At 40.3% G+C, this 72,089-nt stretch overlaps 1 long non-coding RNA gene and 1 pseudogene across 1 annotated transcript; one reads left to right on the top strand and one right to left on the bottom strand.

Moving 5' to 3' along the window:
* Nucleotides 1–41,896: 41,896 nt before the first annotated feature.
* Nucleotides 41,897–42,796, top strand: LOC145653185 (uncharacterized). Its single transcript, XR_014119532.1, has 3 exons — nt 41,897–41,933; nt 42,404–42,474; nt 42,709–42,796. It is a non-coding gene; the product is annotated as an uncharacterized LOC145653185 (long non-coding RNA).
* Nucleotides 42,797–58,237: 15,441 nt separating this feature from the next.
* On the bottom strand, nt 58,238–66,544 carry LOC145653273 (cytochrome P450 2K1-like; annotated as a pseudogene).
* Nucleotides 66,545–72,089: the final 5,545 nt, after the last annotated feature.

Genomic DNA, 72,089 nt, shown 5'->3' with positions numbered 1-72,089 from the left:
TCCACTGTCTCCTGCCAGTTCTGACAGTGGACCGTGTCCTCTTCCAAAGGAGGTGCATCAGCCAACAACGCCAGTGGTGTATCCACACTCCTACAGGAAGGGAAGGAGGCATGGGGAAAGAGAGAAAGAGAGACAGAGCTTCAGCAGCAACTAACTAAGATAAATCAAGGTGATGGATATGGATGTTAAAGAACTGGACAGCAGGTGTGCATGTGTGCTCATTAGCATCAGACTAATGAGGTGTATATAGTTATAATTACATCTCAGTCATGCTCATGGATCTCTGCGTCCTGCTGCAAGGCGGTGACATACCTGTCCAGAGTAGATGCTGGAGGCCGGACATTCATGGCTCAGGAACCTCAGCAGCTCTTCCACTAGTGTGTCTAGTGAAATATGTTCAATGTTGGATGATCTCTTTAGTGTTCGTTTCAGTATCGGTTCATCAAGAACACCTTTTCTGAACGGGTTATCACACACAACAATGGTCCTTAAAAAGTCCACATTACCTATTATGATGTAATAAACCGAGGTGTGGGAGCTGCAGTACTGATCTAAGCCAGTTAGCTAGCTAGCTATGTTCTTGCCCAGACACTTTAATGGCTCATGGCTGGTGCAATGACACAATATTCAACATTTCCTTCTGATTCTACTTTTAATTCTGTGACATTAGCTAAGCAACTATAAAGCTACTCTTGTCCAAAAATGCCAGTGTCGTTAGACGTATCAAAACGTATCAAACATAGCTTTAGCTAGGCTAGCTACTCAGACCTTCTATGAAACAATCACAACTTAGTAAATTCATAGTTGTTAATCACAGTAAAGTGTTTTTTCTTTTTGTTGTTTGAAAAGAGTTACCTTGTTACCTTGCTAGCTAACAGTTAGCTAGTAACAATGCCATCAAAAGTAGTTCTCCACTGATACAAGATAGCTAAGAGAAGTTTGGCTCAGAATGTGACTGATTGAAAAACAAAAATACATCACAAATAGCGTTATGCAATAATACCTAACGTGCATACATCAAATACAAACAGTCCCCAATGCAAACCTCTTTTACAAGGCAGCTATTTAGCGTCTGCTACTTCTGCAAAACAAACTCAGTCTTGCATGTTAGTGTTAGCTATCCAGCTAGCTAGGCATTGCTCCAGGACAGGTTTTAGTATAGCCAAAATAATTTGATTGCCTGTTAATTTTTTTAAAAGGTTGATGTAGTGATGTGACGTTCTACTAAGCGTGCCCTGATAAAAAGCTAATAAAATAGCTAAGGGCCAGATTCTGTTATATCATTAGTTAATGTCGTGTCCGTTGACGCAGGAAAGAAGAGACAGGAACCAGTGCGTTACCCTGTGACCTTTTATTAATGCAGAGCTCTGGAGATGTCACTTCACAACACAGTGCGAGTGAGACCTAAAGCATAACTTTGCAACAGACAGACTTATATTTCTCTCGCCTTGTGACACTTCTGCTTTTGTGTTTTTCCATCTCAGCCGTCACCTCTGTTTGACCGTCTCGTACACGTGTCTTCTTGCATAATCACACATATGCACGTCTAGGGCATTTCCTGTTATGTCTGGACATACAGTAATTATTTTATTTATTCAAGGATTAGTCCTATTCCATTCTGCGCATTATTCTCTACTAGTGTAAGCTTAGCATTCATTTAATTTCTGAAACCCCACAATTCCCCCTTTTGATCTCTACAAAGAGATCACCAATCACACTCCTTTATTCTGGCATCTCCTGTCTCTACGTCCCTTTCCCCCTGTATCAGTAGCATCATCGTGGTACCCTCATGCACATCTTTCCTTTCTATCATAGCTGAGATTAGTCTAACCATTAACGCCCTAATACATGGAATACAGCAGCACCCGCATGTCACAGCAATTCCCGTGAATGTGGCTAATGAAACCATCAATGACACAATTAAGTCTTTCCACTGACCGAACCGGCTCACCATCCAGGATTCCAACTGGTTGTTTATGCCTGAATTCTCATGCATTTCCTCTGATAGGGTCTTCAAACCATCCAATGCTCTACTAACTGACCCATCCGGAGCGGTATTATTAGGAATGAATGTACAACACATATCCTCAAGCATAGCGCAGACGCCCCCCTTTTCCGCCAACAACATATCTCATGCCATACGATTTTGCACCGCCATCAGTGAGGTTGGTCCCAGCTGATCTCTAAGTCCTTGCACTGCATCCCTAGTCAGGTTGGCTAGCCTGAGGACATTATAATGTACATAGTTAATCCGATCCACATTTTTATTTGGAGTAATGGGGAATAATGCGGAAAGTATCGGAATATTCTCAAATCCCCCTGCTATCTGGTCTGCTAACTTATACCTGTCCGGAACTCCACGAGGTATTTCTATTGCATCTATGTATGTGGGGGTATTCCTTGTTAAATCAAAATGGTTTGCCTTTCGCTTCTGTCTTGCTGCATCAGTTACCGGGTCCCTGTGTAGTTTTTTGCCTATCAGTAATAAAGGAGCTGCTAACCTGACCATGGCGCATGTCCCCTCCGAGTTCTCTGGCATGTTAACAACCAAAGTCATCCTTCCACAATAATCATACAATCCTGCTCGTGCCCATGAACCCACAGACTCGTTCCCAGTGACTGTGCGGTTACACCGCCGGGATGTGCCCCAAGCGTACTTGAGGTGTGCTTGAACTTCTAACGAAGCAAGTGTAGTTCCCCTCCCCCTTTTTGGGTGAAAATAGTCCTGTTCTGGTTCTGTTACTGATGGGGGGGAAAATAACGCTCAAAGTGTCACAATTCTTAGGGTTTCTTTCCTTAGTCAGGCCAATCATGCACACATAACCCTTGGGGTCTTTTTGTGGGAATAGGGGTGCCGGGGTTGTTATAAGTCTGGGTCTTGTGGCTGCACATGCTACACATCCACCAATCTCTACCCCCATTCTGCTTCACCGTCTTGTTCTTAATGTTTTAATCCTTTCCTACTGCCATGCTATTATTTAACCCAAGCGTGACCAAACTGTAAATGGAAACACACAACACAATACACCAACAAATAATCAAACAACACAATTGTCCAGAAGTCATCACTGGTGTTCTGTTCTTCTTACTTCGGGGTCTAAGGGTGGACTACCTTCACCCTTTTGCTCCCGGGGATTATTCTGCCCCTTCTGTGTGGGAGTGAACACCTGACCCGTCCGGGTCAGGTGAGTTAGGTGATGTTTCAGAAAGGTCCCTTGCTGTCTCTTGCAGACTCCTCTGCCGTGACACTGTGGCGGCGCACTGGCTCAGATGAAACCATGTTTCCCCTTTACCCTTCAGGCCTACGGCGTGGCTGGTTCTTTCTGTCACCTGGAATGGACCTGTCCACCTCGGCTCACTCCATTTTCTCTGTCTGCTCCCCGTCCGGTCCCCCTCCTGCGTGGAGAAAGCTGAAACGATACTTTGCAATTCATTAAAGTATGATGTGTGTGTGAGATGTTTTTGTTTTCTCATTTATTGTTAAGGGTCCCTGGGGTCCTGGAAATCCTCGACCTGTCTGCAATTCAAAAGGGGTAAAACCAGTTGTTGCATTTACTGAACATCTCATTTGCATTAATGCCAAAGGGAAGGCGTCAACCCAATTTAATTTTGTCTGTGCACAGATTTTGGCCACTTTGTTTTTCACATTTAGATTCATCCTTTCCACCTTACCTTGAGACTGAGGATGATACACTGCCACAAATGAATGTTTCAGACCCAGCATTTTCTCTAACTCCTGCAAATTGCGCGCTGTAAAATGAGTGCCATTATCTGATCTCACCTTTCTCGGAAACCCATGGTGAGGAATGTACTGGTTCACCAGGAACTTTACCACTGAAGCACTGTCTTCCCGTTTTGTTGGCCACGCTTCCGTCCACCCTGTGTAGTTGTCTACGCGCATCAATACGTACGTGTACCCCTGTGCTGAGTCCACCATGTCTGTGTAGTCATTTACTATCTCTTCCCCTGGTGTTAATGACAACGGATACTTACCGGGTGCCACCTTAATTGTAGGTTTGGGATTGTACTGTTGACATACTCTACATGTCCCCTGCACTTTATGATAGCTACTCTTTCTGGTCCCTGCAAGGCCTTTGCCAGCTCCCTCATTTCTGCCTCATGTTTAATTGGTTTGTTTCCCGCTGTCCTAAACCCTGCTCTCATCCATTGTCTTAGCTCCACATGTGCTGCCCCTACCGTGTAAGCAGAGTCAGTATAAATATTCACTTCCTTGCCCTTTGCTAACTTCAAGGCCTCCACTACTGCCATTACCTCAGCTCGCTGTGCTGATTGCTAACCTTTCAGCCTTTCTGCTTTCACCGTCCAAAATTCATCTACTTCTCCCTGTGTTTCTGCCACCACTGCACACCCTGCTTTTATATCCCCGTATGGTCCTCTAAATCCACATCCATCGGTGAACATGTTCCCTGCTCCTGGAATTGGTTCTCCTTCTAGGTCTGGTCTCACCTTCTCCTGCTTTTTGACTTCCTGTTCGCACTGATGAGGCTCTTCTCCTCCCATCATGTCTGCCATGTTGATTCGTTCATGCGTGTACGTGATGTGTGGTGCTTCCAAAATTTTGCTGATCCTCTGTTGCCTTAGTGCTGTCAAGGCGAAGGCTTGTGAGTTCACGTATGCTATTACACTGTGTGTGGTTAGTACCGTGATTGGATGTCCCATTACCAGATGCGCTGTTTTCTGTATGGCTTTAGCCACTCCTGCTGCATGTTGGGTGCATGTTGGGTGTCTTTTTTCCATGTTGTCTAGCTGTGTGCTCACATGCATGAGTACTTGTCTCTCTCCCCCTTTCTTAGCTCACAATCTGATTCCAGTTTTTTCAGTCCTATCAGGTAACATGGAAAGGATCCACTTCCAATCCATGTAGACTCTCCTCTGGTGTCCCCCAGGGCTCAGTATTAGGCCCTCTTCTCTTTGTATACCTGTTCTCTTGGTGATGTAATATCTTCTCATGGCTTTTCCTACCACTGCTATGCTGATGACACCCAATTATTTCTTTCTTTCCCACCCTCCGATACGCAGGTCTCCAGACTTATCTCAGCATGCTTGACTGACATTGTGTCATGGATGACAGCCACCACTTGAGGCTCAACCCCAGTAAAGCCGAGCTTATGTACATCGAGAACTCCCTGGTATCACTATCTGAAGCTGCTCGTAGCCTGGGCATAACTTTGGACAACCAGTTGTCATTCTCTACTCATATTTCAAATCTGACCTGGTCTTGCAGATTTCTCCTTTGTAGCATACGAAGGATTCGGCCCTTTCTTTCACAGGAAGCTGCCCAGGTAATTGTGCAGTCTTTTGTAATCTCAAAGCTAAACTACTGCAACTCGCTACTTGCTGGTCTTCCTCTAAGAGCCATCAGCCCTCTACAACTTGTCCATAATGCAGCTGCATCACTGGTCTTCAATCTTCCTAAATTCATATGTCACTCCACTGCTGCGCTCACTTCATTGGCAGTATGAAGTAACTGACCACATCAGATTTGAAATCTTGATGCTTGCATACAAAGCCAAAAATGGACCAGCCGCTCTATACATTTTGTCAATTGTCAAAGCCCGGTCCACATTCACCCCAAAATCCAATTACACCAACGACCCTCAAAACAGTCCCAACACATGGGAGTGGGAAAGCCACACAGGATAGAGGGCCATTCTTCCTTCTCCCTTTCACAGGTTAGTTTATAAAAGGGAAATGTGATGGCATAATCTAGCATTAGGCTATTAGCATCCAGATGCAGCTAGATTAAGGTAGAACCTGGTCCTTAACACTGATCTTGGACAATTTCATTCTTTTTTGAACCATAACATTAGCCATTATACAACAAAGGCCAAACTGGAGTCAGTGTAAAGGAGCCACTTCTACCAACATCTTAACAGATCAAAGTATAAATCCTTTCATATGTGTCAAAAACCAACCCTGGCATCACTGAGCCATTTCAAGAGGTGAGGGACGAGCTTCACAGTATTTACACTACACAGAAGGTGCCCCTTCATAGGTAATGACATGATATCAGACAACAAATATGTTCCTTTTTGTTCCCTGCAATGTTGACAGGAGTCAGTCCAGAACAGGGCTGCACAAATAAGTATACAGTAATGAGCAGTGAAGATGATGTCTTGCCACAACACAATGGCAATCCCAGTACGCCCTGCCTTATCCATTGTGCGTAAAGAGAGGCCAAACCTTTATTTTCTATTCTGTAGAACGCTTAAAGAAATAAAATAAACTCCTTCCACACTCTTTATTCTTTGCTCTCGCATAGTGTTAATTTATAAAATAAAGGATACAACATAGACATATGATGATATTAATGCAAAATACTCTCTTGGAGCCCATGTGTCTTGCAGGGGTCCCAGTGAAAAAGAACCTGAATTTGTTTAAGTCACCCATCCACACATTCCATAAGGCGAAGAGAGCCACAATCTTGGGTCAAGTTGACATGGGCTGATTATGGGTCCTCGAGCAAAATGGCACCTGTTGGGTTGCCAGTTTGTCACTGATGACGTGAGTGAGTATTAACATACATGTATTGGGTAAAGTGCTTGGGGGGGGGTCCCTTTAATGGGCAGATTCATTTCCTCAGCCATACATTTTCAGTCTCATTTTAGTTCCATTTCTTCATCTTCATTGACTAATTTTTTTTTTAAACTGTCACCTCAGTTCCCTTGTTCCAACTTTAGCTTTACCTAATAAAAAAAAAAACACCTCACATATCTGGACTTTCATTTGAATGCTTTTTATTCCAACTCGGTGCATGAGCTGAAGGTTCGTCTGTCCTGTCTCTCTTCTCAGTTGCAGACAATACAATATTTGCAGGTTTCTCCCAGGAGAAAGGCATGCTGGGATTCTAGTAAAGAGCTACACAGGATGTATGAAATGGCAGGAATGCCACACCCTTAGTATGTGTGTGTTCATGTTTCAAATGTGTAAGTAAAACTCTTTACAATGTCTCGTGTAATAAATCAAAATCCTGTAGAATGGATCTTGGGCTGAACTGGTTCTGTTGGCCCTTCTTCGTTACCTAAACAGGTTGGAAAGATGACCATACAATTGCCACAGTCTGCAGGGGTAGTACACCATAAGCAACATAATTACATCAACTCCAAAATCAATACTAAACATTATTCAAATAAATACATAAAATTCTTAAAGTTAAAATTGGGAATTGCTACAGGTTTGAAGGCCAGTTTTCAGTCTGGCAATAGCAAGACCCAAGATCTGCGGTGATGTTTTAATATTCAACTGTGTGCTCCATTTAAACTCAACCCCAAATTATTCTAGTGATTCCAGACTAGATCTTTTTGTTTGGTACAATCAAAAAGAATTGTGGTACAGCATTAAACAGGTTTAGCCCCAGTATTTATAAATGGCTTCTTTGACACACTTACCATCGCTCGACCCAAGATAAATAGATGGTGTCCTGATAATGGAGGAAGACCCATGGATGGTGTCATCTGAACTGACTGACAGGTGACTTTTTTCTCACCATTGTGAGCAGTCTACAGTGCTTCAATCTCCTATGAAAATGAAAACAAGGAGTTAACCAGGATCTCACAAGTGCACAAAGCCATTCTTTTAAAACATAACATGAAAGTGCTAGCTAGCTGCAATGATAGTGTGTGTGTGTGTGTGTGTGTGTGTGTTTGAGAGAGCGTGAGTAATATATCCACTTTACCCTAAGCTGATGCAGGTTTTTCATCAGCCCCTTCATTGATTGAAAGATTCCATCCACATTTTTTATCATGCGCTGCCGTATGCTTGCTCGTGATTGGCAGGGCCTCGTTTCATGCCTCAGCATCTCCAGGTGTGAACGGCCTTTTGGTGACTGGCAAGGCATCTCCTGCCCTTCTTGCTGTGAGGACAATGATGTCACTTTCTGCTTCTGACTGGCAGCCTCTAAAGGATCCAAGGATCCAAGGATCAACAGTCTTAGTGTCCTGACTGGCAGAACACAAAGGGTGCAAAAAAGTTGGTAAATATCTGAGCCTGCTAAAATTCTATTTATAAAAACACCACCACCACCACCACCAGAAATATACTGTTTAACTATCATAGTGCAACAATGACTGTGTAACGGAGTGTAACAAATTCTTACCATCTTGAAGAGCAGCATCAGCCATTTTAGCTCGTCCTCCCACATAACCCTGCCCACCAGTATGCATGTAGGCTTCTGATTGGTCAGTTGGGATAGCTGTTGATCCTTGCTTGGTGGCTTCACTGCCTCCAGAGGCCGAGGAGATGGTCTTTTCTAACAGGTTCTTCCATCTGTGGAAACATCGCTAAAGCCATCAGGTCCCAATTTCTACAACAGCACAATGTTGTTAAAATCATCTGAACATAAATGGCCTGACACCATAAATGTTATCACAAAACAGACACAGCAGTGCTGACTGGTTGACCTTGATGAGAAGATGGTGGGTCAGAGAGAGACAAAAAAACAAACTCACGTGTTTTTCTCAGAGGAAGTCCCAGCCACCAGCTCGTATATCTGTCTCTCTGATGTACTGATCACATACAAGGCCTTGTTATCTGATAGAGAAGAGCAGGTTGTCAAACAATGTATTCAAACTAACCCACATGCAATTTCTAACTGGCTTCTTAATTTTTTAAAAATAAAATAAAGACATAGTTATTCCAGACCCATTCATCTATTCTGGCTATTCATAGCTGTAAGAATAACTACAAATATACCTGTAGCCACAGATCTGACAAGAGATGAATCCAAGCGAACAACGGGGCAAAAGGGGGTTTTGAGGTCCGTGTTCCTACCCCAAACCCCACCCAGTGAGCGCGCTGGACATCGCAAGATCAAACGGTCACCTGAACCCCTTTGGAGTAGCACCAACATGTCTGAGAGAAGCAGAGCATGAATGTCTGGAACACACACACACACACACACACACACACACACAGAGTGAGAATGGACCTGTCAAGTAATCATTTGCAAGAGGAAAAACAAAAATGTATGCAAGCTTGCACACAGATCACTGAAAGCATCCATTCACATTAAAAGTCCTTGAAACATGTGTATACACACGTATGAACATACAGGCAGATGCAGGTGTACACACACACACACACACACACACACACACACACACACAGTTATTCAGACCATGTCATGTGTGAGGTAGCAGGGAACCAAATAACTCCAAGTCAGCATAGCACCATGCTCTCAATAGCTGCATTCCCCAGAGTTAACAGTGATTTGTTCAGCTGTGATGATCTCTTACCTATAGCTTTATCTTTGTTAACTTTCCAAGTCAACGGTCCTTCGTGGATCAGTTTTTTAGTGGTCAGGTCCAGATTCTACATAGAAAAAGAATATAGTTAATAATTCATACTCTGGATCAGGTGCTCCAAGACCAGAGAAGCTGTTTGGAAGGCAGATGGTGGATACATAGTAAGGCCGTACCTTGAACTGAGCAGCGACAGGACTGGCCTGCCTCTCCAGAGGGGACAAGTCTAGCCTGCGCTGATAACGGCTGAGCTGTCGCCGGTGCTCCGTCTCCCTGACGACCTCATTGACAGCTCGTAGTATCCCACGGCAGCACGCCTGTGCCCTCAGCAATGGCTGCAGGTCTGGAGAACCAGCTGTTGTGGGGGCACATACTAGTGTTAATCCAGGAGAAAGGGTGTGTGTGCTTGCCTCCTTGGTAAGCTGGTATGTGTGTGTATACTGAAGTGTTTTCATGGTTCAATACATTGTATGTGAGTGTTTCTATACATGCCTTCTGTGTGTCTGATGATGTTATCCAGCAGCAAGGGGTATTTGGTGAGTCTCTGCATCTCAGACACTAGAAGGTCCTTTAACTGTAGTCGGCGGCAGTGAGGGCTGGCTTCACATTCCTAACACACACACACACACACACACACGAATGAGCCAAGGACATCTAAGTCCAAATGTGGATTCTGTTGACTGCAACACCAATTTATACCTAAAACAGCATCACTAGAAGTTATGTGCTGCAATAAAAGTCAAATCTAAAAGACTGGATAGTCTCCAATTCAAAATATGGGTCAACCAATTCACAACCCAGCCCACTAACAAATATGGCAGAAGCTCTAGTGTTTGTAGGTTTGTCCAAAGGCTTTATACCTCTAAAAAGTGTTACCTGTATAAGGTGCGCGAAACGCGGGTCTTTGCGTTTATTTTTAATGAGCTCCAGTGCCTGACTCTGCTGACTGCACAGGTGAGACACCTGCTCCTGGAACTCCTCTCCTGCAGCGTCTTCAAACTAACACGCACACACACAAACACATTAGCTACTGACATATCAAGTAAAGCAACAAGTATATCCCACACTACACAGAACAACCACTTCATTTTAGACAGCACCAAAAGATGATGTGAACTAGAAAGGGAGTAACACTAGCCAGCTCTCACTCTAGACACCATGATGTCTCCTATGCCTTGAACTATAGGAGAGTCCCTCAGCCTCTTCATGGACTCACACAGATTCGCTGAAACACAAATGCAACACCACAAAACAGAATCTGTTTAAGCGAGCCAGTGTGTATGTGGTTTGTTAGAAAGTTGTGTCAGTGGGCAACAAAACTCTACTTGTGTCATGAAGGCCACCGCAGAAACAACATGCACAGCCTCCAGTCCATACCTGCTCACAGTAATGGCATGGTGCCAATAGCTGATATTGTTCTGTCATTAAATTCCCAGTTTGGGTGGGTTTTACACTTCTTTAATCTTGATTATGATTTAGACACCAAGTAGGCTTCAGAAATTTAGGTTTGAAAACACACTAAGACAAATGGAGCGGATTTGCACGCACGCACACACACGCGCACACAGAGAGACTGACCATGAAGACTGTAGACCTGGGGCAGGTTGGGGAAGATACAGGAAAGTTCTTCGACGGTCAAAAGGTTCCTCATCTTCTGGAAGAACACCTGATCGAGAACCCTGAGAGTCCGCAGGTGAGACGCTTCCGTTGTGAACAGCTCTGAGGAAGAGGATATAGCAAAGTCACTACAATTTCTTACAAACGTTACACAATTCAGAATTCCACATGTTCATGAGTCAGGATAGAATTACCATATGTGCATAATAAATAGAATACTGTATGTTCAAAAGATTTAGTAGCTATTTAGTTTAAGTTAGATCAGTAAATAATTTTTTTTCATTTTACATGTTAACTGTGTACTGGGAGTTGTCTTTTATAGTCAGTTGCTGTGCACCACATTTGCTGTTTTACCATATATGACAGCCTGCCGTTCGATCTCCCGGGAGCCGAGAGAGGCGAGTGTGTGCGGCTCCACTGTCTCCTGCCAGTTCTGACAGTGGACCGTGTCCTCTTCCAAAGGAGGTGCATCAGGCAACAACGCCAGTGGTGTATCCACACTCCTACAGGAAGAGAAGGAGGCATGGGGAAAGAGAGAAAGAGAGACAGAGCTTCAGCAGCAACTAACTAAGATAAATCAAGGTGATGGATATGGATGTTAAAGAACTGGACAGCAGGTGTGCATGTGTGCTCATTAGCATCAGACTAATGAGGTGTATATAGTTATAATTACATCTCAGTCATGCTCATGGATCTCTGCATCCTGGTGCAAGGCGGTGACATACCTGTCCAGAGTAGATGCTGTAGGCCGGAAATTCATGGCTCAGGAACCTCAGCAGCTCTTCCACTAGTGTGTCTAGTGAAATATGTTCAATGTTGGATGATCTCCTTAGTGTTCGTTTCAGTATCTGTTCATTCAGCTGAAGAACACCTTTTCTGAACGGGTTATCAGACGCAACAATGGTCCTTAAAAAGTCCACATTACCTATTATGATGTAATAAACGGAGGTGTGAGAGCTGCAGTAGTGATCTAAGCCAGTTAGCTAGCTAGCTATGTTCTTGTCCAGACACTTTAATGCCTCATGGCTGGTGCAATGACACAATATTCAACATTTCCTTCTGATTCTACTTTTAATTCTGTGACATTAGCTAAGCAACTATAAAGCTACTCGTCCAAAAATGCCAGTGTCGTTAGACGTATCAAAACGTATCAAACATAGCTTTAGCTAGGCTAGCTAATCAGACCTTCTATGAAACAATCACAACTTAGTAAATTCATAGTTGTTAATCACAGTAAAGTGTTTTTTCTTTTTGTTGTTTGAAAAGAGTTACCTTGTTACCTTGCTAGCTAACAGTTAGCTAGTAACAATGCCATCAAAAGTAGTTCTCCACTGATACAAGATAGCTAAGAGAAGTTTGGCTCGGAATGTGACTGATTGAAAAACAAAAATACATCACAAATAGCGTTATGCAATAATACCTAACGTGCATACATCAAATACAAACAGTCCCCAATGCAAACCTCTTTTACAAGGCAGCTATTTAGCGTCTGCTACTTCTGCAAAACAAACTCAGTCTTGCATGTTAGTGTTAGCTATCCAGCTAGCTAGGCATTGCTCCAGGACAGGTTTTAGTATAGCCAAAATAATTTGATTGCCTGTTAATTTTTTTAAAAGGTTGATGTAGTGATGTGACGTTTTACTAAGCGTGCCCTGATAAAAAGCTAATAAAATAGCTAAGGGCCAGATTCTGTTATATCATTAGTTAATGTCGTGTCCGTTGATGCAGGAAAGAAGAGACAGGAACCAATGCGTTACCCTGTGGCCTTTTATTAATGCAGAGCTCTGGAGATGTCACTTCACAACACAGTGCGAGTGAGATCTAAAGCATAACTTTGCAACAGACAGACTTATATTTCTCTCGCCTTGTGACACTTCTGCTTTTGTGTTTTTCCATCTCAGCCGTCACCTCTGTTTGACCGTCTCGTACATGTGTCTTCTTGCATAATCACACATATGCACGTCTAGGGCATTTCCTGTTATGTCTGGACATACAGTAATTATTTTATTTATTCAAGGATTAGTCCTATTCCATTCTGCGCATTATTCTCTACTAGTGTAAGCTTAGCATTCATTTAATTTCTGAAACCCCACAATTCCCCCTTTTGATCTCTACAAAGAGATCACCAATCACACTCCTTTATTCTGGCATCTCCTGTCTCTACGTCCCTTTCCCCCTGTATCAGTGGCATCATCGTGGTACCCTCATGCACATCTTTCCTTTCTATCATAGCTGAGATTAGTCTAACCATTAACACCCTAATACATGGAATACAGCAGCACCCGCATGTCACAGCAATTCCCGTGAATGTGGCTAATGAAACCATCAATGACACAATTAAGTCTTTCCACTGACCGAACCGGCTCACCATCCAGGATTCCAACTGGTTGTTTATGCCTGAATTCTCATGCATTTCCTCTGATAGGGTCTTCAAACCATCCAATGCTCTACTAACTGACCCATCCGGAGCGGTATTATTAGGAATGAATGTACAACACATATCCTCAAGCATAGCGCAGACGCCCCCCTTTTCCGCCAACAACATATCTAATGCCATACAATTTTGCACCGCTATCAGTGAGGTTGGTCCCAGCTGATCTCTAAGTCCTTGCACTGCATCCCTAGTCAGGTTGGCTAGCCTGAGGACATTATAATGTACATAGTTAATCCGATCCACATTTTTATTTGGAGTAATGGGGAATAATGCGGAAAGTATCGGAATATTCTCAAATCCCCCTGCTATCTGGTCTGCTAACTTATACCTGTCCGGAACTCCACGAGGTATTTCTATTGCATCTATGTATGTGGGGGTATTCCTTGTTAAATCAAAATGGTTTGCCTTTCGCTTCTGTCTTGCTGCATCAGTTACCGGGTCCCTGTGTAGTTTTTTGCCTATCAGTAATAAAGGAGCTGCTAACCTGACCATGGCGCATGTCCCCTCCGAGTTCTCTGGCATGTTAACAACCAAAGTCATCCTTCCACAATAATCATACAATCCTGCTCGTGCCCGTGAACCCACAGACTCGTTCCCAGTGACTGTGCGGTTACACCGCCGGGATGTGCCCCAAGCGTACTTGAGGTGTGCTTGAACTTCTAACGAAGCAAGTGTAGTTCCCCTCCCCCTTTTTGGGTGAAAATAGTCCTGTTCTGGTTCTGTTACTGATGGGGGGGAAAATAATGCTCAAAGTGTCACAATTCTTAGGGTTTCTTTCCTTAGTCAGGCCAATCATGCACACATAACCCTTGGGGTCTTTTTGTGGGAATAGGGGTGCCGGGGTTGTTATAAGTCTGGGTCTTGTGGCTGCACATGCTACACATCCACCAATCTCTACCCCCATTCTGCTTCACCGTCTTGTTCTTAATGTTTTAATCCTTTCCTACTGCCATGCTATTATTTAACCCAAGCGTGACCAAACTGTAAATGGAAACACACAACACAATACACCAACAAATAATCAAACAACACAATTGTCCAGAAGTCATCACTGGTGTTCTGTTCTTCTTACTTCGGGGTCTAAGGGTGGACTACCTTCACCCTTTTGCTCCCGGGGATTATTCTGCCCCTTCTGTGTGGGAGTGAACACCTGACCCGTCCGGGTCAGGTGAGTTAGGTGATGTTTCAGAAAGGTCCCTTGCTGTCTCTTGCAGACTCCTCTGCCGTGACACTGTGGCGGCGCACTGGCTCAGATGAAACCATGTTTCCCCTTTACCCTTCAGGCCTACGGCGTGGCTGGTTCTTTCTGTCACCTGGAATGGACCTGTCCACCTCGGCTCACTCCATTTTCTCTGTCTGCTCCCCGTCCGGTCCCCCTCCTGCGTGGAGAAAGCTGAAACGATACTTTGCAATTCATTAAAGTATGATGTGTGTGTGAGATGTTTTTGTTTTCTCATTTATTGTTAAGGGTCCGTGGGGTCCTGGAAATCCTCGACCTGTCTGCAATTCAAAAGGGGTAAAACCAGTTGTTGCATTTACTGAACATCTCATTTGCATTAATGCCAAAGGGAAGGCGTCAACCCAATTTAATTTTGTCTGTGCACAGATTTTGGCCACTTTGTTTTTCACATTTAGATTCATCCTTTCCACCTTACCTTGAGACTGAGGATGATACACTGCCCCAAATGAATGTTTCAGACCCAGCATTTTCTCTAACTCCTGCAAATTGCGCGCTGTAAAATGAGTGCCATTATCTGATCTCACCTTTCTCGGAAACCCATGGTGAGGAATGTACTGGTTCACCAGGAACTTTACCACTGAAGCACTGTCTTCCCGTTTTGTTGGCCACGCTTCCGTCCACCCTGTGTAGTTGTCTACGCGCATCAATACGTACGTGTACCCCTGTGCTGAGTCCACCATGTCTGTGTAGTCATTTACTATCTCTTCCCCTGGTGTTAATGACAACGGATACTTACAGGGTGCCACCTTAATTGTAGGTTTGGGATTGTACTGTTGACATACTCTACATGTCCCCTGCACTTTATGATAGCTACTCTTTCTGGTCCCTGCAAGGCCTTTGCCAGCTCCCTCATTTCTGCCTCATGTTTAATTGGTTTGTTTCCCGCTGTCCTAAACCCTGCTCTCATCCATTGTCTTAGCTCCACATGTGCTGCCCCTACCGTGTAAGCAGAGTCAGTATAAATATTCACTTCCTTGCCCTTTGCTAACTTCAAGGCCTCCACTACTGCCATTACCTCAGCTCGCTGTGCTGATTGCTAACCTTTCAGCCTTTCTGCTTTCACCGTCCAAAATTCATCTACTTCTCCCTGTGTTTCTGCCACCACTGCACACCCTGCTTTTATATCCCCGTATGGTCCTCTAAATCCACATCCATCGGTGAACATGTTCCCTGCTCCTGGAATTGGTTCTCCTTCTAGGTCTGGTCTCACCTTCTCCTGCTTTTTGACTTCCTGTTCGCACTGATGAGGCTCTTCTCCTCCCATCATGTCTGCCATGTTGATTCGTTCATGCGTGTACGTGATGTGTGGTGCTTCCAAAATTTTGCTGATCCTCTGTTGCCTTAGTGCTGTCAAGGCGAAGGCTTGTGAGTTCACGTATGCTATTACACTGTGTGTGGTTAGTACCGTGATTGGATGTCCCATTACCAGATGCGCTGTTTTCTGTATGGCTTTAGCCACTCCTGCTGCATGTTGGGTGCATGTTGGGTGTCTTTTTTCCATGTTGTCTAGCTGTGTGCTCACATGCATGAGTACTTGTCTCTCTCTCCCTTTCTTAGCTCACAATCTGATTCCAGTTTTTTCAGTCCTATCAGGTAACATGGAAAGGATCCACTTCCAATCCATGTAGACTCTCCTCTGGTGTCCCCCAGGGCTCAGTATTAGGCCCTCTTCTCTTTGTATACCTGTTCTCTTGGTGATGTAATATCTTCTCATGGCTTTTCCTACCACTGCTATGCTGATGACACCCAATTATTTATTTCTTTCCCACCCTCCGATACGCAGGTCTCCAGACTTATCTCAGCATGCTTGACTGACATTGTGTCATGGATGACAGCCACCACTTGAGGCTCAACCCCAGTAAAGCCGAGCTTATGTACATCGAGAACTCCCTGGTATCACTATCTGAAGCTGCTCGTAGCCTGGGCATAACTTTGGACAACCAGTTGTCATTCTCTACTCATATTTCAAATCTGACCTGGTCTTGCAGATTTCTCCTTTGTAGCATACGAAGGATTCGGCCCTTTCTTTCACAGGAAGCTGCCCAGGTAATTGTGCAGTCTTTTGTAATCTCAAAGCTAAGCTACTGCAACTCGCTACTTGCTGGTCTTCCTCTAAGAGCCATCAGCCCTCTACAGCTTGTCCATAATGCAGCTGCATCACTGGTCTTCAATCTTCCTAAATTCATATGTGACTCCACTGCTGCGCTCACTTCATTGGCAGTATGAAGTAACTGACCACATCAGATTTGAAATCTTGATGCTTGCATACAAAGCCAAAAATGGACCAGCCGCTCTATACATTTTGTCAATTGTCAAAGCCCGGTCCACATTCACCCCAAAATCCAATTACACCAACGACCCTCAAAACAGTCCCAACACATGGGAGTGGGAAAGCCACACAGGATAGAGGGCCATTCTTCCTTCTCCCTTTCACAGGTTAGTTTATAAAAGGGAAATGTGATGGCATAATCTAGCATTGGGCTATTAGCATCCAGATGCAGCTAGATTAAGGTAGAACCTGGTCCTTAACACTGATCTTGGACAATTTCATTCTTTTTTGAACCATAACATTAGCCATTATACAACAAAGGCCAAACTGGAGTCAGTGTAAAGGAGCCACTTCTACCAACATCTTAACAGATCAAAGTATAAATCCTTTCATATGTGTCAAAAACCAACCCTGGCATCACTGAGCCATTTCAAGAGGTGAGGGACGAGCTTCACAGTATTTACACTACACAGAAGGTGCCCCTTCATAGGTAATGACATGATATCAGACAACAAATATGTTCCTTTTTGTTCCCTGCAATGTTGACAGGAGTCAGTCCAGAACAGGGCTGCACAAATAAGTATACAGTAATGAGCAGTGAAGATGATGTCTTGCCACAACACAATGGCAATCCCAGTACGCCCTGCCTTATCCATTGTGCGTAAAGAGAGGCCAAACCTTTATTTTCTATTCTGTAGAACGCTTAAAGAAATAAAATAAACTCCTTCCACACTCTTTATTCTTTGCTCTCGCATAGTGTTAATTTATAAAATAAAGGATACAACATAGACATATGATGATATTAATGCAAAATACTCTCTTGGAGCCCATGTGTCTTGCAGGGGTCCCAGTGAAAAAGAACCTGAATTTGTTTAAGTCACCCATCCACACATTCCATAAGGCGAAGAGAGCCACAATCTTGGGTCAAGTTGACATGGGCTGATTATGGGTCCTCGAGCAAAATGGCACCTGTTGGGTTGCCAGTTTGTCACTGATGACGTGAGTGAGTATTAACATACATGTATTGGGTAAAGTGCTTGGGGGGGGGTCCCTTTAATGGGCAGATTCATTTCCTCAGCCATACATTTTCAGTCTCATTTTAGTTCCATTTCTTCATCTTCATTGACTAATTTTTTTTTTAAACTGTCACCTCAGTTCCCTTGTTCCAACTTTAGCTTTACCTAATAAAAAAAAAAACACCTCACATATCTGGACTTTCATTTGAATGCTTTTTATTCCAACTCGGTGCATGAGCTGAAGGTTCGTCTGTCCTGTCTCTCTTCTCAGTTGCAGACAATACAATATTTGCAGGTTTCTCCCAGGAGAAAGGCATGCTGGGATTCTAGTAAAGAGCTACACAGGATGTATGAAATGGCAGGAATGCCACACCCTTAGTATGTGTGTGTTCATGTTTCAAATGTGTAAGTAAAACTCTTTACAATGTCTCGTGTAATAAATCAAAATCCTGTAGAATGGATCTTGGGCTGAACTGGTTCTGTTGGCCCTTCTTCGTTACCTAAACAGGTTGGAAAGATGACCATACAATTGCCACAGTCTGCAGGGGTAGTACACCATAAGCAACATAATTACATCAACTCCAAAATCAATACTAAACATTATTCAAATAAATACATAAAATTCTTAAAGTTAAAATTGGGAATTGCTACAGGTTTGAAGGCCAGTTTTCAGTCTGGCAATAGCAAGACCCAAGATCTGCGGTGATGTTTTAATATTCAACTGTGTGCTCCATTTAAACTCAACCCCAAATTATTCTAGTGATTCCAGACTAGATCTTTTTGTTTGGTACAATCAAAAAGAATTGTGGTACAGCATTAAACAGGTTTAGCCCCAGTATTTATAAATGGCTTCTTTGACACACTTACCATCGCTCGACCCAAGATAAATAGATGGTGTCCTGATAATGGAGGAAGACCCATGGATGGTGTCATCTGAACTGACTGACAGGTGACTTTTTTCTCACCATTGTGAGCAGTCTACAGTGCTTCAATCTCCTATGAAAATGAAAACAAGGAGTTAACCAGGATCTCACAAGTGCACAAAGCCATTCTTTTAAAACATAACATGAAAGTGCTAGCTAGCTGCAATGATAGTGTGTGTGTGTGTGTGTGTGTGTGTGTTTGAGAGAGCGTGAGTAATATATCCACTTTACCCTAAGCTGATGCAGGTTTTTCATCAGCCCCTTCATTGATTGAAAGATTCCATCCACATTTTTTATCATGCGCTGCCGTATGCTTGCTCGTGATTGGCAGGGCCTCGTTTCATGCCTCAGCATCTCCAGGTGTGAACGGCCTTTTGGTGACTGGCAAGGCATCTCCTGCCCTTCTTGCTGTGAGGACAATGATGTCACTTTCTGCTTCTGACTGGCAGCCTCTAAAGGATCCAAGGATCCAAGGATCAACAGTCTTAGTGTCCTGACTGGCAGAACACAAAGGGTGCAAAAAAGTTGGTAAATATCTGAGCCTGCTAAAATTCTATTTATAAAAACACCACCACCACCACCACCAGAAATATACTGTTTAACTATCATAGTGCAACAATGACTGTGTAACGGAGTGTAACAAATTCTTACCATCTTGAAGAGCAGCATCAGCCATTTTAGCTCGTCCTCCCACATAACCCTGCCCACCAGTATGCATGTAGGCTTCTGATTGGTCAGTTGGGATAGCTGTTGATCCTTGCTTGGTGGCTTCACTGCCTCCAGAGGCCGAGGAGATGGTCTTTTCTAACAGGTTCTTCCATCTGTGGAAACATCGCTAAAGCCATCAGGTCCCAATTTCTACAACAGCACAATGTTGTTAAAATCATCTGAACATAAATGGCCTGACACCATAAATGTTATCACAAAACAGACACAGCAGTGCTGACTGGTTGACCTTGATGAGAAGATGGTGGGTCAGAGAGAGACAAAAAACAAACTCACGTGTTTTTCTCAGAGGAAGTCCCAGCCACCAGCTCGTATATCTGTCTCTCTGATGTACTGATCACATACAAGGCCTTGTTATCTGATAGAGAAGAGCAGGTTGTCAAACAATGTATTCAAACTAACCCACATGCAATTTCTAACTGGCTTCTTAATTTTTTAAAAATAAAATAAAGACATAGTTATTCCAGACCCATTCATCTATTCTGGCTATTCATAGCTGTAAGAAAAACTACAAATATACCTGTAGCCACAGATCTGACAAGAGATGAATCCAAGCGAACAACGGGGCAAAAGGGGGTTTTGAGGTCCGTGTTCCTACCCCAAACCCCACCCAGTGAGCGCGCTGGACATCGCAAGATCAAACGGTCACCTGAACCCCTTTGGAGTAGCACCAACATGTCTGAGAGAAGCAGAGCATGAATGTCTGGAACACACACACACACACACACACACACACACACACAGAGTGAGAATGGACCTGTCAAGTAATCATTTGCAAGAGGAAAAACAAAAATGTATGCAAGCTTGCACACAGATCACTGAAAGCATCCATTCACATTAAAAGTCCTTGAAACATGTGTATACACACGTATGAACATACAGGCAGATGCAGGTGTACACACACACACACACACACACACACACACAGTTATTCAGACCATGTCATGTGTGAGGTAGCAGGGAACCAAATAACTCCAAGTCAGCATAGCACCATGCTCTCAATAGCTGCATTCCCCAGAGTTAACAGTGATTTGTTCAGCTGTGATGATCTCTTACCTATAGCTTTATCTTTGTTAACTTTCCAAGTCAACGGTCCTTCGTGGATCAGTTTTTTAGTGGTCAGGTCCAGATTCTACATAGAAAAAGAATATAGTTAATAATTCATACTCTGGATCAGGTGCTCCAAGACCAGAGAAGCTGTTTGGAAGGCAGATGGTGGATACATAGTAAGGCCGTACCTTGAACTGAGCAGCGACAGGACTGGCCTGCCTCTCCAGAGGGGACAAGTCTAGCCTGCGCTGATAACGGCTGAGCTGTCGCCGGTGCTCCGTCTCCCTGACGACCTCATTGACAGCTCGTAGTATCCCACGGCAGCACGCCTGTGCCCTCAGCAATGGCTGCAGGTCTGGAGAACCAGCTGTTGTGGGGGCACATACTAGTGTTAATCCAGGAGAAAGGGTGTGTGTGCTTGCCTCCTTGGTAAGCTGGTATGTGTGTGTATATTGAAGTGTTTTCATGGTTCAATACATTGTATGTGAGTGTTTCTATACATGCCTTCTGTGTGTCTGATGATGTTATCCAGCAGCAAGGGGTATTTGGTGAGTCTCTGCATCTCAGACACTAGAAGGTCCTTTAACTGTAGTCGGCGGCAGTGAGGGCTGGCTTCACATTCCTAACACACACACACACACACACACGAATGAGCCAAGGACATCTAAGTCCAAATGTGGATTCTGTTGACTGCAACACCAATTTATACCTAAAACAGCATCACTAGAAGTTATGTGCTGCAATAAAAGTCAAATCTAAAAGACTGGATAGTCTCCAATTCAAAGTATGGGTCAACCAATTCACAACCCAGCCCACTAACAAATATGGCAGAAGCTCTAGTGTTTGTAGGTTTGTCCAAAGGCTTTATACCTCTAAAAAGTGTTACCTGTATAAGGTGCGCGAAACGCGGGTCTTTGCGTTTATTTTTAATGAGCTCCAGTGCCTGACTCTGCTGACTGCACAGGTGAGACACCTGCTCCTGGAACTCCTCTCCTGCAGCGTCTTCAAACTAACACGCACACACACAAACACATTAGCTACTGACATATCAAGTAAAGCAACAAGTATATCCCACACTACACAGAACAACCACTTCATTTTAGACAGCACCAAAAGATGATGTGAACTAGAAAGGGAGTAACACTAGCCAGCTCTCACTCTAGACACCATGATGTCTCCTATGCCTTGAACTATAGGAGAGTCCCTCAGCCTCTTCATGGACTCACACAGATTCGCTGAAACACAAATGCAACACCACAAAACAGAATCTGTTTAAGCGAGCCAGTGTGTATGTGGTTTGTTAGAAAGTTGTGTCAGTGGGCAACAAAACTCTACTTGTGTCATGAAGGCCACCGCAGAAACAACATGTACAGCCTCCAGTCCATACCTGCTCACAGTAATGGCATGGTGCCAATAGCTGATATTGTTCTGTCATTAAATTCCCAGTTTGGGTGGCTTTTACACTTCTTTAATCTTGATTATGATTTAGACACCAAGTAGGCTTCAGAAATTTAGGTTTGAAAACACACTAAGACAAATGGAGCGGATTTGCACGCACGCACACACACGCGCACACAGAGAGACTGACCATGAAGACTGTAGACCTGGGGCAGGTTGGGGAAGATACAGGAAAGTTCTTCGACGGTCAAAAGGTTCCTCATCTTCTGGAAGAACACCTGATCGAGAACCCTGAGAGTCCGCAGGTGAGACGCTTCCGTTGTGAACAGCTCTGAGGAAGAGGATATAGCAAAGTCACTACAATTTCTTACAAACGTTACACAATTCAGAATTCCACATGTTCATGAGTCAGGATAGAATTACCATATGTGCATAATAAATAGAATACTGTATGTTCAAAAGATTTAGTAGCTATTTAGTTTAAGTTAGATCAGTAAATAATTTTTTTTCATTTTACATGTTAACTGTGTACTGGGAGTTGTCTTTTATAGTCAGTTGCAGACTAAACCATTCATATAGGATTATATGATGGAAAGGATTAACATGATTATATATGAATCATTACATATGAATCACATGATAATACATGATCAAATAATATTTTCCATCACACAAGCAACTGAACAAGAAGGTCGGTGTGGGCCATGGCGACCCCAGCAAGTACTACAACAAGGAGCTGAAGCTAGCCAAGTCGCTTGCGCTTGTGCTTGTGTTGTTTGCCGCCAGCTGGCTCCCACTGCACATCCTGAACTGCATCACACTCTTCAGCCCTGGTTGCGAGAAGCCCATGTTCCTTCTCTACATCGCCATCCTGCTCACCCACGGCAACTCCGCCGTCAACCCCATCGTGTATGCATTCCGCATCAAGAAGTTCCGCACGGCGTTCCAGCGGCTCTGGAAGCAATACTTCTGCTGTAAGGAGGCTCCTCCGATCGACACACAGATGAGTGAGAGACTAGACAAAGATCACTTCTGTCCTGGTACTCCGCTGGAGCACAACATTTGACTGGATCCAGGGGACTTTCTGAGCAAACTGAAATGCTTGCTTCTATAAATCATGTCTATTTTGAATGTAATTCAGTGCTTTACTGCAAATGCCACTGAGTGCATTTACCCCTGCAAAGGGAAATAAGACTCCTATGTAAAATGTCACGTAAACGTTTATCAGTGTTCGGCTCTACATCGCACAAAGCAAAACCCAGATTAATTAATTAATTAATCTGGGCAAATGAACAGCTTTATCAGATTTCTATTTTTTTTTTTTTATGTCAGTGTAAGTGGAATATGGGCTCTCTTGTTCTGCAGCCGGGCAAAGAGGACAAGGTTTTAAGATCAGGTCCATTGTAGAGAATTCCCCCGATTTCACTGATCCCATATAGCAATTTGTTTGTTTGTTTGTTTTTCATATGCTTTTTTGTCCTTTTTTACATAATCACATTATTATTATTGTGCATGTGAACACTTCAGTTCACTTATTGACAAACTGATTTTTACCAGTAATCAGGATCTTGTAGATGTATACATGCTCAGAGTGTGCTGTTGTCAGAGTCTGCTCCCATTGTAACTTATTATGAAACATTATAACTCCACTGGGACAAGAGGGGGAGGCTAGAATATGGAATTAAATCATTTATAGTGGCAAACAGATATGTGGTGTACAAGACATTTTTAAATAATTCTTTACTCAGTGATCAAAGTAGTTCTTTCTAACTAGTCCACAGGTATCATACAAATATGAAAAACAGTATTCTTTGCACCACTCTGCTATCCAAAGTGTGCAATCATGATGGTGCATCATCTCATTATAAAATATTATTTATAGTCATCATGATTTTTTATTTATCAGAACACACTTAAGAGTAACTTTGAATGTGTACAATATACATTAATAGTAGTTAATTTCAAGCATTTATTTGATACTAACTTCAAAATGCAGTTTTAATGAGGATATGTTAGGAATGTTAAAGACAATGCACACTATACAATTATATATATATATATATATAAAAATAAAAGGGCTGCTCATTAATCACATAAAAATACAAATTTGGTTTCCACAATAACTACTCACCAATGATGTACTTCATTTATTCATTTGCCTACTACATACAATGAAGTATTTATAGTTATGACATTGCTTAAGAATTGCACTAATGGAACAATACATTTATATAGTCTGACATTGATTAATAGCATTATAGGCCATTATAGTGTAGCATTTCTAATAGGCAAAATTAAGGCCATGCAAACGCACACAGACATTTCCCAAACATTTTATACAGGCACCAGAAACAGGTTTTTACATCCAGATTTTGCCTTTCAGCTCTGTGTTTGTAAGGGAGGAGCAATGCATGCAAGTAAGTAGTGCTGGATGACTTCAGGAAATGATCACTTAATTCATGTTTATTCAGCTCTTGTCTCCACAGGACATCAACTAGCCCATTTGACTTTTTTTGTAACTGCTGTATAATTTATGTTGTATTCAGGGTTCAAACGTTAAATAATTATATAATCCAAAACAGTAATATTCAGTTATACATTTTCTCTAATTTAATATCCCCTTTGCTATAACATTCAAATGAATACTGGAGCCATGTATTCTGGAGGCATTGTAAGCTTTTTCAGTATAGTAGCCAACATGTAGCCATGTTGAAAACAAAGCTTTCTCTATGAAACACACCAAGACTTGGACAAAGTCACCAAGATATTTATGTCCTCTCTGACTAAAGCTTGTCAGTAATGCACTTATGAAGATGCATCAACCATAAAAAAATAAAGTGAAATCATAACTAGGAATTTTTTTTAACATACCATTTTTTTTTTATACTTGACTCAGTGTTTGCTAGTGTTCCTCACTTTATTATGTTTCATTAGCTCTCTGCCCAAATACAGTGTGAATGAAGGAATCACACCAGTATAAAGTACAGTATGTACATAATTGTTGGTAAACAACTGTGGGATTGCAATCAGTACAATTGTACATTATTTCTTATTTCATTATTTCTGAGTAAATGGAAATAATGAACTAAGTCTGTTTCTGGTTTTCACTTTATTTGTGCCTTTTATCCTTATTCCTCTGCATGCGTTTAAGCATCTCTGCTTTCTTGAGACACTGCTAAGACATAAGGTAATGCTCCAATGGTGATGGTAATGATGATGATGTTAAAATAATAATAATAATAATAATAATAATAATAATAATAATAATAATAATAATAATAATAATAATGCCTGATCAACAAAGCTATGAAGGTTGGGTGTAGAACAGTAAGGAGCCCGGCAGAAGAAGATCTGATAGAGCGATTGGGTTTGTAGTCAAGAAGATCAGATAGTTTAGGTGTTGGACGATGGAGAGCTTTGTATTTGAAAAGGAAGATTTGAAATGAATGTGGTACTTAACAGGAAGCCAGTGAAAATCCTGGAGGATGGGTGTAATGTGCTGGTGTACCTGGGATTGAATGAGAAGACAGGCAGCAGATTTCTGACCCATCTGAAGCTTGTGAAGGAGAGAAGGGCTAATGCCTGCAAGGACAGTGTTTCAGTAGTCTGAGAGGCTAGAGATGAAAGCATGAATGAGAGATTTATTAGCAGACGGATTTTGGATTTTAGTAATATTACAGGTGAAAGAAGTACATCTTAACAGTAGCATGAACATGGGTGCCAAGTTCAAGTTCAAGTTCAAGTTCGGTTTATTCGTCACATACATAGTCATACACAGTATAACACGCAGTGAAATGGTGGAGAGTGCTCTGTCCAAACTGAGGAAGAGAACCAGGGGTGCATAGAGAAAAAAAATATATATACAGATAAATATATATTTTCTATGTATGTACAAAATATATTAACAATGTATGTACAATATATGTATATTATGATTATATACACAATGTACAATGTACAAATGAAAGAATTGCACTGAGGATAACACCCAGGTTTCTAACCAGGGGAAGGGGACATAGCTATATCATCAGTGGTTAGAGTGAAAGAACCAGTTTTACTCAGGATTGATTTTGAGCCTATGATAAGCTCGGTCTTGTTGCTATTTAACATAAGAAAGTTGTGTTTCATCCAGAGTTTAATTTCTGAAAGATATGCTTCTAAGTGATTGAGTGGTAGATGTAACTGATTTGGTCCTGAGAAAGATCTGGGCTTAGCGATGGAAGTCCAGTTTGAAATGATGTTTGATATGTCTGAGAGAGAGTATGTAAACTGATAGAAATTCAACTGAGGTATAGGTGGTTCTTGTACAATGCTTGATTTTATAGTTTCAGAAAGGCCCAAATAAACTGCTTCTCACAAACTTCCACAGGGCATAATTATTAATTAACTCTTTAACTCTAAAACCAAGCATTTGACAAAAGCACCTAAAAAATTTTAACTACTCTGATTGCTAAATAAAACAGGCTTTTGGGGTTTGGCACTGGTCTATTCCTTTTTTCTCTTATTTAGGTTTTATTTTACCAATATCCTCTATTTACTGAAATCTTCTATCTGCTGCATGCTCTTAATAACTTATTAAATACTAGTTGCGGAGGAAGTCTATTGTGTTTGACAGCCATTTCAGAAACGCCCAGTGTAAAGTCAAGAAAGGCAGACGTGCGAAATTTGCATGACCCACATTTCATTTAGTTGACGAATTGGTCAAGTGTGGCTCATTCAGAATAAATGCGTTTTATTGCCCTCTAGTGGATAAGCAGAGAATAGCACCCTACAACAAAAACGTCAAGTAATTCCTAATGGAAACAACAGGCCAATAGAGCACAAAGGAGTAAACCCGAGTTACCTGGTTGCATATATAACTCTTGGTGTCAATACCAAAGTCAACTTTGCATCATGCTTCTACCTAGCTATATGGTTTTTTTTTCACGAAAGGCTCCAACACACGTTTCTTGATTTCCTACTACAGTGATCCCTGTATTTCTACAGTAGTCTAGATCATTGGTATATTGGACTCTAACCTACTGTACTGGGAATACTAGGACGTATTCTATGAGAAAATGACAAAGCACTTTTGTAAGTCGCTCTGGATAAGAGCGTCTGCTAAATGCCGTAAATGTAAATTTACTGGAAGAAAACATGTTTATTTTTATTAGGCGTTATTAACCGTCAAATGTCTACCATAGGTGGTGGCACGTATTTAATATATCCCTGAAGTGATTTTTCACAGCAATGTTTGGATTTGCTTAAGGTAGACTAATTGTAGGATTCTGTGTAACTTTGTTGCATGGACTATATAAAACAGGTCTACATTTATTGCATTACATTACATAACTAGCTCCGTTGTGAATGTAGTTTCATAGGTAGCATCTTCGTCAAAAATATAATCGATAGTTGTTGTTTTTTTTTCCACCAAGGCTGTACGTTTCCGAATTTGATGTAAAACATACTTATAGAAAAGAAGAGAACTGGTAATTTAAGATAATTTCAAAAGCATCGAAAACAAAAGAAAAGCATCGGACGTAGTCTAAAGATCCTATCAGAAACTAATAAAAAAAATAGCAGCTAAATAGACACGGACATGAGATGGAGTACTGTAGCTTTAACGAAAGCATCAGCGGACTATTTTGTTGTCTTGGCAGCCCAACCAAATCAACGAAACGGGGATCCTGGCTGTGTTTTGTAGCCAAGATATAATTTTAAATATTACATTGTAAATGCTACTGTGTTACTTACAAACACTACAGCCAGCAAATGACTTTTGCCGCTGTGTAGTTAGCTCGCTAGCTAAGGCAAATATACTCAGCACTGATGGCGTGTTTGGCTTTACACCGTCTAACGTTAGCTAACCTATCTATCCTGGTTCATTAGGTTAACGCTAGCTAACTAGCTACTTACAGTTGCACTGGATCTGACTGTCTAGGTTTTATTATTGTAGCTACTCCGTAACAAAAAGTAATCTCAGAATTGTATACGTAGACCTAATATACCTTCAAATACTTTATTACTTTGACGGTAATAGCATGGAACAGTCACACAAGAGAGTAGTTAGCGCTGGGAAGGCGAAAAACAAGCTACCCTGGGAGAGGTCTTGCCTCCCATGTTTAGTAAACAAGCAGCCTTGCAGTGCATCAAATGCAAAGGTATCTGATAATGTGAATGATTGCCTCATGAAGTTAATTTTACATGCACACACAGAATTACAAAAAAGGAAAAATAAGGTTAAAAATTAGAGAATGTACTATTTTGAATGCAGCTCCAAACTCAACAAGCTACTTTACCTTTTTTTTTCTTTATGTAGCTGTGAATCTTATTTATTTGTGTTAGGCTACAAGTTGTTTTCTATTCCATATTCCAATTTCCATCAATATATTGTAGTATTTGTGTGAAACCACCAAATTGATAAATCTTGGAATAGCCTACTGTCTTCTCCCATAGCTGTATTGGAAGGATTTAAAAATGAAAGAACCTGAAATACTAAATTGCAGTTGAATAAAATAACCTAACCTAAACTTGGTATTCTTTTAGACAGGATTAATGTACTGTCAGGTGTTTTATCTTCAAACTCAAGTCTTCACCATATCCAGATTCCCCCCTGATTTAACAGACTGGTCAGAGAGTAGGACCTAACAAATAGAAAGGATTCACTAGAGAGGGTCGGTTGTCAGAGAAAAGAGAGACAGTGTGCTGTTCTGGTTACAACCTCCCATGAAGCAGAAAGGGACCAGTGGGTTAAAAGGGTATGACATATCTTGTTCACCTGAAAGTAATTCATGACATGTGCTGACCCCAAAACTCTTTGGTAAACTGCACAACATGGGGCATTATAGTAGATATAACAGGGAAGATAAAAACACTTTCAAAATCGCAGACACAGATGTAATCAAACGCCTAATGTTCCAAGCATTAGTGCAAGATGTTTAAAATATATTTTACATACAGCTGAATTGGTAAAGCTAGGTATCTATCTTAGATTAATTTTCTTGCATGGTGTAGCTAACATTATAACATTGACTCACACTAAAATGATCTTTAAAATATCTACAAAGTGTTTGTAACACTACATGTTTCTTGGCAACATATCTACAACATTTAGTTTCCATTGTTAGAAAGGTTGTCTTGTTTGGCGTTAAGAGATAATTTATCATATTCCCAAAGCAGACATTGTGATAAAGGTCTCACTGTTCCCTGTGCCTGCATGTGAAGTTTGTCTTAATTAAGCTGTTGAAACCTTAGGGAACTGTTTCTTCCTTGCCACTGAAAATCACCTTGCGTGTTTACTTCAAGCTCAGCGAGGCAATGGCATCCTGTTGACTTATTTCTCCTTTGTAAGCACGCAAACAGTAAAAAGGTGGGGTTTTGTGCAAAACATATGTAACTGTTTTTAATAATCTGGGGTCAGTGTGTGCTTTTCTAGAGTTGTTTCACAAGCATTTTAGTGAAAAATATATTCAAACTGAATTCTATCCAATCTATCTCTCTAATGTCTCTAATAATAGGGCCGTGTGGTTTTGCTTATGGAAACCAGGCAGTTAGACAGTGTGTCGAATGTTTAATGAAGGGAGAAGATTATGAAGTCTTGGGTAATGTTATCACTGTGGAATTAGACACCCGTCTTGTTTTTATACCTCTTGGTGAAAAAAAATGACCCCTGAGAAGTTCTGATCAAAGGAATCTAGAAATTTTATAGACAAAATTTAAGATATAACCAAAGATGAAAGTTACAGCCTTACATTTCTTACATTACTGCCCTTCTGCAGACCTGAACTGTTTTGCCTAATGTGTAAGTTTTGAGTCACTTCATTTTTATAACATGACCCCCCCCCATTATTTTTCATGTTGAACTGTTTCAGTACTATTTTCATTGTAATTTAGTTGCATAAAATTGCACAATGTCCTGTACATTTTTGTTAAGAAAGCATTGTGTACTGAGCTACAACAGAACAGATGTCCAATTAAAATAAAGGAATATCATGGTTAGCTACATGCTTACTTATAAATGTTCAATAATAAGGGACTGTTTTTTGTTGTTGCTGCTTTAGTTTAGTGTGGAAGATCTCACTACCTCCTTGAGGCTGAATCAGTTAGTTAGCCAACAACTTTAAAAACGACTAATACGTTAAAGTTAAATACAAGCGGAAATATCGTACCTACTCGGTTAGAACGCATTGGCTTCTGATGAAACGTTAACACATTGAGTGAGCTGGCTAAAATAGCTAAGTAGCTAGCTAACAGTAATGTTTATTACCGCCGTAGCTAGGTTAGCTAGATAGAACCAAGTTAACGCGATTATACAGCAAGGAGACCATAAATAATTGTTAAGCTACCAGCACTTTAAGAAAACCATAAACATTCTAAGTATCTTGCTAAAAACGTTTACTTCTTAGTTCTTTGCTCAACCTAGCTATTGACCTTCACAAAGCTATCTAATAATACTTAAGTCAAATGTTAAAAATCAGAAGGTCATTCACAGTAGCTGCTCATGGCCGAGATCAAATCACCTGTCTGAATCCTGATGATGCTAGCTAGGTAGCTAGCTAGACGGGTACCATTAGCTTGATGACATGCTAACGGCTCGCTATTGTGGTTAATGTTCGCAAGCTCGCTAGCTAACTACAGTTGCTGCTAAAAATAAACTTTGCCAGGATGTGCCGACTGTCTATGTAACGTTAGCAACAAACTAGTCCAGCGCGCTCTACTACAATCAAGCAGTGTGAAAATATTACGAAACTGATGTTAATTACCTGTATTCAACCTTTTGGATGTGCCAACGAGGTCTAATGTATCGCAGTAGCGGAGATCAACACGCTAATGACAGAAGCCTTGAGCGTTTGTCAGGAAAAACAAACACAAAAGAGGTTCTGTCTGCGTAACTTCCGGGAGAAGGGTGCACTAAATAGCACTCCAGAAAAAAAAAACAACCCAATCACATTACCATTTCAAAATGTGCATGTCACAAATGTCATTTTCCCTATATAGTATGTGTTTATAATTCAATTTGCTTTATACCACGCGCCTCTTTCTCTTTAATCTCTGTTCCACTACACAATAAGGTAGTGGTGTGATTAGTTGTGGTAGGCTGTAAGAGCTTCTTTGTGGATGTTGAGACAAGATTTGTTTTTGTTATTGATCTTTTTCATGTATATACAGTCTTTGGCATATGATAACTGCTGCTGGAAACTAGAAATGTAATATATTTCAATCGCCTAGCATATTTACATAACTGTTCTGTTAACTGAGTGGTACAATTTTTATCCTATACTGATCGCACATCAGACTGGAGCATATTTATGCTAGATTCCAGTTTGGCATGGCATGAATGAGAAAGCATGATTAGTCTATCCAACATGCTGTTTCATAAATTGTAGTGTGACGAAATGTGTGCATTTGTTAGTGAGGGCAGAAGTTAAACACACAGCCATGTTGCATGAGTTACACGTCATTGTCACTAATTACTTGGGAATGGGCCACCAAAAAATCCAGCTAGAAGCAGCCCTGTTATCAAAAGCGTATTGATGAAAGACTAGAAAATAGCTAACCCAAATACAACATGCACACTACAGTATAAATGGCAGTATATACATTTCACTGGGGATAAATATCAAGATGTAGACGTATACAATATGTAGAAGTAAATGAAACATTTTACAGTATACAATTCTATTTGCAAAATGAATTAAAATTTGTGACATGTAAGGTACAGTTTTGTAAACATGACAGTTCACTAGGCTGTGTGAATTGCTTCAGCAGTAATTACATTTCTAAGTTTTTCCTAATTCCTAATCACTATTTGCTCCTAAATGACTCCTTTCTTACTGATATTTTGATCTCATTGCTTATTTTGTTGTTGTGCTGTCTGGTGTTGACCATTTAAGGACAGATACCTCCTTCAAGTCTTGATTCCTCTTGAGGATTCTTTGTTACACCCATAGTTTTACCTTGCCAATGTCACCTTTGGCTTGCTCAGTGGGGGGTCCAGACTCTGACATCAGTAAAGCTGTTTTGTTACAATGAATGTAGTAAAAGGTGCTACAGAAATAAATTTGAATTCAATTGAACTGGTTTTCATCAGGACTGCAGAGGATTGTGGTTCAGCAAAGATATGCCATTGGGAAAGAAACAGGTCAGATGCTGGTTAGTATTGGTTTTGAATGCTTTAAAGTGTTTTCCATTGGGGAGTTTCTGAAATAAGTGACATCCAGGTGAAGGGATTTGCAGAACTTTTGAAGTTTCTAGACTGATGAAGCTCAGCAAGGAATGAGAAAGAGAAAAGAGAGAAAGAGAAAGATGACTTTCTGAGCGCACTCAATGATATGCTGCAGCTGGTTTCTGGACTGTGCATTAGTGGAGCCTAAAATGTAATTAAGCTTTTGATTAAGACATACCTGCGCTTCTGTACTTTCTTTGTAATAGTAGAATCCTGCATCTGAAATGAATTTGCAGGATTCCACTGCATTGACCAGTTTCTTAATGACTAATGAGGAGGGTGCAAGAGGATGCTTCCTGAAGTACATTATAATTTCCACATCTTGGTGGTGTTGAGATCCAGGTTGTTTAAGACACAGACACACTAAATTAGGTATATCTGGGAAAGTTCACTATTGGCTCACTGTAGGCTTAATTCTAAAACTAAAATATATATTTCTTTAACTTCACTTGGGATTCTCTGAACCTATGTAGACCCAGAACTAATGTATGCATCTGGTGTCTACAAAAAAGCTACAGTTCAGAATTACAAAATAACTCTATTTAATACCAAACATAGTTTGGAATCTGGAGGGTTCCATACACCCTGGAACATAACATTGTTTTAGTGTGGATGCAAAAGATGCAAAAGATTTGAAATTACCCACAAACCACGGACATACGAGTGAAATTTAGAAAACCTGCTGAGCTTTTTTTTTTAGAGTACAGACATCCATTGGGATTTTATACCATGTAAATGTCCTTAAACAGAGATATGGACGCAGAATAACGTTATTGTGAACAGCTACACATAAGAAGAGTTGTTGTATCGTTATAGGCCATTTGAATGAACATAATTTATGGTCCAATACGGTCAAGCATATTTGGTCACAATTCCCATATTTTCACGCGCGAGGTCGAATCTTCGCGGTTACGAGAACTCGCGTCACCATGGAAGCAGTTGTTTTTTGACATAGTGTTTTTTTGATTCCAGACGATGAACTGTGATGAACGATGGTCTGAGAAGAAAATTCCGAGCAAGTCTATGTGTTTACATATACCCAACTTTCAAGATCGTACTGGAATTCAAAAGAGGAAAGTGCTTTTTATTCTTGTTGGAGAACACAGTCTTTGTAAATATCCTAATTGTCAACAATACTGGACAGTGTTGCTTGAACTGTAGCGTTACTGCGATTGCGATTGCTAACCTAGGTTAACTAGCTTAGCTAGTTAGCTAACGGATTCTTTCCAAGTTGAGCTCCTGACAAACTGACTTGGTGATATAGCACCTATCCAACACGCTGCTGAAGTGCGCTAGCTAGCCAACTGGCTATATTGCTTTTCCAAATCAGTGATTGGATCAATGAGTCTGATCAATGATGATTTATGCGCTAATATCGCCGGAGTTACACGAACAACTCCTTGATCACGAGAACTACCAGAGCCGAACAAATGGGGTAGAAGAGCTGAAGAACATTATTTCAGAGCTGGACTTGAAAACCGTTTCCTCTGACAGTATTGTGGAATTCATCAATTTTTTACGTAGACTTCTGGATGATACAAACTTCAAAGTCTTGTATGGCACTTTACAGGTTATCAGCCTCCTGGTTCAAAACCTGGACTACGCCGTGGACAGACATTATAAACAGATTGTATGTGTGGCCCTCAAAACTTTGGGGGACACACGGACTGTTCCCCGGAATGAGTACATGAATATTTTTCGTCACCTCATGAGGATTGTAGGTCCACAGAAAGTTTTGGAACTTGTAATAGGACAGCTAAGGCACAAAAATTCCAGAGTCAGAGAAGATGTCATCAACATCATCACAGCTGCTATGCTCACACACCCCAGAAAAGACTTCAATATCCCCAATCTGTGTTCTGTAGTGGCTCCTTATCTTGCAGACAATAAAAAGAGGGTCCGACATGCTGCTCTGGAGCTCTTTGCTGTTTTTGACTGCTGTCTTGACACAGGAAAAAAACAGCTACTCATGAAGGCCATTGACAGGTTGGACTTCACTGGAGATGTTTAGGGACTTATGGCTGCAGTACAGGCACGAAGAGCCAGACATATTCTCCCCCGATTGTCTGCAGATGGTATGGTGGAATACGCACTGGTCATCCCCAAGCCTGGTCAACGGCGAATACCTCAGTTTGGCTCTGGAGCTGACCTGAACTGGGTTATTAATGGAGGGAAAGTTAACAGTGCACAGAGCCACCACACAGAACCAGATTCGGATCGACTGAGTGGCTACGGCAGCTTTGGTTCTCTTACAGATGGCCTCCAGTCACACAAGAGAGTAGTTAGCGCTAGGAAGGCGAAAAACAAGCTACCCTGGGAGAGGTCTTTCCTCCCATGTTTAGTAAACAAGCAGCCTTGCAGTGCATCAAATGCAAAGTTATCTGATAAGGTGGGTGATTACCTCATGAAGTTAATTTTACATGCACACACAGAATTACAAAAAAGGAAAAATAAGGTTAAAAATGAGAGAATGTACTATTTTGAATGCAGCTCCAAACTCAACAAGCTACTTTACCTTTTTTTTCCTTTATGTAGCTGTGAATCTTATTTATTTGTGTTAGGCTACAAGTTGTTTTCTATTCCATATTCCAATTTCCATCAACATTACTTCTTACATTACTGCCCTTCTGCAGACCTGAACTGTTTTGCCTAATGTGTAAGTTTTGAGTCACTTCATTTTTATAACATGACCCCCATTATTTTTCATGTTGAACTGTTTCAGTACTATTTTCATTGTAATTTAGTTGCATAAAATTGCACAATGTCCTGTACATTTTTGTTAAGAAAGCATTGTGTACTGAGCTACAACAGAACAGATGTCTATTTAAAAAAAGGAATATCATGGTTTGCTACATGCTTACTTATAAATGTTCAATAATAAGGGACTGTTTTTTGTTGTTGCTGCTTTAGTTTAGTGTGGAAGATCTCACTACCTCCTTGAGGCTGAATCAGAAAAACTGTGGCACAAACTCTGGTAAGTAAATGTCTCTTTGTTTTCTCTTTGTGTCCTCTATTTTAGATTTGTCCTATTTTCTTACTAGGTTTTCAACATACAACCTATAAATACATGTTGATTTGTATTCCCATGTCTCTTGTGTCTTTTACTGTTTCTGCCTTTACTCATGCTTTCATTTTCACACCTTAAATTAGCAGCTAATTATCTAGCTAATTAGTGTGTGTGTGTGTGTGTGCGTGCGTGTGCGTGCGCGTGCGTGCGTGTGTGTGTGTGTGTTAATTTATCTGGACATTTGTCCTTGAACATGCCACCCAGACTTGTAACATGTAGGTCAAGACATGAAATGAAAATGTTAACTCATTGTTAAGTTTTAAATGTGTATGAGTACATGGAATACATTGAAGTGGGTTTCTATCAGTATTCGGACTGCTGCTATTAATATGGGCGTTCTTCAGTACTTTTCAATATTCCTGTACTTTATGGAAAAAAAATTTGGCATCATGAAAAATATCCTAAAATCCACACCGAAGCATTAACACAATGTAGCAGTGTGTGGATTATGAAACATGGGAGTAGTATTTATTAGAAACACTAGAGGAAGTCTGAATTTGAGTGTATTTCATGCTCCAGTACTAATTTTAGCAGTGATATGTTTGTAGATGACTGAGTAGAGCACACTAGAGTGGGCACCATGACCACCCACATGCAGGGTGGGTTTACGGTGAAACACATTATTTGTTGGGCAGTTTTGTTTAGCCTAGGATGATAATGCTTCCTACCATTGATATAGAAGCTTAGTATAATACTGGCTATACATGTATATTGATTATAGTTGTCACTTTGTCATTATTTTAACCCGCCCCAACAAACAAACAAAACATTGTCATGTTGCTTTGCTGGCTTCTGATACCACATCTAGATGGCTGCAAACGCAATCATCTATATAACATGGCTTCTTTAATATGCTGGGTGAAACAAGGCCAGTGTTGAGCTCTGGTGTGCTGCAGCGGTCTGTGTGATGTAAGGAATTTGTGATTTTTACCAAGTCCTATTTTAGTTGGCATTGACATTATAAGACTGCAGGCAAGACTAGACTTGAATCTTTTATTGCAGTCTGTTGATAAAAGATCCCACCTGCACTGTTCAAATCCAAGAAGAGCCTACAGAGGTCTCCTGTAAACAATGTAACCATATGATTAAGTTTTCTTAAAATTATGTTAGTCTTTAGTTATAAAATCTAAATTGCTATTGCTCACTTTTTGTTTACCGCTTAGTTGTTTTTTGGTATGCATTTGTAGTCTGATGTGTGCCTATTAGTTACATATGCTGAGCTGATGCTTCAAATTGTCCTCAAGTTTCCTGTTTCTGTTTCATTCTCCAGATTCAGTAGAGCCTTTCCAGCCCGATGCTCCAGGATGGAAAAGAGAGACAGTGGGTAGACTTTGTCGAAGCGGTAGCCTTGGTGCGGACCCAGATATTTTAAAAGCAGCTAATCTCAGTGATTCTGACAGAGGTGACTTGTTGATGTTGATTTTACTTTATTTATATATACAAAATGTAGAAAATAGCACATTTGCATAATTTTTGCAATAGATTTGTTTTGTTGTAAAATATTGCTAAATAGAATAATTGGAATCAAGGCATCACTTGACCATAAACTTCACTCACTGAGTGTCAAATGAAAGGAGCTACTGAACATTATTTGCTGCCAAATGAATAGTCATGGAAGATTCTCTTGAGAATAGATGCTCTTTTCCATACAGGTTTGCCCAAAGCCAACCGCTTGCTGTCTGGTAACCCCAGTGTAGAGCGCACCTTTTCAGTTCCTTCCAATCCACCCCCCCCCCGGGTCTTTTCTGCTGCCCTCCTACCCTCTGGCCACTCTTCCGGGAGTGCAGCTGACTCCCACCCTGCCTCGTAGATGCCATGCAAACTCCTCACTGTCCATGTCCAATACATGGCCCAACAAGCGAGATACGATCCCTCGTCACAGGGACCCCAGCTCATGGGGGGATAAAACAGGTGAGGGCATAGCTACATTGCTTAGAAAATGTGTCTTTGTTCAGTGGGAAACTGCCAAAGCATTTTTGGCTCTTCAGTATTTAGCAGTGTCAGAATTAAAAATGAATCATACTGAAATATCAAATTGTATTGAAATGTAAGATTTCAGGATTCAATTTAAAAAAAAAAAGAAACTGAATCATTGTTGGGTCACACATTTACATGAGCTCTACTTAATCTGGAATGGATGTCTTGCTTTCAGTTATTCTTTGTTATATCTTTGTGATATCTAATCACATTTTGAGTAAGAACTTGATAGTTGGTAACAAGGATGCCAATTACAGGATGAAAATGTAAACTGTTTACTGTGATTGTAATGCAGCTGCCTTCACTTTTGACTGGTGTGTTTCTCCATATGTGAAGTACACAGAGGTTGATGTGGCTTTGCCTTAAACTGACACTTTTTTACCACCATGACAGGAGTTTTTGGCTTCACTGGTGCTCCCTGCTACCCTGGAGTGACTCTGTCCCCAGAACAGGAGGAGTTGGTAAGAAAACCCCCCAGGGAGCCACTGATTGGGGTGTATGGCCATGCTGTTTCAGCTGGCCATATGGATTCGGAAGAAAGCACTGAGCCAGAAAAAGCAGCGGTGAGACAATGTTTATTTTGTTTTATTGAACAATCTGCTAATATTTATTGATTCCCTTTACTTTAATCTTTCCTAACTTCAGCAGTGGTTTTTGAATGTGCTGTTGATATGGAATGACTTTGTTGCCAGTTTGACAGTAAAATTTTGATAAAATAACGATTTGATAAGATTTTAATGCAAATTGACTCCTACGTTGCATAATTTCAGTCCGGTCCTCCAGGTTCTGATTGACAGTCTTGAATAGAGATGCTATGTGGTTATTCATGTATGTGTATTTGTTGGAGAGGGTAAAGCCGTTTAGGTTTGCAAGGGTTAAGATGCATCAACATCGTCTGGAGCAGCAAGAAGTTCCGCCTATACAGGGGGAGTGGCAGAACATGCAACGATTGAAGCAGAACTTTAGACACATGGCATTTGACGTGGGCTCAGACGACACGGCATCTCTGAAAGGTAACGGTTGACCTCAATGAATGCTCCTCCTCGTGCTTACTGAGACTCATGGAAGCTCTGTAGTCACCATAGCCTGTTAATCTCCTTCCCATCAGATTTGCAGCGCAACGGTAGTGTTCTAGCATCCACGAAGGCTGAACTCCTGGATGATTTGCCCTCGAGCCCCAACAGCACACACGCACCCAGAAGCCTGGTCAAAAGTTTCATTCGTCCCAGCCCTCCCACGGCTCCTTCCAGACGCATGCTGCCACGACGCCAACAAGCCCCCAGTCTGAACAGAGCATGTCCACCCCTTTCAAACTGCTCTGGTGAGTGTCACCTGTTATTCTGCGCTTCATGCATGGTCACTGCTCTTGAGTAAATAGATTTGCTCTAAACGCTGTATCACACAATTGTGTTTTAAAGGCCCTGCACAGTTGTTTGTTTAAAAATGCAAAAAAACAAAAAAAACCCCAACCATATATATTCCAAAGAATGTTAAATATTCCAGTCACCTTCCTACTATCATTTTTTTAAACCATAAAACGACATTAAAAAGAGTGTTGTCCTTTTACCATTCTGCTGTTTGGGCGTGGACCTCAGAGGATTCATTGACAGCCTCTGTGTGAAAAGCTATTAGGGATTTTGGTCAACAGCAGAATCCTTGCTGTGTTTAAATAGACTAATCAATTAGAGGACACCACAGTTCGTATTTTAAGAATACATTTATAGCAATATCATCTGTGCATTTATTACATATTGATCATGTTTACATTAAAGCTATTAAGGAACGTTAGCTAACTAGCGTATATTCGGCTGGTTAATCAGGTCTAGCTAACAGGCTTTGACTACGCACGGAGAGAGCTAAACATGGGACAGGCAGAGACTGGTGGCAATTTCAAATAGTGTTGGTGTATCATAACGTTATAAAAAATACATTTGTTGACCCAAATTGCACAAAATTAGCAAACGTTTGCATGTACTAACGTTTTGTTATATTTTCCATTACTTGCTACGGTATTGAATAAAGTGTCGAATGAAAACAATGGCTGTTAATTAATATCAAAGACTTACTAACTTATCAATATTACCTCCAGTAAGTGTGGGGAAAGGTGTTGTGTTTCAGTTATAGTCGGCAGGCAAATCTAGAGCTGTATTGAGCTCAGTTTGCAAATTATTTCACAGTAAAATGCTTGCTACAAACTCTTGTATTGGGTGTCACTTAGACCCCAGAAAGAAATTTGAGCAACCTTGATTTGGTCTTGTTTTCTGGAATAAAATGTAGAGTAACCCTTTTCCCGTTTGTATACAAAAACTGAGCATTTGTATGTACATGTCATCTCTGTTCCTTGAAAAGAGCTATGTGCAGTGATTGAAGTGTAGTAGGGTCAGTTGATTTCACAGTTCATGTATATGCAATATTACATAGCTTATGATTCCCTATAGTCAATTAGTGTTATCTGTGACATCAAAGATAACACCACATAAAGTGTAAGTCCTAAATAGAAGTTAGGCGGTATAGAAAAAATAAAACAATTAGAGGTTGTTTTATGCACTCTACAATGCCCAATAACTACTGAACTGAAGCAGAAGTATGAAGATAATCACATACTTCCAGCTAATACAACATTTTGAGTAAGGAGAAAAAATACTGTGCAAGGCCATTAAATGTAGTTGGCCATCTTGAATAATGTTATGTTTTGCAGTCAAGTTGATTTGAAACAAAGTTGAACTGGTAGCCCTAAAATAAGTAGTCAGTTTGTTTGTGGTGCGGTATTCCTCTTTAGATGAACTCACACCAGGAACCCCCAGGAAGAATCCCCATGAGCAGCTGGCTTTGCGGCCGTTCTCTAAACCGGACCTTGCTGTCACTCAGAGCTTCAGACTGCTTAGCTCTGATGACTGGTAAATCTCATACCTGTAAAATTATGACGCATTTGGCTAGGGTCAAGTAAAACAGTTTAGTAATTTATGATTTTCTGCATATATGATACATATGCTTAGAAATTAGTAAAGTGATTTTATCACTATCACTTTTTTCCTTTTGTCCCCTCTTTCATAATCTTTTTTCAGTTATGATAACCTACTTTTACAGTTTGTGTTTGTCCAATATTTTCATACAGGGAGAAGAAGATTGATGGCCTGATACTCATGCGTAGTTTAGCACGGTATCACTCTGATGTGCTTAGTAGTAGGCTTCATGATGTCTGCCTTGTTCTTAATCAAGAGGTAAGTGACTATATCTGCTCACTATTGCGTCTGACTCCTTGTAACTTCCTGTGAATCTGTCTGATTCCTAAAATTAACCTATAATACCATTAAATTTTTTGTCATACACCATCAGCCTATGTTATTGAGACATTGCTGCCAAAAACTACACAGATCTTTCAGTAAAGTTAGTATAATGCTTGAAATTATTATAAAAATAATTTTCATCTAAGGGCATTTTAGATGCCATATTTAACTGTAATAATGAGTGATGAAGCCATTTCTTGGCATAACACAAGCTGGAATGTCTTCCTTCCCCCAGGTTCAGAACCTACGCTCTGGAGTGTCACGCGTGGCGGTGGTGACCTTGGGAGAGTTGTACTCTGGCCTGCAGAAAAGTATGGACCAGGAGGTGGAAGCTACAGCCAAGGTCCTCCTCCACAAAGCAGGAGAGTCCAATGCTTTTATTAGGCAGGATGTGGACACAGCCCTGGACTGCATGGTGCAGAACTGCACCCCCACCCGAAGCATGAACGCTCTTCTCGCTGGAGGACTCGGGTCAGTTAACTTGCAGTTAGCTTTCAGCTATAGCTTTCATCTAGCTGCAGCAGTCAAGAGGCCAACAAATGAGAGCGCTTTGGCTGCTGTTTGCTATTATTTTCACTTATCCTTTGGTGTTTCGAAATGTTTTTTGGCATTGGACAGTATTTTTGTTGATTTATCCTCTTAAAGATTTTTTTTAAAGCCATCAAATAGAATAGGATAATTTGATTATGCCTTTAGTTCATAGATAAGTGTATTAAGTTACTTTAAAGATGAAAGAGTTAAACATTGCACTGTATACATTGACTAGATTACTACATATTTGTTATTATGTCATACTTTTTTGAGTGCCTTTAAATATTTCCTTCTCTTTTCTCGTTTGTGTTCTCCTCAAAAGTCATTTGAATGCTGCAGTAAGAAAGTGCACTTCTCAGCATTTGGCTACTTTGATAGAAAAGATTGGCGCTGACCGCTTATTGTCTGGGACAAAAGGTGTGACTAATCGAATTCTACCTGCAGTCTCCAAATTGGCGCAAGACTCTTCCCAAGAAACCAGGTTGGTACCAGGATCAGATGGAAAACTATCAAAGCTTTTCACATGCCCAGATAGTAATCTTTTGGTTTATTCTTTTAGTCTCCCAACTATGACACTCTGAAGTCAGCAAATGCAGCTAAATTGTAGAGTAATAGAAGTTTTTTAGACACAGAGTGTCTTGGCAACTGGAATTGTGTCCTGGTAAAATAAATATACTAATAAATATTGGACTCTGCTTAATTGTAGTAAATGTAGTAGACTGGTACAATTTGTTGGTGTGCTGTGAGTCACCCTTAAGTTCCTCCCTCATGGTTCTCTCATGGGAACGGGGCTGTTATTTGTCTCAGGTACTTTGGTCGCCGCATGCTACTGTTCCTTTCGTCTCATCACGACTTTGATAAGATGGTGGAAAAGTACATCCCTACCAAAGACCTGCCCACCATCAGGGCCACTGTCCTCACTCTGAAATCCAAGGTGACAATTCAGCACATATATTTGTATATATGATTAGGATTTTTAATTCCATTCAGCCACTATGCTGTAAGCTTACTGACTAAACAAAGCTTATTCACTAAACTTATTCACAGTATTAGTGAAACCCACCTCAGAGCTGACAAGGTAGACAAATGTTTTAAACAAATACTAAAGTACAGAGCAGTGCAAGGCACCACACATTGTACACAGCAGTATGTATATACAGCAAATATATTAAGCCAAAATCATATATTAAAGATGTCAGTGTACAAAAAGATGAGGCAATACAGTTGTCTCCTAGTAAATAGTTTGTGATCTCCCATTATAATAGTTCAAATATTGTATTTACAGTAAGGTATAGATATTGCACAGTGCAGTCCCAGACCCAGTAGTTAGAAACAAAGTATGAAAGAACATTTGGTCTTCATTATCTGGAGAGTCATCACCCAGTGATGCTGATGTGGATTTAGGTCCCGGGTGAGAAGCCTCAGGATACCCCTTCAGCTCGAGGCAGGCGCTATATCCCTTGCGGTGGAATGAGGTATGCCTCCTCTATAAACCGTCAACCTCAGATTGTCAGCAGGTGAATTTTTAAACAATCAAAGCAAAAAACATGAGTTCCTATTGAAACTGCTTTAATCTTTCTACTTTTTGATGGTGATTATGTTGTTGTTATTGTTGTTGTTGTTGTTTTAAATTTATTGTAACCACATTAAATTTCTTTTTATTACAATAAACCAATCCTTACATTTTCTCTCTTGTTGTGTGTGTTCAGCAAAGATGCCAGCAAAGCACAGGTCCACAGCATTGCAGACAAGACCAAGTACATCAAACAGCTTAAATACACAGACAGGACAAGGTCCAGGTGTGGGATCCTCCCAACTGTACGTGGCGGGCCAAACCACATGACTCGCGGGAGATGAGCGTTCTGTGACACTTATTGCCAAGGTGCTATTTAAACAGACTGTGAGCACACAAGGGGTCACTGACTTATGGCATGAAGCTGAACTCAGAATCAGAACAGAATGACCTCAGCAGCACTCTAGGAAGCCAATCTGATATATTCAACACTTGCTGTCTGCAGAGATGCTGAGAAGTGCTTTGCCAATTCTGTTTGATGTGTTATGAGTTATGCTTAGAGTTATGATGCCCACAAGCTGCTGTCATTTGAGGTGCATTAGTGCTGGAGGACAGGTGGAGTTTAGCAAGTAAATATGGTTGTAGCCATATTATCAACAAGGATAATGGAGTTGAGCCTGTGCAGACTTTGCTAAGATGTTGTGTATACATTTGGCTGTCAGCTGGGCCATGCACTGAACTGACCAAGTATTTTTTCTTTAACTGGAATAAAAAAATGTAAATGTTTTCAAGAATAACACGCTTCATGTGATGTTTTATGGTTTATTGTTTAAAAAATTAATGATATAGAAGTCTATTTTGGTCATGACATCAGTATGGTAAAAAATTAAATACTGGAATTAATTAAAAAAATTAAATACATGGAACAGGATAATCACAACATGATTATACAACAAATTTAATTTATATATCCAAAATGTATTAATTTTATGAGATACAATCTAGTAGTTCCTTTCTTTGATATGAAAAATATTTTGTAAAAGGGTGCTATCTGTTGTAGTTACTGATTCTTATTTTCACTTCTTATATATATATTCCTGTTAGATCATATAGAAAATTGGTCATTGTTAGTATGGCATACTCCCTTGTGTAACCCTTTTCTTTGACACGCCACCCAGCACAATATCCTTAGATTCAGCCTTAACCTTTAGGTCCTTATATGTATTGACACCCACAGTATAAGCTGTGCAATGACTGATAAATTATTTTTGCTTTATACACACTACTCCAGTGTGACATTTATTTCTGTGTTCCTTTCAATAAAAAATAATCACATCATTGTGGTACAAAGTTTCTTCAACAAAATTCCCTTGCTAAACAAGAGAATTCATTCTAAAAATGTGGATGTTGGCAGCTGTCCCTAAACATTGTCAATTCACATCAGAGTGTAACTGGCAAACTGTCAAGACTACTGCAGCTACACATTCTTCTGTTTGAAAATGTGTGAAGATGATCACTGTAGATCATTGAGGCACCTCTATCACTGCAGATCAAACTGCCACTGATTTTACCCCTGATTTCCACTACCTGAATGCACAGACTTTCATTCTTAAAAGGAATGAACTGAAATAAAATGCTATTTGAAAATAATTATTGCTCATACTCTGGGGAGCTCAGATTAGATTTTAGGACATTCTCATTTACAAACAGTCTATCTATTTTTCTATTTTTATTTTTCACTATCTCAGGAAATTGCCTATGTTTATAAATGCTTACAGCTGATGTCTGTCATGAACTGAAACAAAAAAGGGGTCAATCTGACATTTTAGAACTTGAAAGTTGTACAATGGATAAGATAATGTTGTCTTGACATCATGCTCAGAACAAAGAAACAGTAACCTCCCCAAGAAGCAAGAAACCTCCAGCATACACTTCCAAAAAGGCTCAGTAACTGGCAAAAGTGGCACAGTGACTTCTGTTGAGCTGTAACTCACAACCGCAAGGGCCTCTGTGAATTATGACTGCAATCTGAAGCATTAGTGCCTTTAATCTCATGAAAAAGCCTTAGCAGCACGCAGCCCATTGTCTGAAATAAGATAACCCAGCGCAACCTGGTTTTATGTGATAAAGGAGCCCTGACAAACAGAAACACAAGGTGTTACCTTTTTTGGCACATGTATGAAAAGCATGTGCAACGCACAATTATAAGTCAAGGTGAATCCCTGTGTAAAAGGACTGGGAAAAGTGAAATATATACTGGAGAGTGTGATGAATAATTAGGATCTTCTGAGTCTACTATATGGCACTTCTATTAACACTTATAATCATATCCATATTCTGCTATACAGTATCCATACGATGAGGGGTGGTGCCTGTGGTAGATTATGTTATATAGTTGTGCCTATAGTATTTGATTTGCTCCCCTGATAAGCCTTGTAATCCTGGAAATCCCTGCATTGTCATTTTAGTCACTCACTGGGAAGAGGTTGAGTTTTGTTAGAAGTTACAAGAGGTGGGTGTGGATTGTTTTACTTAGCCTTTATTGTTCTGCCAGTTCTGCCAGAGATTAAATCAAACAATATCACATGTGATATTGCTTTTATACAACAGTTCCACAAGTGCCATTTATTAGTTAACACTAATAATCTACAATATGTTATGATTTGTTTGTTTATTTACTAATTTATTTGGTTCTGTCAACACAAATAGCTCCGCAAATGGACTGGTACTGAACTGTCACCAAACAACACAAACATTTTCCCATAGGTTGCTACTTTGTGGAGGTTTATGTTACCACAGGCCGGCTACTTTTATAATGTACATTTATCTGCATGTTCCCATTTATTGTGCAAACAGAAAAATATGAGTCTGTTGACAAATCATTTGATGACGTGACTCTGATGAGATAACAGCAAATGTTACAATCTAAGATAGATAACAATTGTAATTAAGGGTTAATAAAATGCACTTGTAAAGCAGAGTACCATTATACTCTATATCAGCACTCATGAAATCTCTATCGTCTAATCAAAGAACTAACTGTTCTATAATAAACAATATCATTGGATTTTAATGTTGAGCTGAGTTTTGGTCTGTCTTGTTCTTGTTACTTTTACTTAATTTTCACAATAATACACACAACCATTTACATGGAACTCCAATTTCATTGTGCCAACCCTTCCGTTTTTGCACAATAAAAGATGTCTAAAAATGACCGCAACACACATTCCAAAGTCATAAAAAATATGTGATTGCGCTGGAAGTGACAGAGTGTACCTGGAGTCTCATTCAACCTCTTTCTTGATATTCTGCTGGAGATGCTTCCGAATTGACCTGTAAGAGGATAGAAACTGTCTGGGGGTTTATGAAACAGCCAGTGATAGAATGCATGTGTACATGTGTTTTGTATGAGAGAGAGATCGCAAGAGAGAGATGTAGAGAGATCTGGCTGCTTGCCCAGATTTTGGATATATAGCCTTAATGTTTAGCAGACACATTTAGGCCAAGATTTGCCACAACATGACAACAAATATGCCATGACAAGATTGGTTCATTTAGGCCAAGGCTAAATCTGATCCTGGCATTTCATCAGCATTTCTCCTGTGATATTTTATAGTGACACTTAATAAGGCTTGTAGAAATACAACCACCCAGAACCTTCAACTTCCCAAGAATCATTTTATATAATGTGAATGGTTAGTGGCTTTCATGGCTATGCAGAGACAATGGAAAGACCGTAGGTCCACCAAAAGCTTTAATCAGCTACTTTGGGTGGACCCACTTGCACATGAAAGCAGTAATTTAAATATTCAATCCATTAACTGCTTTATAGTTATGCAATTGTCTCCCCTCTATGATCACCACATCTGTCAGAGCATTTTCCCCTAGTCCTGTCTGAAGCAGAGCAGAGCCCTGATCGATGCTATTGTTTTTTGGGCAGGCTTTAGCAAGTGATTGCTGTCTCTTTACACGCTTCTCAGAAAAGACATGTTCTTTGTCTTGTGTTACTCAAAGGTGGTTCTGTGTGCTAAAACAACATCTTGACCTTTCAGCGATGCTGCCACACTGAAAAACAGAAGGCCAAGAAAAAAACAGCTTCTATTCTTAGACTCTCTGGCACTCTAAGTGCTTGCTGATACTTTGCTGACTGCAGTATTTCCTACACCTTTCCAACTGAGAGGCTCCTGAACTTGCAGCACCTCTGTCAATTAATCAATTGCATAACAAGAGTTCATCCACTCTATAATTGAGGGAGATACCCCCTCTAATCATTAACGCTCATCATTACAAAGACCATTAGTGTAAGCTGATGAAAAATTACTATTGGTCCTGATCAAACAAGGTTTCATAGACTTTAATGAGCACAGCAGACGCAAGGCTACACTGGGGGTCTGCAGCCTTTTGTAGTGCTTTTATTTTTAGGACTCATGTAAGGTGGTGCATGACCACCATGTGCATTGTAAGCTGTTGCCTTGGAAACAGGAGAAGCCATAGCACTGGCTGTGCAATGTTGCATCATTCATTGTTATAGCTTTCAAGAAAGCCCAGGTTGAGGAAATCATACATTCAAGCTTTAATGCATGCTTTCATACTAGTGCATAGTCCCAAAAAGCATTTGGAAATGGATGACAAACAGTGGCCACTGCATCCTCCTTAAGCCCAGAAAGCAAGAAGAAATTCTGAATATTGCAGCTAAGAAACCAATTTGTCAGTAGATCCAAATTTGGAAGACATTTCATGCCATGTCTGGTGTTCTTTGCAGTGATGACCAGTCTTACCTAAGCATTTCATTATTCACTGCTGATTTCCAGATATTTGTCACCTGGGATGCCCTACAGTGCTCCTTGCAGTCATAAGCACAGTTGCCCAATGAAATTCATTCAAACCAAGCTTCATTCAGCTAACTGACCTCTGGAAAGAAAAGGTGATCACAGCAGAGTACAGCTAGAACAGAGATAACCATTCTCAGGTCAGTTCAACTTCACAATCTCTTACCCTCTTTTGTACCAGGCCACATTTAAAGTGAATAAAAGTAAGAGGTAACTTGGCATCATTTGGTAGCAAGATTTGTTAACCACTAGACTGATTAAACTGTGCTTTATGTGCAATTATTTCTGAGGATACAAAGCACTCAAATAATCAGAATTTTTTGATGTTCATATTGTCTTCTATATTAAAGCAATTAAAATGTTGGTGGACTGATTCCATTTTCCAGCACAGTAATTTAGCCTTTATGTACTTATTCATGTGGAGCCAGACTATGATAAATCTCTCTCTCACACACTCACTCACTCACACACTCACTCACACACACACACACACACACACACACACACACACACACACACACACACACACACACACACACACACACACACACACACACACACACACACACACACACACACACACACCCACATAGCAAGTCATATGATACAGGACAAAAAAAGGTGCAGTAATTTTCTAATATGCAGTGTGAAGCACACTCTACGTTACCATGAACATCACAATTCCCCCTACAATTTTTTGCAATTTAAAAAAATATGCTGGGTGAAGTGATGTGTAACTCTGGACACATGATTCAAAGTAAACAATGCTTCGTCATGCTTCTCCACACCAGCCACTCCCCCACAGCAAGGGATGTTGGTGGCAGGGGACAAAAAAACCAGAGTGGTTTAACTAAATCCTTCTAATTGAACAGAATATACCACAGCAAAATTCGATGAAAGATGCAGTTCTTTTATTACAGCTCTTTTACACATGTCCATATTGAGAAACATGTCATTTTAAGTCTGCTGGCCTTAATATTTTAGACATGGATGCAGCAGCTGGGAAGAGAATGTTTTTGTCAGTTGCTCTTCAGTTGTCCAGAGAGTACAGACAGCACATACCCTGGAACAAATGCAATTTCCCTCTTCATTAAAATGATTGTTTTTTTTTTATTATTATTATGCCAGAAATGGTTTCCAGCAACATGCTTTCCTTTCTCAAAACTGTGTTTGGACCACTCAAGGACCTATATTCACCCATTCCTCAGGCTATTTAAGTCTTTTTTTTTTCATAATCTTAATGCATATTCCATATGCAGGTTGTCAAGGTTCAGATGGCTTCCTGGACAGCAAAATGAAGGTTAAATGCACATTTATAATCAGTATGGAATAATGCATTCCATTTTGTGATTAGCGATAGACGTGGTTATTTTTACTCCATCCAGATTAATGAGGTCCATATTCTTATTGGTCCAGTTTCCCTAGAATGTTTGCATTTCTCCAGATTATTTGTCTTTGTATTGCTAATCCTAGCAAGCATTGTTATTATTACAAACTCAACCTGTATTTAATCATCTTTTTTATTCATTTAGTCTTTTAATCATCTTTTCTTATACAGACACATACATAATAAGAGATGTGCAAAATGTATGATGTATAGTCCATGTATCATATCCAAGAGCCTTTTATCCCTTTTAATGCCTTTTAAAAATCTTTTTTCCAGTGGCATATCAGAGTGTGATTCCTGCTATGCCAAAAGTATTATTACATATTTTTTCCTTTGGCTAGTTTCTGTTCCCATCTCTCCAGACTGCAAGCGTCCTGTGCTGTCCCATTTCTCTTTCACATTCTCTCTCTCTCTCCTGCCCTCTCTCTCCCTCCAATAATAGCATACTTCCTGTGGCTCCTGTAGTTCCATTACTAACTGTAACGCTCTCTGAGATCCTAATCATGCTGTATCAAGTGTAGGTAGACACGAAAGCAAAGGGACCCAGTAAATTTTCATATGGTAGTTTACACCAAGATTTGTTTGGAGATCTGTTTTCTGTTGTGATATGTGGAACTGATATTAGCTTTTGATGAATTGCTATAAAGAAATATTATGAACCCATAGAGGGGTGTCATCATTTTTATTTGAAATATGAATGGATGCTGAGGAACACAAAGGTGGGAATACATGTGTAGGTTAAGTCAGGTTACAGTGTGATAAATCACTCCCACCGTCATTTAAACATGCTTTTCTAACCATAGTTTACTATACCATGTAATGGACACCTGAGTCTTAAGGTGGACCCCTAAAGCTACCAGTAAAATGACACTCATGAGTTAGGTGATGTTTCAGCAAGGTCCCTCGCTGTCTCTTGCAGACTCCTCTGCGGTGACTCTGCGGCGGCGCACTGGCTCAGATGAAACCACGTTTCCCCTTTACCCTTCAGGCGTACGGCGTGGCTGGTTCTTTCTGTCACCTGGAATGGACCTGTCCACCTCGGCTCACTCCATTTTCTCTTGATGACTCTCAGCAGCACCCAGTCCCTAACGGGTATCGTCTGGGTTTGTCTGCTCCCTGTCCGGTCCCCCTCCTGCGTGGAGAAAGCTGAAACGATACTTTGCAATTCATTAAAGTATGATGTGTGTGTGAGATGTCTTTGTTTTCTCATTTATTGTTAAGGGTCCCTGGGGTCCTGGAAGTCCTCGACCTGTCTGCAATTCAAAAGGGGTAAAACCAGTTGTTGCATTTACTGAACATCTCATTTGCATTAATGCCAAAGGGAAGGTGTCAACCAAATTTAATTTTGTCTGTGCACAGATTTTGGCCACGTACGTGTACCCCTGTGCTGAGTCCACCATGTCTGTGTAGTCAATTACTATCTCTTCCCCTGGTGTTAATGACAACGGATACTTACCGGGTGCCACCTTAATTGCAGGTTTGGGATTGTACTGTTGACATACTCTACATGTCCCCTGCACTTTTGAGGAGAGACCACAGGTTCTCAATGGGACTAAGATCTGGGGAGTTTCCTGGCCATGGACCAAAAATGTCAATGTTTTGTTCACCGAGCCACTTGGTTATCATCATTTTGGCCTTGTGACATGGTGCTCTGGAAAAAGCATCCCACTAGCAAGTCTGGGTTTGACATCCTAAGACGGCGGCTTCGTAGCTAGCAAGCTATAGCGCCAACTAGCTACTGAAACTCTGCATTTCCATACAATTATGTCGCTATTAACAAGATAGCGAAGATTAATTAGCTACTTTGTTTCATTCTTTGGAAAGGTGCCATTTATAGTGATATAGATGGCTACTTATGTGGTGTTGCTTAAACGTACAGGTTTGATGGTATAGATTGACTTTTGCTAGCTAATATAGAGCTAACTAGCGAGCTAATAGAAATAGCTAGCTAGCAGAAAACGTTCGCCATTAGCGATCACAAAACCAGGTACAACTAGGAAACTCATTGCGCTCCATTGGTTGCCCGAACAGTTACATTTCTAACAGTGATTTAATATCGGTACTTACTTAATACTTTTGTTGTTTTTATTAATTTAACTGGTGGAGTTTCTGTCAGCCACGACCCTCATGTTTCTCCAGTGGTGGTGTTCATCTCTGCCCATCTGAATTATTGCATTTAACTACTTGTTGTTTCACGTTGACATTTTTTTTTATTATCGGGGACACTGCGTGTATATAAGCAGATATGATTTCTTTTCCGCCATCTGTTTCCATCTTCTTGTTGTCCATGATTTTTCTTCAAAAGAGTGGACATATTCCAGTTAGCTAGACTCTCTCTCCAGATACCGTTTTAGACAGATAAACGTCGGCTGGCCCTAAATGATGGCTTTGGCTCAACGTCCACGATAAAGCGTCAAACTATTGGCTGTGGAAAAACAACCAGTTTAAGACAAGACATGCGGTGCGTAAAGATACGAAAGAGCTTAAACGTACCGCTTGTCTAAACAGACTTTTGGGGGATATGAATAAGCATAAAACGGACAAGTAAGACACATGAAAATGACCATTGCCAGAGTGAAGGACAACTGATATTCAAGTCAATTATATTTAAAGGTATTTCAACGCAGACGTCGCCCCTGTGTGGCGAACTGTGTTAACCCTGAGTGACCGTGTTAATAGAGTTATGGTTACTGCACAATATTTTATCTTTTTAACCTATCGTCCTTCTTTTTTAAACAAAGTAAAAGCGCATATGAAAAATCTACATATGCTTTCTACTTTATATATATAAATTATATTGGCTGTGGAACCAAAGTATTAATCAATCTTTTTTCTGGAAAGCCCAGTAATATGAAGGCAACCTAGCTTTAGGAGGCTCAGTGAATGTTTACTTTGCATTTCTTGACTGACAGGAGAGCATAATCTCTCCTGTCTTGGACAATAAAGCATTCGTGTGAGTATTACTGAAAAACACTAACCATAAGAGAAAAAAGCATATTTTTTTCAATTGTTGTGTCCTGTGTTCGTTTGGTGTGTGTGTGTGTGTGTGTGTGTGTGTGTGTGTGTATCCATAAGACAAGCTTCCACTGTTGACAGCATTTGACCTCACCCTCAACCACTCTCCTCCGACCCACAAAGCGGCCAATGTTCTGGACCTGATCTTCACCTGTACCACCACAACATCGGACATCAGTCACCCCCCTCCACCTCTCGGACCATCACTTTCTATCCTTCTCTCTCTCCCTTCCTTCTCTTTCCATCCTGTCCTCTCCAACATGTTCCTCCTTCCTCCATCACAATCTGCACTCCATAACTCCCTCTTCCCTTACTTCTACTGTTTTGTCCACCCTTCCTCACCCTGACTCTCTGTCTTCTCTCTCTTTGGATACAGTTACAAATTCTTTCATTTCTACACTCTCCTCGTTAATGAATCTTCTGTGCCCTCTCTCCTCTAGACTTGCTAAGTCCTCCCCACCTGCCCCCTGGCTAACAGAAACACTTCGCTGCCACAGGAGAGAACGAAGGACTGCAGAGAGGCGGTGGAGGAAATCTCACGTAGATTCAGACCTCAGCTCATACAAGTCTCTCCTTTCCAAGTTCTCACTGGAAGTAACATCTGCAAAGTCATCCTACTACAGAGAGAATTTCAAATCATCAGCATCTGATCCACGCAAGCTCTTCACTATTTTTTCTTCTATCCTTAATCCTCCCCCTCCCCCTCCTTCCTCTTACTCTTACTCTGGAGGATTTTATCACCTTCTTTGAGGAGAAGGTTGCAGCAATCCGCCAGTCCTTTTCCTCTGTGCCCACTCTTCCAACCAACATATATTCCCCAACATCCAACTCTCTGACCTATTTTTCTCCTCTTTCCTCAGATTAAATTCTTCAACTCCTCACTTCCTGCAATCTGACTACATGTCTGCTGGATCCTCTGTTCCAGACAATCGCAAGAGATCTGCTTCCTTTCATCTCTTTCATCATCAACAACTCCTTATCTTCTGGATGCGTGCCTACTGCATTCAAAACCGCCAGGGTGGTACCAATCCTCAAGAAGGCCACACTTGACAGCTTCAGTGTTACCAACTACAGACTGGTATCACTTCTCTCTTTTCTCTCAAAAGCCCTTTAAAGCAGTTTATAATCAATTCTTTTTTTCACCCAGAACCAGCTGCATGATCCCAACCAGTCTGGCTACAAACCGGCACAGGTGACATGGAGAGGATCCACATCCAAACCATGTAGACTCTCCACTGGTGTTCCACAAGGCTCAGTATTAGGCCCCCTTCTCTTCTCTTTGTATACTCATTATCTTGGTGATGTAACATCTTCTCATGGTTTCTCCTACCACTGCTATGCTGATAACACTCAATTATTTCTTTCTTTTCCACCCTCTGACATGCAGGTCTCCAGATGTATCTCAGCATGCTTGACTGACATTGCGTCATGGATGATAGCCCACCACTTGAAGCTCAACCCCAGTAAAACCGAGCTTCTGTTCATCCCAGGTACTCCCAACCCTTACCATGACCTCACTGTTTCCTTTGAGAACTCCCTAGTATCACCATTCGAAGCTGCCTGTAGCCTGGGCGTAACTTTGGACAACCAGTTGTCGTTTTGAACTCGTTTCTAATCTAACCCGGTCTTGGAGATTCCTCCTTTGTAACATATGATGGATTCGACCCTTTCTCTCACAGGAAGCTACCCAGGTGCTTGTGCAGTCTCTTGTGATCTCAAAGCCAGACTACTGCAACTTGCTACTTGCTGGTCTTCCTCTAAGAGCCATCAAAGCTCTACAAGTTGTCCAGAATGCAGCAGCACGACTGGTCTTCAATCTTCCGAAGTTCACACATTACGCCACTGCTGCGCTTTCTTCACTGGCTTCCTGTAGCTGCACGCATCAGATTTAAAACCTTGATGCTTGCCTACAAAGCCAAAAATCGACCAGCCCCTTCATACATGAGGTCAATGGTCAAAGCCCAATCTATACCTCGAGTAATTCGAACCTCAAGTACGGCTCGGCTTGAAATACCTTGCTTCAGGTCTCATGGATGACAAGCATCGAGACTATTTTCTGTCTTGGCTCCAAGATGGTGGCATGAACTCCCACTTCCTGTCCGGACAGCAGAGTCCCTTGCAGTCTTCAAATGCAGACTGAAGACCCATCTATTTGCAGAATATTTAAAGGACAACTGACACTGCTCCCATATTGACTGACTAAATTAATACTTTTTGTAGGGTATTGTTTATGTTGTTTAACAAACTCTAGCACTTATTGTTTATAGCACTTATCATTGTTTAAGATAGACCTTATGTATTTTGTACTTCTAGTTATTAGCATTCATCCCTGTATTCTACAGTATTCTAGTTCATTGGTATGTCTGATTCTAAACTACTGTACTGTACTTGGATATATTCTATGAGTAAATGACAAAGCACTTTTGTAAGTTGCTCTGGATAAGAGCGTCTGCTAAATGCCGTAAATGTAAATGTGTGTGTGTGTGTGTGTGTGTGTGTGTGTGTGTGTGTGTGTGTGTTCCATTCTAGATCCACTTCTAGATTCCATTACAGAGTTTCATGTTTGCAGAAAATCAGGAGACAAGACTCTGCCCACCCTGAGGAGAAATAAAAGAGGGAAGAAGCTAGAGGAAGAGAGAGATGTTCTCTTGAGTTGTTTGTTAGCAGTGTTGATGGTTGGCTTAGTGTATGACTTTGCTTCCCATGTTGACTTTGCACTAGCAGTTTGTTTTTGCCGTTGTGTATTTGTATATGTTCCACTTTGTTCCCTTTGTTGTGTTTCACTGGTAAGTAGGAAGTGACTGCCATTTTGTTTGGGGGGTGGGTTTGCTCTGTGTTTTCCACGTAGTGTAGTTGTATGTGTATTTTTCTTTTGTCTGTTTAGGTTTAGTGAGTTATTTTGGCCTGTGTCACTCCTGACGTTATAATCCAGTGTTACACTGTCTCTTATATATATATATATATATATATATATATATATATATATATATATATATATATATATATATATATATATAAATATCATACTGTCTATTGTACAATACACTGTATATCATTGAACTGTTTTGGTTTGTCGCTGTCTGACTTCATTTCCACCATTCCACTTGATTTGTGGTTTTTATCACATTTCCTCTTACGACCTGGAGCCTTAAATGTTGTCACAATTTTCATTAATAATTTTACAATAAGCATTTAATTATGCTTTAATTGGGGTGCATGTACATAAAGCTTCTCAATGCTTATCTAGGATTTGTTTGTCAGTGTTGTAGATGAGACAAAAATATCACCTTAGGTTAGCACTCATGCTTTGAGAAGCTTTAAGAATATAGGCCTAGATTTAGTAAAATTAAATAAAGTTTAGTTAAGCCTCTTTTCCTGTAAACATTCTTTTAGTTACCTCAACACCACCTATTTTTCACACACATACTGTTAGCTTTAGTCTTTGAGCAAGTAGTATACTCTAGTATCTGAAACAACAGAAAGGACAAAACAATATGAGCTGAAAACAGAAGAAAATGGAAATATAATGCTCTGTAAGTGTATGTAGCATTTAATATGAGAGTGCGCTGACCAAACATGCTGCAATGAACAGGTGATGCCTTTAGGATGTGCAGATTGTGGGGACATTCTGTTTCATGAATTCTAATGGGTTTTTTTAAATACCTAAATTGTTATTACTTTTCTATCATTACTTTTGCACTGTTAGAATAGATCTGTATATATCTATGATAAACTGTGGACCTCCGTAATAGGCATGCTACAGCCCTAGCTACAAAATCTAGATAATTTTCTGGTGTCAGATGATCTAATCTGGTCAATGATGGTCAAGATAGTTGAAAAGCTGGACATCCAGGCAATAGATGTACTTTATGCTATTAAATCATCTGATTAAACTGGTAGACTAGCAAAAGCTACGTTTTGTTTCAGGTTTGATGGTTTAGCCACAATTTCCAACTGGACAGCAGGTCCAGCAGCATAAACAACTTGACCAAGCTATTCAACCAGTATGATTGAGCAGTTGGGTCATACTGGTCAAATCTCAATCTGATTATACTGGGCAACCAGTTTGGTCATTGGTTATGCTGGCCAACTATCTTGTTCTTATCTTATCTGAAGTGTAATGCTTATAGATACATACAAAACACTCTTAATTGTAGGTATTTATCCAGAAACCAGAGTTGTATTATGCAGCATCTCTTTAGATTGAATACTATTCTGTAAAATAGTAGGCAGGTATTTAGACAGAACCTGAATTGTGTTAAATGGGATTTATATCAGCGTTTGTAAGGCTGCGATATGTACAACCTAGCATAAATAAATACGCTAGAATGTATAGCACGAATAGCCAGCCATGATAAAACCATGGTAACCTAAAAACGTACTTTTCACTTGGTTGTTGTTGCTTCCCGCTGGTCTCATTGAAGTCCAATCGCCTCTGTGTCCTCTGGAAACAGCACTTCTGTTGTGTTGGGAATGGATTTGAAGCATTTTTGAAGTTGCATGTGTTTTCTGAATTTGCACCGGGTTGTGTTGTCATTTTGATGAATGTGCTTTATGTATTTGCATTGCGTTTGTGAAATGTATCGCAAGTGTTGTCATTTTGATGAATGTGCTTTATGTATTTGCAGCACGATGGGTCTTCCCTGCAACCGTAGCGGGTGTGGAGTGTGAATCAAGCTCCAACTTTGCTAAAATGAAAATGTAAATAAAACATTTTCTCTCTTGCACTTTATGTATGTTCTTTAGAAAGGCTCTTCGTTCGGCTCTACATTCCTTCACTTACACACAACCCCACACCTGTTCCACCTTCTAGCTTGCCAAATGAGAGTAGGGAGGATTGGGAACTTTCTGCTCACCTACCCGACAGGCAAACCTAAAAGCCACCCTGAAATCATGTGATGAGCGACCCCAGCCCTTAAATTCTGACTCGAGATACCCTAACACAAAATCGATTCCGGTTGAGTCTAAAATGAGAAACTCCAAAACCAGTGGCAATGCTTAACAAGTGCCTTTGACCTTGCTATTCAACCATGCCATCTGATGGACAGCAGTGGGGAAGTCATTTTACATTCTCAAAACCTAACCCCAACAACATATACAATGTGTCATCGCAGTGCTATTGAAAATCTTGGGATTATGAGTGAGTGAGCTCTCATAGAGCTCCTAAAATGATCCAGTTCAAGGGTGAACTGTGACCTGATCCTGAACTCAACTCAACAAACAGGTAACGGGGTCAGCATGGTCTACTTTGATGCCAGTTCGCTGTGTGTTATCATACTACCTGACCACAGAATGACATTTAGGCAAATCCAGTCTAGTTCAATGATTATTTAGGACACACTTCCCTTTCAGGAGTCCCAGTTTAGTGTTCCAAAATCCATGGCATTTCCCTTTTGGCTCTATTTAGTTGTTAATCAATTTTTTTTTCTCTTTCTAGTTTTGTGGTAGCTTGGTGGTTAAGGTAGTTGACGTGTAATCAGAAGATTGTGGTTTCAAGCACCACTGCTGCCAGGTTGCCACTGATGGGCCCCTGAGCAAGACCCTTAACCTTCAGTTGCTCAAGTTGTACTCAGTCATAATTGTAAGTTGCTTTGGATAGAAGCATCTGCAAATGTTATTTGTGGTTTTTCTACAACAATTACTATACCTATAGCTTCATTTTAGTTGGTTCCATATACTCAAGCCCTGTTTATTTACTATATATGTTTATTAACATTTAATTTACCATATAATGCAGGATTCACTTTCATTTTTATAATCCCTGCATACGTGATTAGGACTCTGACTAACCATAACCTGAGTGAGACTGAATTAATATAAAGCTTTTTTTAAAGTAATTACACTTCAATTATAATTAACATATTTCCCTACATTTAGCATGGTGCCCTGGTTAAAGGTATTTTGACAAATTTAAAACATACATTGCTACTATTTCAATCCACTAACAAAAAACTTGATCATCTTAGGGAGGACAAGATGCAACAATTTCTATCAAATGTTTCCAGATGATGAGAGTGTTTACAGTGAAATGCATCATACCTTGTGCAGTAGAAATATTAGACTTTATTTGAAGATTATGGCAAAACAGAGGCAGACTTCCCATGTTGTTCATATGTGTCACACTACTGTCAGATGAAACATTTGTAATAATGTATATACGAATTATACTGAGGGATGACTATGAACTTGACTTGGCATGAAAAACTAAAAGCACTGTTAATATTTACTGTAAATTATTAAGGTTCATTCACATATAAGAAATCATACATTTATTATAAAACTGAATGTTACTCAGCAATATGAATGATGAGGGTTTAATTTTAGGTGCCAAGTGTTGGGGCAGATAAGTGAGTTACATGTGAATGTGTTGGTCACGTGTGATGAACTTTGAAATCCAGGTTGCACCAGTGCCTGTGAATTTTTAAATAGTATTTTGCCAATATTATTCCAACCTTGAATGTAAATACTACCCTTACATGTTAAAAGTGAATGGATTATGCCAAGTAGTTTACTGCGCTGAGCTTATGGGGAGAGGGGTCAACGTGAAGCCCACAGCTGGCATGAGGTCCAACTGTTCCTCAGACACGCCAGGTGGAGGAGTGAAACGAAAGTGCTGCAGAAGAGTGGCGAAGAAGAGGAACAGCTCCATCCTGGCCAGACTCTCTCCCAGACACACCCTACGCCCTTAACAGACACACAGACAGACATTTAAAGTACAACATGAAATCTGGAGCACCAGATCAATGACAGAAAATGATTTCAGTGCACATCCACAGAAGGGCATGAAGGCATCTCTCTTAATGAAGTGTCCCTACTCATCGAGGAAGTGTCCTGGATTAAAAGTGTAAGGGCTCTCCCACTCATTCTCATCCTTCAACACGGATGTCAAAAGAGCAAATACACAGGTTCCCTGGAAAGAATCACAGTTTTAGCTTAAGCAGGAAGCTAGTGACAGCTTTCTCTGGTATGACAACAGTGCAAAATTTAAATTTACGCAGCCATTTTGTCATGTCTTTGTTATATTTATAAACCAGCCAGTTTCAGCTCTCAGTCTCCTACGTACATTTAATAATTTTATCCTATGCATGCTTTTGTTGTATTGCTTTTAGACTCTTCTCAGTTAATCTAACAGCCTGACCTTCTTGATGAAGAAGCCTTGGAAGTTAATATCACAGGTAGTGGTGTGAGGGAGACTCATGGGTACTATGTCTGCCAGTCTCTGTGTCTCATGGATGACTGCATCTGTGTAAGGCAGGTTCTTGTGGTCATCCAGCACTGGCTGGCGGCCTCCAACCACCCTGTCAATCTCCTGTTGTACCTGATCTGGAGCACAACAGAAGATATTGTCTCGTGTTTTTAAGAAGACAAAAGCAATCAACTCTTTCAATATTACAATATAAACAAATACAAGAAGCAACCATGGTAAACCCTCAAACACCATCAAGCACCTCTTTGTCTTCCTCATTGGAGAAATGTCTTGGACACTGGATATTCACATTGCAGTTGGAATTCTTACCTTGTATGTGGGGGTACTTGGCCATTAAGCAGAATGCCCCAGTGGAGCGTTGTGCTGGTTGTCTCAGTACCAGCAGCAAACAGGTTGGAAACAGTTTGAAGGAGATTCTGTGCATGGAACAATGAGTTCTTTTTTCCAGCCTCCTAACCAATAATCAGAAGGGATCAATTAGTCAGCCAACATAAGAGACCACTTTCTTCCATCAGAGTACAACTGAGTAATACCAGGGATCATATAGAGAGATGTTTGAAAACCATCAAACCACTGGCTTTTTCCATACCAAGCCTAATCAGCTGGCCTAACAGTGAACCAATTCAACAAGCATGAAAAGGTTTTCTTAAGAAGTCCCATTTTATTTATATTTTTAAGGAACCAGTTTTGCTGTGCTAAAACCTATAAAGAAGCTTAAAATCATAAGGTTCCATTTATGCTTGCCAACTTAAGCCATTGTTTCATCCATGTTCATTTGTATGGTGGCCAGGAAGACCCAACATGCTGCAACTACATTAAACACATTCATCAAAACACATGTGCTACATTTCAGAAATGCAATGCAAATTCATGAATGTTATACAAATTCCAAAAACATTTTATTCAAAATGACAACATATGCTACATTTCAGAAATGCAGTGCAAATTCAAAAAACACATGCAACTTCAGAAATGCTACAAATCCAGTCACAACACAATGAAAGTGTTGTTTCAGGGGGACACAAAAAGGGGTTATTCAACCAAACAGCCAGTGAAAAGTAATTTATATTTGTGATTTCCAAAGTTTTGTCACTGGTGGTACAGAATGAACAATTGGCCTATTTGTGCTTTGCATTCTTGCACATGTTTGGTTGTAAAGAATGCAGCCTTAAAGAACACTGATAAAACAAAATCCCAACTAACAGAAATATAAACCTGATCCTGCCAGTTAATAACTAGCTAGATGCATTCAGAGTGTGTTACTATTTTAAACTCCAGTTCAGCCTAAAGAGATTCTGTCGAATACAACTAGGTTTCTGTCCATATACCTACTTTTAGAGCGTTATTGATTTCAAACCATATTTTGTATGTATGTAAAAACAACACACTTGAGATTAACTAGTAAGAATAAGACAATTGACAAGATGGTCACTGTAGCAGACCAGTTAAACTATCAAACCTGAACAAAAACATAGTGTATCCTGTAAATTAGTAACACACTCTGAAGGTAGCTAGCTAGCTAGCTAACTAACTACGTATTAAGCCAGAAACATAGTCGCGTTAAATGGGATTTTTTTTTTCATCAGCGTTCTTTAAAGCTGCATTACAACCTAGCAGAATTAAATATGCAAAACTGCTGAGCATGAATAGATCAGTTGTTCATTCTGTATCAACATAATCCATAACAAACGATATAACCATGGTAATCACAAATATAAATATTTTTCATTAGCTACTCGGTCACCACTGGTCTCATAGGAGTCCATTCCCTCTCCGTGTCCTCAGAAACATGTCCGTCGTGTTGTAGCTGTTATTTGCAGGGTTTCTGAAGTTGCATGCGTTTTTTGAATTTGCATCACGTTTCATTTGCAGCACAGTGGGTCTTCACATTCATCGTACATTTGTGTTATTTTTAATTTTATTTTCTGCAATCTGAACAGTGTTACATTTAACTTTCCACTGAATTAAGAGAGTCAATCAAGGACACTCTGCCAATTGTAAACGCAATGTGTATAAATACTGCTATTATCAATGTTTAAACACCAGTTAAAGAGGTGTATACCAAGCTTGAAACAGGTGTTTGACAGTTCATGACTGAACTTGCTTTGGAGCAAGGGAAAGACATTCCTGTCTCCCATGAATATTGCCCCTATCTGTATTGTGAATTGTGTGATTTTTGTGTGCTTGTTTTTGTCCCACACAGAGCATCACGCACAAATGGACAATGTTCCAGGCTGCTGGAACTGTCCAAATGCCCCATAATAAGAAGTGATAACGGCCTTTTGAAAGCCAACTTTGATGTTGTCATTCTTGTGACATAGCGAACAGGGAATTCCTTTACACAGTGTGACAATCAGGCTTCCCACACTCATAGAGCTCCTTGTGCAAGTATAGTCAATTAAGCAAAACATGTTAATTTTGTTAGTCTTTCCACTACTGCTTCCACTTACTGTAGTACTAGCAATTAAACTTCACATCTAGTAGTTCTCTAGGTAATGCTGTCAGTTATTAGGGATCCCTGTATGACCTTTATTCTCATTTATCCTGTCTGTTTTTAAAAATGATATTACCTATATGAATCAATACATTAATTCCTTTAGAATTGGTGATTAGTTGCTAAACATCCTATCGATTGTTGATCAAACTCAAAATCTCCCACTGAGATGCAAACGAGAGTTTTCTGTTTCACCATTTGGCAGCCAGATAGTGCTACTGAAGCACTTTGAATTGCCACAGTATATGAAAAGTGCTATATAAATTAACTTAAGTTGCCTACTGATTAAAGGTCAGATTGAGTCGTCTTCTAGTTAGTCCTGTAGATTACTTTTGTTTTCTAAACAAATATTCTCATTTGTTTTATCTGGTTTCTCTCTTTATTCCCTCTATTCTTCAATGTATTATACACTATGCGATTGCTGATTAGTTCAACGTTCCATTAGCTGTCAAGTTTGTGGCTTCACTGGTGGCATTTCTAACCTGTGGTGGATGATCACGAGTTAGACAACTTGCGACTTCCAGTTGAGACTGATTAAAATATTTCCATATGCGATGGTGCCCCATTAATTTACTATAACTATAACAAATTTGATGAGTGCAGAATTATAAATTAGGAGTTCATACCACTACAGAGGTCATATGGATACTCCAAAATATGAGTGGTTGTATATGCACTATGTACAAGATAAAACTTGACACATTAAGCATTTCTGTATACAGCACAAGAAGGACATACCACGTTTTGTTTGCATGCTAGAAAACAGTCAATAAAGCCTCTGCACTCCTGAGGGTTCAGGGTCTCCTGGAGGCTGTGCACAAGCTGCATTATATCCTTCAGAGTTTTTTCACAGTTTGCCATGATAATTTTCCAGTCCTTTAGCCAGAGCCGAAGCCAGGGGAACATATTGTAAAGCTACAAACACACAGATTAACATTTTGTTATGTGCCTCCTACATTTATCCATACATCATCCTATCTTTGTGTCTCTTGCTTATTCAAAAACATAGCAGGGTACCTGTATAGAAGCTGAACCAGTGATCCTGATATTCTCATTGCTTCGGTTTACCATGTTTTGGAACCGAGGATCACTGTATTCAAACCTGCTTCCATATACAATGGCTGAGGTGATATTTGAGGCATTTATACAATAACCAATAACAGGATGTTAAATGTTCCCATATATTACATTTTGGATAAATGGATAATTACATTATGGATAATTTGGATAATTACATTTTTGGCTCAACTACAAAAAATAGTTACTTCTGGTAAGAGTAAAATAGAAAATATATACTTATGTCTCTTACCCTTAAAGTTCTCCACCACTTCCCTCAAATTCCACATCTCTTCTATGATTCTCTCTTCACTCCCTCTCTTGCCCTGCCCAAAGTCCTGCAGGGTGCTAAGGGCAAAGCGCCTCATCTCTTTCCAGTTCTCACCATTAGAAAACAGAATTCCCTGATCATAAACAGAAATCATTAAACCTTTGTTGTTAAACAGCTAAATGTCAGCGAAATGCCATAAATGTAAATGTAAACACAAAATGCAGAATGGTTTTTCATCTTAACTGTGAGACAACTGCATGTTTTTACAATATTTATATAAAACAGGTATTCATGATGAAACACACATTGGGAAACTGCTTATGATCTATTCCAGTGCAAAACCAAATTATAACCATGATTAATAAGGAAAATAACATAAAATAATAATTGTCTTCAGAAAATGGCCTTTTATGAAGAACATTGCTGGCCTGGCTTCCCTCTGGCTGTTTCACAACGGTTTCCCCTTTTCTCCTAATTCTTCTCTTACACTTTAGTCATGCTCTTTCACCATGAATCTTGTTTTATTAATGTTTCCCTTGTTGGTGTCACTCTGGGTGACTTCTCCTTCAGGATATAAACACCTCCCCTGCCCTTCTTTTGGAAAATCTGATCACACCTCCATCCTTATCCTGCCTGCATACAGACAAAACTCAAACAGGAAAAAAGGTTTTCTGATCAGTCTATCAATGGAGTGCAGAGGCCACCTTCACACTTCAGGACTGCTTTGAAACCACAGACTGGTGGATATTTTGTGACACAGCTGGCACTAACATCAATGAATTCTCAGACATATGTGGAATAGACTTTGCATGATCACTGACTACAAAGGAAGTTGGTACTGTGATAGGGGGGTTGACCTCCTCACTTGCAGAGAAGCTAAATGCTCATTATGCTCGGTTTGAGGAAAACATCCCCCTTGCTGCAAAACTCCCAGTAGATCAGGAGAGCTTTGTGTCTGAGGAGGTCAGATCCTTTAAGGCAGTTAACCCACGCAAGGTACCTGGTCCACAATTGGATACTGGACTACCTGATATGCAGACCCAAGGTGGGGAAAGTAGAAAACAGCTTCTCTTCAACACTGACTCTGAGCACAGGGGCTCCACAGGGTTGTGTGCTCAGCCCCCTCCTGTACTCCCCATTTACACATGACTGTGTAGCCAAACACACATCTAACATCATCTTCAAGTTTGCTGATAGCACAACCATCCTAGGCCTCATCACAAGGGGAGACAAGTCAACCTACAGAGACAAGGTTAGTGCTCTATCAAAGTGTTGCTACGACAACATCCTCCAGCTCAATGTCAGTAAAATGAAGGAGATGATTGTGGACTACAGGAAGCTGCATTTGGGTGGTCACTCTCACCTATACATCAACGTATCCCAAGGGGAAAGAGTCGGTTGAGTTTTTCGGTATACACCTCACAGATGACCTCACCTGGTTCAACCACACCAACACACTGGTGAGATCAGCCCAACAGCACCTCTTCTTTCTGTGAAGGTTCAGGAGGTTTGGCCTGCCGCCTGACATTTTCACCACCTTTTATAGATCTAAAACAGAGAGCAAACCCACAGGTTGCATCACTGTCTGGTACTGCAGCTGCACTGCAAGTGACTGAAGGTCCTCCAGAGAGTAGTGAGGACTGCAGAATCCATCATAGGCCACAAACCTCCAGCCTTACAGGATAGCCATCAGTCCTGCTGCTTGAGGAAAATGAAAATGATGCAGCTAGACAGTAGCCACCCAGCACACAGCCTGCTCACTGTGTGTCACAGGCATCGCAGTTCCCACGGCGACATATTTACGTGCTTGGTTTGGTTTCTGTCCCTGGTATACTTGGCTCGGTTTTGTCAAGCTCTTGTTTTGGTTTCGTTCTGTTCCACCCCCGAGCCTGTATCCCCAGCTGTAATTATGTTCACCCGTGTCTGGTAATGTTTATCTGGATCTTCATCAGTCTTGGTTATTTAAGCCCTGTTTTGCTTTCCAGTTTGTCGGTTATTTTGGTTTGCCAGTTGTGTTTAGATTTGGTGTTGCTGTTGCTGTCATTGTCTCTGTTACTTCCTAGTTAGTTTCCTGAAGTCTACCTCATTCTGTGCTGATGAACAGTTTCTACCCTCCTATAAGGCTCTTAAACAGGATGTGAAACAGTTAGTCCTTAGTATTAGTTCTTGGCAGCACACCACTACTTGAACATTTCCACATAGTCACTATTAACATACAGGGTGTAGTTTATCTACAGATTACCCTGGGCTAATATATTCAATAGCAGGAGGCTCCTTATTAGGACTCTTCTGAAGTCTAGTCACCATCTATTCTGAAAAAAATCAAAACAAAAAAGTAAATAAATAATGAATGAAAAACAAATAATTTACCTAATTAAAATTTAAATAGTACCATGATCAACTCACACACACATTCCATCATCTAAATTGGCTGAATAAGGTTTTCTGAATCCTTGGCTGAAGTCATAGAATATGGGACTGATGTCTCTTGTCTCCAAATTCTTCTGCATGATTCACCAGTGCTTGTTTGACAGTTTGATATCCTGTCAGGACAACTACTTTCTTTGGACCAAAATACACAGTGAATATGGATCCATATTGTTTTGACATCTGCAAACACAAATTGGATGGATAAAAAGTTTTCTGTTAATACAATGTACTCTATACAATGGGTTGATGGATTTTTTTGAATTTTAAGTAAAGACACTGCCATATTTATTTATTTAGTTAGGGTTTCAGAAGTAATAATCACATTGTTGAACTTGTGACTTTATGAGTCAAGACTGATTTAACATAGTCCTTAAATAATAATTAATTCATTAATTTTCCCTGCTAATCAGAGTGGTGCGGTAACGTGCGGTGGCCCGAGTGCCGTAGGGGGAGCGGCAGGACGCACAGACTCCTCCGACTGGGACGAACATTTATTCACATTTAACATGAAACACTAACGGCACTCACAAGAATCACTCACGACTGATACAAACAAGAAACGATTAACATTAAACACATACGGTGAACACTAATACAGTGAACATTGACTATGTTACAGCACACGTTACAGAATAACCAACCGCTACAGCACGCACTCTCCCTCGACAAAAAAAGTAATTCCTAGCGGGGGGTGCATGAACATCCTCTGCACCTCTGCCTGGATCCCAGGATATTGGGGAGAGGACCGTTGTCTGCGTCTTCTCCGGAGGTAGAGGGGAACAGCCCCAGGAATTTCTTGGGGGGGGCCTCAGGCGGTTGAGCCCGGGCCAGGGAGGACCGAGGGGCACCACAACCACCAGAAAGAGGGCGGTTGCGTGGAGCCAGCGGGATCTCCCAAGACCCTTCTCCTCAGCTGACTCGCCAGCGAAACTGGAAAGGTCTGCCCAAAGCCTCAGAGGCAACCCGCCTCTGGGACGCTCTTAGAGCGGCGGGAAAGAGGAGGACCGTTTAGGGATGTCTGGAACCGGGGCGGACGTGCACCCCCGCGTGTCCGCTGAGGCCTCGGACACGTCAAGGAGCCTGCGGGGACGGCGGGCGCCACGTCACAGCGCCTTGTGTTTGTGTGTTGGTGCTATTGTGTGTTTCTGTTTGCGCCTTTTGTGTTTACAGGCGCAACGTGTGGTGGAGTGTACCGGACTGCCCCGAGAGAGGCAGGGAAGCTGCCTTTCTCTCTCTCCCCGCGAGGTCTCTCTTGCTGGCGGCACCTGGCCCGCCTGGGCGCCGGGCACTGCCATGCTGTGTTTGTGTGTACGTGTACACGGTACCTGGAGGTTCACGTTCATTGGACGGATGCGTCGGGATCCGCGCCCCTTGGGAGGGGGTTCTGTCACGGAACGCTCGCCTCCCGCGATTCACGTGGTTCGACCCGCCATGTGCAGTGGGAGGACTGTCTTGTCTGTAACCACACCTGCACCTCGTATATACACCTGCACCTTAATGTATATAAACGCGTGTTAAAGTGTGCAGGATGTTGGTTATTGTTGGCGTAATGTCTGAATGTAATGTGTTTGTTAGATGTATTCTTGTGTATCGTGTTTGTTTAACTTTAACCATTTCATGTTCCTTGTTTGTGATAAGCGTGCCATTGTGTCGTTTGTTAATAAATGTTCGTCCCAGTCGGTAGAGTCTGTGCATCCTGCCCCTCGCCCTACGGCACTCGGGCCGCCGCACCTTACAGGTGCCCCAAGTAATCTTATCATTTTTGATTGCCAATTTATTGAGGTGATCATAACACTATATTTGTGACAATAGCTGTTGTAAAAAATGCTATATACCAACTAGCTAGCTATCTTCTCCGTAAACTAGCTACTGTTAGCTCACACCTACGTTCCATGCAAACATTATTGTAAAAAGTAGAAAAATGAACATTATGAAAACTATTCCAGTGTTTAATTAATATCACTTCCACTTTGTAAATATTTCTACCATGTGAGTCACGTATCTGTGACTATCATGAACAATTGCATCATTTCCTAGATGAGGCAGATGTAAAAGGAGACATTTACAGCGAGGCATTACTTAGCCATTGTTGTAAAACAATTATTTTGTAGCCTTCTTGTCATTTTACTACCTTAACCCTTTCCTTTTATAAGCTGTTTTTTAATCAGTAACAATTTATGAAACATTAGCTAACCTACTAATATGCAAAAAATAGGCTTGTCTTCATAGCCAGAGTACACATATTATACTGTTACTGTTCCATATTACACAGGGTACTGTTCTGAATGTTTCTTGTAGATAATGGTCTAATGAATCATTGCTTGGTCTTACTAAATGCTACGCTGTCTGCCAGTTCACACAAGCCACCTGTTGCAGTGTTGCTGTCAATGTATGTCAATTAGAATTCTGTCAGTGGAGGTGCTGATGCCATCAGGGGCTGCTGTGTTCTCGCACACATAGCTGGCACTAAATAACAGGTCTAAACCAAGTTAAGAATGCACTCTTCTCGGTAAAATTTAATTTTTAGCTCTGAAAATGACCAAGGTGTGGACCTCAGTGACCTCATAGCTAGCTATGAGCATGCTCCTAAAGTTAAAGGGGAACTTCATGGATTTGACTAATTTTCTTTATCATTCAATGATTTAGACATAAACAAAGTTATTAAGAGTTTTTTGGTGTGAAATGTGCATTTCTAGACACATTTAGTAATTAGCTGTCAGAGTAGTTCACAGTGGTAGTACTAGAACCACACGTTGTGACGTCTACACTGCAAAAATAGTCACTTAATCTGTTCTCCAAAATGAGCAGTATCTGTCTTCTAAGTTTGTATATGATGATGGTAAAAGAGTGATAAACTTTAAAAACTACATCTTTGGGTCCTATTTTTCCTTACAACATCCTCCATGTGTCTCTCCATCCTACACCTCCTGGTTCTTCTGCTTGTGTGTGTGTGTTCAGTCACTCTCCTTGCATTCAACCAACCAGCAGGTCAGCAGGTGTAGTGTTACGATAGAAATGACAAGTCACCATTTACTACATAATTAATGTGAAGTAGCCCTATTTTGTTAGAATAACTTGAAAGTAGTCTAAAAATGTCATTTTATTTATTTTATTTTTTTAATGCCCTGGCCAGTATTCTTTGGCTGCACTTTAGGGGGACATTGATTTTATTTTTCAATTTTCATTAGTGATGTCACATACGTCATTGTTTGTATGCAGACCTCTACAGGATTTTATATTTGAAGGTTCAGTTTTACAACTAGCTGACTGGGGATTTAGGAACGACAATATCACAATATTTTTTACTAATATCAGCCTTTATCCAGTAGACTCAGTATAATGTGCAAACAGCAGTAAGATGTTGTAAAGGGATTGTGGGGCAAAACATGGGTGCAAATTCACAGAGCTGATGGACCTGGAATGTGGAACAGGTTGCACTGAATGGTGGGAGATGCTAGAGTGACGCTGAAAGGACAAAAGCTGAATGTGACATCATCAGGAACAAGGCGCGATTAACAGTACTCATTAAGTGACGATTTATTAATGAAACACACAAAGAAAACAAAGCAGCTTCAAATAGAAGCAAAAGAAAATAAATGAAAATAAAATAAAATTAAAAACAAGCAGGAACGCTACTAAATGGTGGGCAGGCTCAGCAAAGCCTGTAACAGCAGGGTTAGGGACCATCAGTAGGGTCAGAGCTGATGAGATAGCACCTCTTTTATATCTGAGGTCAATTTTTCAACTAGGAGTGAGATATTGTATTTATTTGATGCTATGAGTTTATGTATTTGTGTTAACATTTTCTGAGGTTTAATTTAGTGTAGTTATATATATGGCTAGGGGGAGTATGGTTACAAAAGTGTCTGATATTGACTGTTTTCTTTAAAACATCTTTGTACAAATTGAAAGTGACAGTTATCTGGTATGTTGTATTTTTCTGACGTCAAAGAAAATACCAGAGAATAACTGTGCCCGGCTGATTATACCTCTCTGCCTCCATGTGCAAAATACAAAGGGTTTGTTATTGATTAAAAACATGGGATTGTTCCATAAAGTTTGATCATAGGGAGAATAGATGCAATTAAGAATTTTGTTTGAAATCTACCAAGTATTCAAGGTAGTACTTATTGTATTGTATTCATAACATTTCAATTTTTTAATAATTTTGTTTATGAATGGAATGCTATTGATGCCTACTTCTTGAATTAAGCTCCTCAATGTCTAATCATGATTGGTTTAAATTACTTGTCCAGTGTCTGATGTAAAGCAATTGGTGGGAAAAGAAGTAGTAATAAAAATTTGTATTAATAAATAAATTTAATTTTGAGGTTGACATTCAGGTACATGCTGATGGCAAACACCTAGAAATCACAGAGGGGGAGAGTTAGAGAGTTAGTGTGCACCTTCTGCAGTTGTTTGACACATTTAGGTCCTTTTCAGGATACAAGATTAACTGGTCCAACTTTTCCAACTGGTCAGCTCTTACATCTTTGAACAACATGGCCAGTTCAATTCAACTACCCTCCTTATTTCCTGTTAATGATTCATTTAAATACCCGGGGTTTGATTCTTTCTTCTTTATCAGTGATGGCAATGGACAATTTTCACACCTTGCTGCAAAAAATTGAGATGATTTATATAGGTGGAGCTCACTGAGAACATCTCTGGGATAAAAATGAATATACTTCTACAACTCAGCTATCATTTTTACATACTCCTGATTTACCTCCCACTCCCTGTATAAATGACATAGGCTACCGTGATTTGGGCTGGCATTTCAACAAGCAAAATGGCTCAGTTTTTTGGCTTGATACATCATTGTTTATTCAAAAAACCTTTTTCCATAACTCTTTTTCACATTTTGACTTTAGCAATATTCTGACTTTTCCATCTCATCCTAGCGTAAAAATCTTTTTGTGATATTTGGGTGTTTGGGCTTTTTCCAATTCTGCAAAAACTTTGTGGACAGAAACCCCACTACTGATGGTGTCTAACCCTGTTGAGGGTCCCTAACCCTACTGATGGTCCCTAAACCTGCTGATGGTGCCTAACCGAGTTTACGGAGGCAGTAGGAGGGTTTATTGGAAAACTGGTGGACGAAATGATTCCAAGAGCCACCATAAAGACATTTCCCAATCAGGGTGAGAAAAAAACCATCTGCAAGCCTCTGAACTCTCACACTACTGCCTACAACGTGGGGCTCATCAGGAACATGAACAAGTACAAGTCTGTGGCATACGGAAAGCACAGGGCGGTGAGAGAGCTGAATCAGCGCTATGGGAGGAAACTAGAGTCACAGTTCCAGCAGAGTGGCTCTAGATCCCTGTGGCATGGACTATGGATAGATACATAAATATATATACCTACAGAGAGACAGATAGACACAAACCTACCGATAAATACCTGCAGATGGATGGACAGATACATACATAAATATACATACCTATAGATAGATAGATAGACACATACCTACCGATACGTACCTATAGATGGATAGACAGATACATAAACAACTATACATACCTAAAGAGCGATAGATAGATACATACCTATCAATACATACCTGCAGATAGATAAAAACATAGATACATACCTGCAGATGGATAGACATATACATACATAACAATACATAACTATAGAGAGAGATAGATAGGTACATACCTACCAATACATACGTGCAGATAGATAAATACATAGATACATACTTTCTGATACATACCTGTAGATGGATAGACAAATACATACATAACTATACATACCTATAGACAAATAGATAGATACATACCTACCGATACGTACCTATAGATATCTATCTATAGGTACGTATCGGTAGGTATGTATCTATCTATTTGTCTATACAGATACATAAATAACTATACATACCTAAAGAGAGATAGATAGATACATACTTACCGATACATACATGAAGATAGATAAATACATAGATACATACTTACCAATACAGACCTGCAGATGGATAGACAGATTCATACATAGCTATACATACCTATAGAGAGAGAGAGATAGATAAATACCTACAGATACATACATGCAGACAGATAATACATAGATACATACTTACCGATACATACCTGTAGATGGATAGACAGATACATGCATTACAATACATACCTTTAGATAAATACATAGATACATACTTACCGATACATACCTGTAGGTGGATAGACAGATACATACAAAACTATACATACCTACAGACAGATAGATAGATATATACCTACCGATACGTACCTGCGGATACATACATAACAATACATACCTATAGAGAGATAGACAGATACATACCTACCGATACATACCTGCAGATAGATAAATACATAGATACATACTTACTGATACATGCCTGCAGATGGACAGACAGATTCATACATAACTATACATACCTATAGAGAGAGAGATAAATACCTACAGATACGTACGTACGTATAGATGGACAGACAGATACATAAACAACTATACATACCTAAAGAGACAGACAGATATATACCTATCGATACATACCTGCAGATAGATATATAGATATACACTTACCGATACATACGTGCAGATGGACAGACAGATATATACATAACTATACATACCTATAGACAGATAGATAGATACATATCTACCGATACATACATAACAATACATACCTATAGAGAGATAGACAGATACATACCTACCGATACATACATGCAGATAGAGAAATAGATACATACGTAGCGATACATGCGTGCAGATGGACAGACAGAATCATACATAACTATACATACCTGTAGAGAGAGAGAGAGATAGATAAATACCTACAATTACATACCCATAGATGGAAAGACAGATACATAAACAACTATACATACCTAAAGAGAGATAGAGATACATACT

This window comes from Electrophorus electricus, chromosome 23 (assembly GCF_041902795.1).
Source record: "Electrophorus electricus isolate QZ-2024a chromosome 23, ASM4190279v1, whole genome shotgun sequence".
Classification (NCBI taxonomy): Eukaryota; Metazoa; Chordata; class Actinopteri; order Gymnotiformes; family Gymnotidae; genus Electrophorus; species Electrophorus electricus.
This window is presented reverse-complemented; position numbering and strand designations above follow the sequence as displayed.